The following is a 72,089-nucleotide window of genomic DNA, read 5'->3' as shown; positions in this document are numbered from 1 at the left end:
TTTCACTGGTAGTTTATGGGCAGAAACGTTAAACATTAAAAATCTGCTCAGTTGTGTACAAGATTCTTTGAGTAGATAAATGACCCTGTAATAACTTAAACTCTTAAAGCAGATGTTAATTAGGCTGTGAGTAATTTTTAAAGCATTGCCATAGTGATAGTTTCCAGAATGTTCTCTGCTCAAAGTAGAATTTGGGAAATTCATTTTACAAAGTGGCTTTAGTTATTCCTGGAATATAAGTGAATAAGAATGTTTCCATAAATTATTACTTTTTAACGTTATTTTAAGCTGCTTAAACCAGTGAGGTGATTTGACCAGTTTATGGTCTTCTTTGAAGGATAGAACTGAAGGATAGAGCTGTATTTTGGATGATACAAAAGTTGAGGAATTCTTCTGAGTCACCAAAGATCTTGTGTATTCTCTGTCAATTTTAAAAGTAGCATTGTAGTACTAGCACTTAGACCACAATCCCACACGTGTTTACACATGTCTACTGTCACTACCATGGAACAACTTGCATTAGTGTAGTTATTTGTATGTGTGTGTCGATGACTATAGGAATCAAGACTTCAACTTATGTCTGACAGTAAGATGAGCAGACATCTCTTGCTCCTTTCCCTATAACTATGGGTAGTCTCTGAGGGGGTTCTTTGCCCCAACTCTTTGTTTTGGTTAGTGGTCTGTGGTCCATTATGGAAAACAGACATTTGTGAACTGAAGAAACAAACCAGTTATTGTCTGCACCTTTGTTTCTCAACTCTGAAAAGCTGTTTCAGACTCCTATGCAACTATAGTTGCATGGATGAAAGCTAGTAAGCAGACAAATATCCATTCCTACTGAAAACCAAAACATACCTCTTGTACAGAAAAAAACACCTTCAAAAATGGAAACTGTGAGTGACAGCTTTTGCTTGGACTGCTAAGCACATGCTTCCTAACTGTGAGGGAAGGGAAGATGCTAGAAAGTGGCAAACTCAGGAGGTGAGAGAAGTAGCTTCTATAAAGATAGTAAGTTCTAAAAGATGTTCTATACACACTTGCTTTGCTCAAGTGTTAATTTGTGCCTGAAAATGTCCCTCAACCTGTCCTCCTTATGGACAACTTTTCCCTGAATCTTCTCCTTTTCTGTGGACACTGAGGTGCTCTTTTGTCTTTTCTCCCTGGATAAGTGTGCGCCAGGTATTTCTGCCTGGCTTCTTTGTTGGTGGCTTATGATAAAGTGTTGAGACTGAGAAAAGGTCCTGACATCTTTCTGCACAGAAACTTTACATTATCAGAAAGTTTTTGATTGATGTAGGATTCTATTTTGGCTGTGTGTGCCAAAATGGATTTACAGGCATGGCAAGGGGCATCTTTATGTTTGATTTCAACAGCACCGAAGAATCCATTTACCAATGAGATAAGAAGTGATGGAATATTAGTAAAAATAGGTAATGTTTTCTGAATTACTTAACAATTTAAATGGGCTTCTACATTGCAAAGACCATTGGAGGACTATTGATACAACATAAGTGTAAAAGTGTGTGGGAAGCTGTGCTAGAAGAAAGTAAGAGAGCTGCACTACACTGTACAGCATTGTTACAACTGTAGACATCAGGGACTTGGACCAACCTATAGAAGGTAAAGGTCAATTGACTCAGTAACTATCTATGCAGGGAGGGCTCTTCTAGCAGTGGAAACTGGAGAAAGAGGTAAAAGATGTAATACTTACGATTTCAACTACACAGATTCAGATTAAGAATATAATTGAAACATGTCATCTAGAAAGTGATGTATTACTACCCAGATCCTACAAACCCAAGTTTTAATATATCTCTAGAAGATATGGTTGATTATCAAGAATTAGTTAAAGGCTTGCTAGAGCAATTTCTGGGGAGGTTTCTATGTCTTTGTATTATGTGGGAGATCAAATCAGATAATAATCATTCCTGTCTTTAACATCCACAATATCTTTCTTTATGTGCCTGAATTTTGAAGATTGGTAGCGTCAAGCAATTATTTGCCTTTGCCTGGAGTCGCTTTGATGCATTCTTTCCACTATGGTAAATAATTTAATGAATAGTAAAATCCATGTAATCTTTCTCTTAACATCAGATTTATCATCTGGTGGTTTTTTTTCCCTGTACATTTCCTTCATTCCTTCCATAATCTAAATGAAAGAACATCAATGCCTCCATAGCTGTTCACAGTATTTTATTCCCTATGCAATACTACTTCTGCTTTATAGTTTAATTCTGTGAAATTCTGTATTTAATCTTAGCTTCCTAAATGTTTAGATTTACCACTTTCTGGTTCTTCTCTAGTTTTATATAAATGTGAACCATTTGGCATGTCTGACATCACATATTCTGCCAAACAGCAGAGAAGCTAATTGAAATACTCTGAGTATTTCAATTTCAATCTGTGGGCCAAGTTCTCAGTTGTCATCAACTCAGTTGTCGTAATCATGGAGCTCCACAACAGTACGTGGAAATATGCCGATACAAATTGAGACTACAGCCTACTATCTGTAATTGAGGTCCGTTGTTTAGTTGCCTGATGGAAAGGAAATTTTTTTTACATCCTGATGCTGTTTTCTCCAACAACATGGTTTCTCAGTAATTGCCACCTTTGTCCTCCTCATTACAGAATGTGCTATATCTAGCAGCTAAGATGAACTGTTGTACCATCCAGGATTGAATGGGGCAGCGGTCACATCCACTCTTGGCAAATAGTTTCAGCCTTGGATCCTGTTTCTTGTATCCTGATGCTGAGAGTTCTGTTTACTACAGTTTTCACAATAGCCTTTGAGAATGAGTACTCTGAGAACACAATAGTGTACCTCCAAAAGAGTTGCCAAGAGGAAAAAAAAATAGACTTCCTTCTTTGGCAGTGGTAGAATATAGGTAAGGCTAAGCAGCATTCTTAGCCAGCAAGAAGGGCATAACAATATATTTTGACTCCCATAGCTCAAATGAATTTCCTTTGAGAAAACGCATTTTTCTTAGACAAGGGGAGTCTAGAATGACTTTCTTGTTAAAGAAGATTGCATATAGAGGATAGAGGATGGAATTCAAACGTTTAAGGAGAAAGGAAACTATGGACATCTCATAATTCTCAACCTGCTATAGACCATATATAGAAAGGCAATTTAAAATAGAGGATGCTGTGAGTGCCTATGAAAAATATTAGGACATCTTATTTATAGGCAGTGTATCACAACTGCTTATTTAATATCATTAAGAGAAATTCTAATATGAAAAATAGACTGTGATATCATGAGTACCCATGAGATGTTTCTGGAAGTATAGGAACAGTCAGAGAATGAACCAGAATGTACAGGACTACTACTCCTCATCAGGTAGGCTGCTGCTTGATTTAGGTCCCAAGAATTTTTTTCTTGTATGGGAGAAGGACAGAGGGGTTGAGGTAAGAAGGAAGGAGGATAATCCGTGCTACTTTTTTCTCATCTTCCCTGGAGAGAGGAGAAAGAATGGTATACCTGCCACTGAGGTTGGGCCTGGAGACCAACCGTAACTCCTAGAAGCAACATGGCAGAGGTAATGGTGCTAAAGGACTCTGAATGCTCTTTGGTTTATACTATAAGGGAGTGTATCAATAAAGGGCTGGAAGGATAAAATCTAAATGAGAATACTTCATTGGGAAAGACAAAACAGAAGAGTCAGACATATAGTAAAGGAAGAAATAGGAAGAGAAAATGGATGAGTAGAGAAATTTCAGCTTCTGTATTCCCAGTCACTAAGATTTCCTTATAGACTGTTACAGATTTTAGTAGTGGGGCTGCTGGTTTTGAATCGGCTAACAAAAATGAGAGCTGTAGTCTCATAACTCAGGCACTAGCCTGATTGTGGCTGTTGTGCATGCATGAGGCTTTTTTTTATTTATTTCAATTATAGTGTTAGTTTTGTTCATCTTCAACAGCATTTACAACGGAATTAGTCAGACTTCCACTCAACTCAAAAGACATGTTTTTTAAATTAAGCTTCAACCAAAGAACAAATGGATTTAAATTGCAGGAAAAAATGTTTCATAAAACTTTGAAAAGTTCAGTAAAGCACCAAACTTATAAATTCTAGAGGTCTGATGAAACCCCCCATACTTTAGCCTCCTTTTTTCCTCACCTCAGCTATCCTGTGAAGGACTTCAACGTCACTGCTTTAGTTCCCAATGCCTTGAAATAAAATAGGGCTTGTGCCTTAAACAGGTCTAAATCTTTCCATAATCTCACCTTCTTTATTCAGAACTTCTAATGTCTGTGTTTCAGTAATTACACTGAGGGTGCTGGAAATCACAACATCAATAGCGTATAGGTGAGATATACATGGGTCATTCATAGGGCAGGTGTACCCTGGTAAGGCATGTTGGAAACTTTTTCACGTTACGCTGGCCAGATGCAGCGATTGCTCTGGGGAAGGGGAGGATGAGAGAATGAGCGTGGGCGGTACACGGGAATTCACTCTGGTTGGCCGAAGGCTCTGCTCTAAGTAGAAATATGCTGACTTTTGTATGTATGTGATAAATGTGTTTTAAGAATAGCAGTGATTTCTTAATCCAGTTTTGCAAGTACAAACAATTACAATGCCTTGTAAAATAGTTGCTTAGATTCCATAGTCCCAATGTAACAAAGATCAAACTGCTTTTCAGCTTCTGATGATCACTTTTACTCCTGTTTGAAGGAGGAGGGGAAGGAATACCAGAGTTTGAAATCAAATATTTATATCTTAATTTCTTTATATGAACTTTTGGGGAAAAATATTAGAAATGGATCCTACTGTTTTATTCTGTATTCATGGATGGCAGTAAGCGTTGGTGGCTTTAAACACGGTTGCTGTTTTGTGCTATAAATGTGATACGAGTTTTCTGACGACCCAGTGTATACTGAAGTGCAGAAGAAAAGCATTTTAGTTCTTCAGGACAGAGAGAAACAGTTTTTTCTTAACACTTTCTACATTAGTGATGGGATTTGCTAGATTATGCTGTTCTTTTTAAGACACATGGGAGATGAAAATATTTTATTGCTATATGTATACAGCTATATTTCAGTTGAAAGCTATATGCTTTCAGAGAGGAAAGCATATAATGATATTTAAGCTCTATATGCCCAAAAGAACCCAAATCTGGATCTTCATTTAAAATAAGAAATGTGCATTACTGAGGTATTCTCTTTTTAAGCCCAGTCCCTAATGAACAGTGCTGCAGTGGCATTTGAAAACACACAGAAAATAAATCAGCGCAATGTGACACTGTTGGCAGGAATATTTTTTTGTGTGTATAAGATAATCCCAGGACTGATCTGGCATATGCTGTCTGAATTGTCTTACATCCCAAGGGTGAGTTATTCTAACATGAGGCTCAACATTGAAGGTGTTTACCCTTTTAAAGTAGGGATTACAGAATCTATGCACAAAACTACATGGTCAAAAATTATGAAAATGTGTTTTGTTGTTTTTAACTGGGATGCTATAATGTTATGAGTTTAATTGCAATTGTAGCTTTCCTATAGGTCGTGTAGCCAAGATCTGTTTCAGAGCCCATGGGTGGAAAAAAACCAAGCCCTGTTTCTCTTCTTTTTCTGTTCCCTCATTTCCCTCCCATCTCCCTATTGTCAACTGGGGGAAATTGGCAATGAGGTTGTGTGTGCGTGCACTTGGGTTGGGGCCAGAGGAACAACCCCAAAAGCCTCCTTCCTGCAGCTGCAATAAACAAGAAAGTGAAATGTAGTGTGTGCATATACTCAGCCAAAGAACTTGACATGAAAATTTTAATTGTAGGGGTATTTTTTTTTTGTTTTGGGTTTTTTTTAGAGAGCTAGCTAAGGTTTTTCCTTTACAGCAGGCTTTTAAAATAATGCATTAATTTTCAAGAGGATTTTGCAATCATAGGTAAAATATAGGACATGATTTGGCTATATTTTTGTAGGTCATTCAGTTATTTGTAGCCCACTGTCTCTCTGTTACTCATATTATTTCCTCTTTTTGCAAACCCTTTTCATATGATTTCTTATTGTCTGGAGGCGGAAGTTTCCAAGCTAATGCTGCCCAAGCTGAGTTTAACAAAAGAGTAAAAATGAGGAAAAGATTAAATGTATTTGAATTTTATAATGCTTTCAGTTTTAATAGCATTGGGACTCTCAACTGCCCTATACGTTGTTTGGAACAAAAACTATTACAAGTTTGTTGCTGTACTGCATTCAGTAATAACCTCAAATTTCCTTAGGGCTATGGGCAGTAGAATTTGTCCGATCGAAAAGTGTACGCTTCCACTACTCGATTAGGAGTGACTACCCTATTTGCTGCGAAGTATAGGGCTCATGCCATGTGATTAAGCAATTATATATGCCATTGCCCCCTGCTGGAAAGCACGTGAAATACTTATTTCTAGGTAAAACACATAGGGACAATCTTTTTTTTTTCTTAGTTATTCAGGAATTAATGTCATGGTAGATATGTTCCTCCTTCCAAACTGATGAACGGCTTCAGTTTTCAACGTTGAAACTGAACTTAGTAAATAAATTTAATAGCAGTGTCTCAAAACGTGTTGTGGTATTAAGACAGAGGAAGCTTTATTTTAAAACTAAAAGAGAACTGAAAGCTGCCTTATCGAGATTTGTTTCACGTATCCACAGTGTTGATCTTCTAAAAAGCATCTATTTGGTCTTCTCTTTAATATTTTACATTTTGGCGTAATAATAAGCAGTCACTCTATCAGACAATATAAGTTCAAATTTAAAACATAGGTGTAAAGGTGTAAAACTTAAGAATAGTTACAAACGAACTGAGATTAGTCAGTAGCCATCTCGCAAAATCAGTAAGATTGATCTCCTAAGTGTTTGCATCAGACAGAAATTGTATCAGATGTTTGTCTGACGGTGGTGGAACTGGGTGTGGCAGCAGTTGCTGAACTGGTGTAATGCCTTAGCTTTCAGTGATTAATGTAAAAGCAAGGAACTTATAACATGTGAACATTGTATTAACAGCAGCTCAGCCAACAGCGTAATGACGGAAACAGTCATTGAATGACAAATCATTAATTCAATATATAAGCAGCACTACTTTCAGGATCTCTGTGCATTGCAGAAAGGATAAGATAGCAGAAAACTTAATTAATGTAGCCTACTAATTTTCCTTCTTTTTGCTTTTGTTTTGATAATATTGTAAGTGATTCAGTATCTTTACAGAAATTTTCACTGTGAGTTTTTTTTCTTCCAAAACATGTGGTAATTATATTAACATCAGGAAGTCAACAGCCAAAGAACAAGTATCTCCAGTGAGAACATGGCAATAGACTTGGAAAATCCATTCTAACCAAATCTGCTGAAGAGAAGAGAGAGGATAGGCCTTTTATGTTGAAGTAAGTTTTTGGCATACATTTTCTGTACACTGTTACAAAAGCTTATGTGCTTGGAGTAAGAAATAATACAGGTCACTGAGTGCAATCATATATGAATTACATATATTGTGTGCATTGTGAAGCAAGAGGCTGATGTGAACTGCCTTTTCTCTTGGTAATTGAAAAGCAAGTTTTTGGAGTAAGATGCACAGAACTAGTAAACATATATACATACATAAGTTTGAAAAATATTTCTTTGTTCAGAGAGCACCTCATACTGATTTTCTTTTTTTTTTTAATTTACTGTGCTTTTGGGAAAATCATCTTCCTCCCCCAGAAGCATGAAAGACTTGCTAAGACTTGGGGCCCACTGCTGTTCTCCTAGGTGGAAGATGGTACACAGGGATCCAGTGCAAGTGCACTCGCATACCCATCTGGGCTTATGTCACTCCAGATGTCACCACAGTACCTGCAGTGCCGAAGGGCTCTATCATGGAACAGCGCACCTATTACTCTCTTCAGTGTTTTTCTTGGAAGGGTCCTATAGCCTCTTGATCTCTGTTGACCAACGTTTGGTCCCTGTGGTTTATCTTTCACAATGGAACAAGTATATTAGTATTCTGGTATGCTGTTCATTTCATTGCCACTTTTCCTGTACGGCAACATAATTGGTCATAGCTGGCAGTTACCTGCTTTTCAGGATTTTTTGGTAAAATAACTCTTTGAGAAGATAGCTGATGCTTTGGACAGAAAGGAGGCTTCTGACTTTTTAAGCAGCATGTGTCTACCCCTCTTTAGCCCTGATATTTTTATTGGTATCTTGAAAATTATGGAACACAGTATTTGCACATGGGAAACAAGTATTTCCTCCATTAAGAATATACCTTGTGAAATACTGATATGCATACTAACCCACACTTCCATTTGTTTAAAATGTAAATGATCCTTGCGCTGGGTAGCAATCAATTTTGCAATGTTATGGCCTTTTCTGGCTTGAATCCTCTGTATAGTACACACCGGATTTTTAGCCTTCATTGAGATTAAAGTAAGTGTAATTGGCTTGTAAATGCATTGGACTCCTTTTGGTGTGGATTTCATGAATAGAGTATGCTTACCATAGCAGCAGATTGGGTGCCAATATTTCACATCGAAAACCAGTCTCCTCAAAGCCCAGTCTGTTCCAAGAAAGTGACCGACTCCTACAAAAATGACATAAATAAGTTTAATTATTGTACAACAACTTTCAACGCTGTTGCAGCAAGATCAGCTAAATAAGCAGAGAATCACTTCGCCTTTTGTGTGTGTGTCAGAAGCTGAGTAACTGTGTGATCAGTTGTGCTGTTAAATCACTTTCGATGCTGATTCAAAAGGGCATGTTGCTGAAAACCACAGCTGGCATTAAGATACTTTTCTAGATTAGATGATGGATTGTATTTTAGAACTGCATTGTGAAAATTGGGCACAAAAGTGTGTCTTGACTTCATCATTATTTCATCGCCTATTTCAGACTTACTGAACTTGATGCAAAGGAAATGGCAGACTTCAAAAATTGTCTTTAAAGTTCCTTTCAAACTTCATGAATATAACCTAGAATATGCAAGTTCTTATTTCAGGAGAATGAACAGACTTTCTGGAACACAGTATAATTGACAATGATTGATTGATTTAAATGAATTTTTTTTTTCTCATCTGTGTCAATTTTATCCCCATATGTTTGTAATTGTTAGGGATCTTTTCAGAGTCTTTTTCTAAGAACGAGGCTAACTGGAAATGTAGCTTTTAGATTTTTCCAGTTCTTGAAGACCACTTTTTAAACGCAGCATAGCCCAAAGGAAATGTTTGGTCTGTCATTGTCTAATCATGAAATTTAGTCAGTTAAGGTCTTGTGATATCTTGTTAAAGTATGCACAGATTGTAATCGCTTCCTGTCAGTGGTCAAGGAAGTGATTTAAATATTAGAAAGCAGGGACAGAATGGAAAGTAAGGTGTGATGGTCTGAGTTTAGTCAGAGGGTGCTGTAGTTTTGAGAGCAGAGGTGCCAACCTCAGCTGATGCTGAGTGGTGAGGCAGAAGTGTAGATAAAAGGCCAGATAAAAGTATAAACTGCCTGCAGTTGGGTGTTAACTCTAGTACTCAATGACAGGCCAAACAAACAGCGGAAGTCTCCAGAAACAGGTATAAATTTTCCTGATTGTACTATTTCTAACGCAAACTGACTGATTCCATGCTGACTAAAATCAAATATCCTGGTAGATTTACTCATTTTTCACAAGTCTTTCTTGTGAGGAAAGGAACATAAGCATCCATCTTTCACAAGTAACTTGCACAGTTACAATCCTGTTTCAGAAGAAATTTTGGCGATCCTGCCAAATCAACTTTAACTTGAGCTGGCTTAATGTAATGGGTGCAAACTCATTACTTAGAGGGAAGAAGAGAAAGACCACAAGAACTGTCCTGCTGGGTCAAACCAATGGTCAATACACTTTAGTATTCCATTTCTGACTAATGGCAATATGAGAGGATAATAAGAAAAAGACATTTTACATAGTTAATTTTGATAATCATGGTACTTTGGTGTAGTACCCAAAATACAGACTACCGATTAATGAGAATTTCCCAAGATGTTCTATTTTTTTCTTTGAACTTCTACAGAATGGACAAAATTCTGGTTTGAGAGGGCGAAAATCATAGGAAAAAAGGACTAATTAATCACCAGAATTACCAGGAATGTTTGCTCTCACAATTAATTTTTAATTCCAAATTAGAATTTCCTGTGCTATGTGTTGTACTAACTTGCAGAAATGAGCTGGTAACTCACTAGGGAATAGCTGCTGAGCTGTTGAAACAAATTTCCTGCTACTACTGCAAAGAAAGCGTGTACTACAATGGTATCAGTGAACTTTGTATGGCTCTCATACTACTCTCAATAAAGGCTGTCAAGCTATTTCTGAGTAATCTAACATCCCCATTTTGCCTGTTTCATGGCATTTTAAGAGAAAGTATTAGTGAAGGTTCACCATCTTCCAACCGGAAAGAAAATGGAAACACATTCTTCTGAATTGCTGAGTCACTCTGACACTCTGAGCCAAAAGCTGATGCAATTCTTCTTTTATCACCGGAAGATCTCTTTGGTAATCACAGACACACCTCTTATTTCAATAGCTTCGGTAAAGGGCTGTTGATTCCTCAGACCTAACCCAGCGTGTACAAATCACATTTTTGTTTTCTAGTCCCCGTCTCTAAGAATAAAGGTTTAAAACTTGAGAGGCTGCAAGGGGCAGACACCTAAAGAAATTTCAGTCTTTTGCCATGGAATTGCAAGGTGGATTATGCACAGAAATCCAGAGGAAAAGCACTTCTAAAATACTGAACACTGTTCTAACGTTTTCATGTGTATTTCATTCTTAACACTAGTTAAAAGTCATTTTGTGCTGTTTGCTACAATAATCTGTTTTTAATTGTAGCAGAAATTATTTGAGCTTTAAATGAGTGTAAATACAAGCACTATAAAATAGAAAATTCTCCATCCTCAGTCACTTCTATAATGCTGTTCATAATATCAGATTGTATCATTATAACTAAGCAATTTCTGTATGTAACTAAGTTAATATTTTTTTTACCAATGGAACGAGGACCAGCAATGCTGTTTCATTTACTTTTTGTGATCAGCTTGATTAAGGAGAGATGATACTGTCCTAAGAATGTCAAGCTTCACCTGGTAAGAATTGTAATAAAAATTTTACTAACTTCTGCATCAAAGGAATAAGCCCACTGTTAGCAAAATGTTAAGCTGGCATTTAAGTTGGCTATAACATTAAGTATTAGTGAAAAATTACAGGCATTTTCAAGAGAGTTGAGAGAAATGAGAGATCAATGTATTGCTTGTTTTACTGTTAGAAGATCTCCAGTTTAAAAAATAATTGATATTCTTTCTTCCACACCCTTCTGCCATAATTATGTAAAGAATCTGGATTATGCTTCCGACTTGATTTAACTGTTTTATAATAAGTCACAAGCATACCTTGCCTACTTGATGATACTCCTTTAAGGTTGTGCCAGTCTCTCCATTATTAAATCATGTTTAGTGTTATATACTGGTTGCTTAAAAAAAAATTCATTTCAAGCTTGAACTTGCTATGCATTCTCAGCTAGCCATATGTGTGAGGGAGCACAAAAAACATCAGTACTATTTAGCAACTTAACACATTATTTTTCAATTTAATGGAAATTTTGGCTTTTCTTTAAAAAAATGTGAAAAAATGTTTATCGTAATGAGGGCTTGAATTTGTTAGTGGGGAAAATAAGCATAAAAATTAAGATCTGCATTTTGTTTATATGGTCTGTGTGCTGCCCCTATATAGTCCTCCCTTCCCACCCCCCCATCATAAATCTGACCCATTTGTAGAAAAGTTTGGTTTGAAACAGGAAGCAAACAACTAAAAAGAAAGACTTGTGTGTAGAGAGTAGGAAGGATTGTAAAGTTTTAAACACAGCAGTTCAGATACATAGATCGGTACAGGAGTCCTAGTTACCCACTCTGCTAGAATTCAGTCTTTTCATTCATTCAGTTTTTTATTATCTGCTATTTGTTAAGAGAACTTGGGCCACATAAGATAAGCCTCCAGTTTGTTTTTTTGGTTTTGGGGGGCTTTTGCTTGTTTGTTTTTTGTTTTTTTTAAACCTACTTTAGGCTTTCACTGTAGTCAGAGAGAGGTAGGCTAATAACCTCACCCTAATACCTCTTTGGAAGGTACATTTACTGTATCTGTAAGTCTGATGTTGTGAACACCCCTTACATCCAAGCTCTCAACTACGAATGCATCCTGTGCTAATGTCTAATGCTATGTGGAATTGCCAAGTGGTCTCTTATCCAAATACTTACTAGGCTGGGGACTGCTTAATCTCCGAGATCAGGGAGACTTATTCTGATGTGGCTGTAGACTCTAGACAGTTAAATCTGCAGAAATCCACTGAAGGCAGTTTGCTTTTCAGAAGTTGCTGAGGGCATAATTTGGCTTTTTGCAGTTTGAGGGTGGGCTGTTTAACCTGAACAAGTTCCAGCTTGTTCAATTACAATTTAACAATATATTTTCCCCATACTTGCTGTGTTCCTCCCAAGAGATGCTTGCATCTCCTTGATGCATGAAAGGATACCTGTATTTAATGTACATATTAAATAAGTCTGTAAAGTAAATTCTCACATAATTTTACATTTAAAAGTACTATTTGAGGTGTGTGTGTATATATAATTTTGTTAGATGCATGTATAGAAATAAAACAGTCTTTGCTCTTCCCTTTTGTACCTCCTCAAGACATGTAATCTACAAAGCAAGAGAACTGCATGATAAAATGTGCCAGAGTGGAATGCATAATTATTCCAGAGGAGGGTAAGTCAGTTCAGAACTTGTACTAACATTCTTAAGGGCAGCAGGAGTCTTCTTGCCATGAAATTACATCAGCTCTCTATGGCCCAGAGTCAATGCACATGCTTTCCCTTTCTAGTAAAAAAAAGGTGTGAAAAATGCTAATGTCTTCAAAAATGTGCTGTAGAACAAAGCTGAGTAAACGAATATATATTAATAGTGTGGTGTTCACCTGTAAGTGAACTTGAGTTTAAGTGGAGAAGAGATTGAGACGTTGCACTTTTAAAACCACCGTTTTACTTTTTTAATAGATTAAGTCATGACTTGCAAACAGACAAAAACCATCTAAATAAGAAAAAGAACGCTTCCTTGATCCTAGTTCAGAGACATTCCCATAACAGGTGGGGCAGAGGCCTTTAAATTGCAGGTCTCCATATACCCAAATCTGTTACAATTCCATGAAGCAATGAGAAGAGACATTTTTACAGTAAATAGCAGTGGATGCGGCTAGCAACACCCATTTTCAGGATTGTTAAACAATGAATGTTTGGTTGGGATTGTGTAGTAACAATATCAGAGGTAGAATCTGTTCTATATGGGAAACACTACCCAGTTTCCTAGGAGTCTTAAGATGAAGCATACAGCGCTTACTGCTAACTAATATACTTAAATTGTCACCGAGACAAACAGTTAACTAACGCAGCTCAGCACAGTTCTGATTTACTATCATTTCTCTGTAGTAATTAGGCCTGGTTCAGCTAGTGGATAGGGAGTGACTAATTTCCATTTCCCCACGAGGAGGGGGGAGGAAAGGAGCATTTCCTTTTTCTTAAGCTAAAATATCTGGCACTTACAGCTGTTTGGTGGATCTATTGTGCGAGACAAATCGTACATAGACTGCAAGCTGATATGGCACCTTGGCAGCAGAATTTGTTTGCTCACTAAACTCTAATGGCAGTCTCTTTAGTCGCACACCATGTTTCTTACTGCATGAGGCCAGTGGTCTCAAGCTATGCATGACTGAAGGAAAAAAAAAAAGTATGTGGGGAAAACGTGCCTAAAGATACATCCATGCTCATGACACTGTTGTTAATGCGGGTCGCAAAGAAAGAAAAATGCAAAAAGCAGAGACGACAGGAGTTTGGCTTGAACCAGCCAAAACTATGAAGTACTCAGTGATGATAGATATAGTCAGGATTGTAATCTACTGTTTAAAGGGCCCATCTGGAAGATTTACATAATCATCAGTTGGAGAGATCTGTACAGTAGATCTCCAGTTAGAGCACACTTGGCAAGCGAGGTGTTAGCTTATGGCATTCTGCGCTTAGTGAAAGGATGCTTTGCCCCCTCTTCTTTCTTTGTACATTAAAACTCCTCCTAATTCTAGGGGAAGAGGCATATTACGAGTGAAGCTGCAAGATGCTCACGTTTTATTACAGTGGGTGGGAATGAAATAAATATATTCTTCTCTCACATTGACATCTTCTGATTATCTGAAAATTTTTTTGCCCTATAGCTCCAGTTCCTACAAACACTTCAGGAGACTTAAATGGCAGAATTTTATGTGAAATACCTAAGGGGTAGGGGAAAAGAAGCATCAGCTTATCCTGTTTTTCCTGAACAGCAGAACTACTAAAAATCTAACATCTATGGACCATGTTAATTCTTTGGATGATCCTCTTCACTGTTCTGAGTTACAGTAAAATGAAACCCACACTTTAGGTTTTGCTACAGCCTCAGAAGGGCACATGGCATGCTAATGAAGCACAGCTCTTGTTAATTTTAGTTTCATGCATCTAAAGTACTGTCTAGCATTTCTTCAGTACTGCAGTAATTCTGTAACTGATGGAGCCGATCTAGCTGTATCATTTTAAGTCCCTATAATAGATCATCTCTTAAAAATGGTTGTCACTCAAACACTTGTAACAGACTTTTGAGAAGTAGCTTCCAAATTAAAAAACAGTTAAGTACCAGCCCATATGCACCACTTCTTTCTTTTCTTTTTGTTTCTCATCTGGAGAGCCAGAAGTTCTTTTGCATTTCCTGTCTAGGTGCTTTTAAAATCTACAGAATCTTTTACGAAAATTTCATTCTTAGTTAAGAAAGCAAGAGAAGAACATGAACAGTCAGCTTTCATTTTTTACTACTTACTCTAGCTATCTTCATGGTGTTAGGAAGCATAGATCATTGCAAGGCAATAATAATTCAAAATCTTGCCTTTAAACAAAAATTCAGCTACTCCTCAAAGCTTATAAATCCTTAAACTAGAATTTGGCTGATTGGGATTGGTTGGAAAAACAGGCACATGTGAGTAAAGTAGAAATGGTTAGGAGGAGAGATAAATGCTAACAAAAACCATGTGTAAAGACTTAAGCTCCCAATTAATCCATTCTCAGTCTTGTCAGGTTAGCTTACATTTTACCCCGTTTCTGTTACCCTGTTACCATCTATCACTTTTATAGAACAAAGATTTAGCCATAAAGCCAGGTACCTTCTCCTCCATAATGGAACTGGGAAACTTAAATGTCAAGTAATGTGAAGTGGATCAATTTTTGAACACCACATCCACCCTTAGAAGTTCTAAGCAATGCCACTGCTAAGAGAAGTCAAAACTCCAGTCCCAGTAAAAAATACAAAATCTGCTTTAAAAAAAAAAAAAAAAATTGATCCTCTTTCTAATTCTTTGTAACATAATCTGTGGGGAAAAAAACCATCTCTCTTTTACTCCTGGGCTATCTTAAAGTGAAACAGGGACATAGTCTTTCTGTTGTTCTTCTTGGCTTCTTTTAATTTTGAAGAACTCACTTGATACCCTAGACATTGTTTGCACTCTTTATCTTTTTAAAAAAGTTAAATTTTATTTGCATTCTTTCTTGAATTAATTTTTGAGCTGCAAGAATGTAACTACAGATGAGCAAATCAATGTTTCATGAAACTTAATATAAAGTATCATCTTGAGGTGGAATATTCTTAGAAAATGAGAAGGAATTTGCATTTGGAAAACTAATTTCTTATTTTAGGTACCTATTTTGAAAATTCTGATATGAGATTTTAAAAAATCTTAAAAAAAGAAAAAAAATTGCTTGTTTAGAAATGTATGTCTAATAAAAAGCATTTCCATGTTGGAGACATGTATTGTCATTCAGAACTTAAATCCGTTTGTGCTGGCATATGTGACAGTTTAGATCATCTTTCTTAAATTACTCTGAGTCAATAATCACTTCTAGTTATTTTTGGTATGGAAAAATAAACTCTACTAGTGATCAAAATTTGCAAATGCTTCTTTGTTTGCAGCACTGTCTTGCTAGACAGCTTTATTTTGCCAGGGGAGGAAGAAAGGCCGAGCTCAGTTAAGTTGCCTCTTACTCCATGCCTGAATGGTTACAGAGGGTAAGATAGCTGAGTGTCCAGACATAAGAGGAAACTCAGTCCCAATCACTGGCAGCTAGTGCCATTTTAGATCACCTTTGTATATCCTGCCTAGCCTCCAACAGCCATTTTATTATAGCCCAGGTCTCCCACAGATCCTGTATCATACCTGCCAACCCCTGTGTGGCTATCGTGGTTACCAAGATAGGCATCATGATATGAGAGCTAAAGAGGCACTGGATAGCTATGTTGGACTTACTCAGCCACCTGCATCCTACCCAACCTCACTGGAAGCTGCTGTTGATGGACTACTTGCTAGGAAATTTATTTCGAGTATTCAACCAAATACTGGCAATGACCATGTCAATGCACAGACAATATGCACTGACCTTTTCAATTTTGTAAACAGGAGCTTTATTGTATGTGATCTCTTCATTGAGACAACATTGGCTCAGAGAAGTGACTTTGTTCTTGTGGAGTAGGAAGTATACAAAGTACACACAATATTTACAAAGTACCTTAGTACTATTTTGACTATTTTTTACTGGAGAGTTAGTGGTTGTTTCAAAGCTAGATTAATCACTTTGTCCATAATTATAATCTCTTGAAATCTGCTTCAGCGTTTTGAATTGGCTTCACGCCTAATGGTCAGAAAATGGCTCCAACTCAATCTTAAGACTAAACTTGATTAGTAGCTCTGTAGATTTCATATTATCCTGATTTATACTTGAAAGATGAAAAAAAGATGGAGTGCTGTACATAGAAACCTGTGGCATCATCAGCTGCATCTCCATGGAAAAGGTGCAAATGAAGTACAGACCTTATGTTCCTAGGCTAATGTTCATAAAGCTGAACAACCACAGACACTCAGATTATTTCTGTGACCATTTATGCAATCCTAGATAGCATTATATTGGATAACTGGGTATTTAGAGCTTGCACATGAATTCAAAGCACAATCTATTTAATGAAGTAAGACAGAATGGACAACAAATGTTTGAATAGACTTTTTATAAAACCTCATTTTTTCTGATTAGTATTTTGGAGATGTGCTATAGATTGCTTAAAAACGTCTTAACCATGAAACGCTGCATAAGGAACATAAGCATGCATCAGCTTGCATGTGACACGCTTTAGCACGCTTGGAGGTATAAAGAAGTTTTGGCATTGTGGAGAGGCAACGTGTTATGTACATTGTGTGGGAGGATACACCATGCAGATTTGATTGCATCATCTTGCTCTCTTTTTTCTTTTCTTTTCTTTCTTTTTTTTGTTCCAGATGGTAAAACAAAGACTGTAGTGAAACCCGTTTTCTCCCAGGAAGAGGTGGGAGGGAATTTCATATGAGCAAGAAACTTTGCCTCAAGTCGAAATCTGGGGCCTAGACTAATGAACTACCTGTAATTCACATTGTACTAAATATTGCTGAAACTAGGCATGTACTAATCATGAACCATGCCAAACTATGCATAATTACTATGCCTTCTCTGTAGCAGTAATTAATTTGTGTTAGCAACTTTGATTAATCTTTCTAATCTAAAAGTAAAGTGCTTCTCAGACATGAAAGGCTCTATAACTGCTCAAGGTTATTGCAGCTCAGTGAAGGGTGTTCCAATCCAGTGGCGGGCAGGAGGGGGACAAAACTTAAAAAAATCGAAGTATAGTTGATATTTATGAACTAATAAAGACTATTAACAGTTAAAGCATTCTGTTTTGCCACAGAATTCATCATCTAAACTACAGGCTTCTGTACACAGTACATTCCTCCTGAAAGAAAAGAGAATTGTCATTAATTCAGCAAGAGGGCTTCTCCGAGGGCTGCTCCACAAAGATGAGGGTTATATGCCAAACAGAGAGACTGAGATTCCATCCTATAGAGGGCAATGCTATGTATTTAATGTTTGTAATGTTGCAGTGCAACTTACCCATAAACTCATTTTAGTCTTAACCTGGAGGAAAGCATTGTTCTAGGTATGATTGTTCAACTACGATATTGAGTCAGTCCTCATTGTCAGTCCAAAAAGGGTGTCGGCTGTGTTGCCTGTGAGTGATTTGGACATGTCTGCTTTTCAGGAAATACATATGCTAAGATCATCAACTTAGACGATGTTGACAAACAGAGAGCTATCGGATGCTAATGTACAAACTAAATTCTGGCATTACTGGAAATTAAGGTTTCCATACTTCATTGCCAACCTCCTGGCCCAAGCCAGGCTCTTCACCCAAAGGAATCCAAAACTGCTGAAAGGACTTATGTCATCAGAGGGTGATTGTGATTTACCTAGACTTCATAAACTATCGGATCTACAAGAAGTAAAATTTCTGAGGCAAATAGATGTGTCTCTGCAAACCCATTACAAATCCCATAGGGTTTTTAAGTTAACGTTGTGTTGCCTGTTTTCTCCCTCAGACATGCTAATACTGCAATTATTTTTTCTTGTTTCCCCTGTTAGCACTGTTTCCTGGCAAGGAATACTGCTGCATGTAATTGGTGGTAGGCAGAATGACATGATAATCATTTGGAAATGGATAGTCTAGAGATTACTAATGAACTTCAGTTTGATTTAGATAATTTAAAAAAAATAGCTACTACCTCAAAGTCTGGGATCAATTCTGTTTTCACAAGTTAGAGAAATATTTTTAAAATACATAACTTAATAAAAAATGTAACTGTGATTCCTAGAATTTATAATTTTTTATTATGCTGATTCAAAAAGGGAATTATTTATGATAGTTTATTTTCTTACAGTTGTGGTTTGTGTCCAAATATTTTATAATCATAAAGCTACCCTTTTTATATCAGTCAAAATAGACAATATATACTGATGTTGAAACAAGCTTTGTAGAAGACATTTTTTTAAATCAGGCATGGGACTTTACATTTATTAGAAGGTGTTCACAAAAATAAGGGTAACATCATGCATATTCTTTGCAACTAAACCCAGTTATGGTTACAGTTTGGAAATAAATTTAAATAGACATATGGAGATACAGTAGTACATATACACTCTATTTATGACATTAAGTTAGTGTACTGATAACTCTCAGCAATACATCAGAAGTCTACAACCAGCTGATGGAAAGATTGTATAAGGAGGAAGAAACTGCTTCAATTTCTCACATTATTTATGTGGCTTGACAAGAATGTCAGTGTGAATTGCCTCCTAAATCTGGGAGGCAAGAACAAGTCAAGACTATACTTTTGCAGTACAAAACATTTACACACAAAGTACACATGCATTGCAATGCATTGGAAATGGGTAAAGCAAGGAGAAACCCATTACTCAATGCTTTATTAACACAATTCTACAAAGGAATCTCAAATAGGATTATACAGTTCAGTCACAGTAAGGCCACAATATTACAATGGATAAGGACCCTAGAATTCGGCATTCTGTGTTAGTAATAGAACCCTTCCTTCTTTATATATTTTTATACATGTTCCTGAATGGTATCTCATCAAAGTCCTTCTTCTATTTTTTTTTTTTTTGTAAGTTTAACATATTGCTTAATACAACAGTTAGCACAGCAGAGAAGGGTACTGTCACAGGGGAAACAAAACCTATGTAACATTCACGTAGTTTTTAGACTGTATGCTAGGTGCATTTAGATGAAGCTGGCTAATCAGAAAAAAGACTAGCAAAGGATTTCCTCAAGTTTCGAATAGTTTCAGCTTTTGCTTCATCTTCATTCACAGATGATCGGAAGAAGGATGATTCTGTGAAACTGAAGGCATTTGTCAAAGACTGCGACTTGCTGCAAGACAAAAATGCAACATGTTTTATATGGTCATATTGTCTACCAGCTTCCATCCACATATAACTTGTATAAATGATGAGAAAAGGAAAAATGTCCATGAGATGTAGACAGTTTGCATGTGAACAAAATGGACATTCAATCCAAGCAATATAGTTAGCTGTAGCATACAGAGCTGCTGCAATACAGCACATGCCTTCTGTACTTCCATTTGAGAAGTAGGATAATCTTTTCCTTTAGAGAGCCCACTGCTTTTTTTACAGATCTGAAACGTTGTATTCCAGTAAATTGGATGATGTAAATTAGAACATGAGGAAAAAGTGGGCCTGCCTGCTAAACCCAAATCACCACCCAACACAGGATGATTAATAATTGTGTTTGTTAAGGCTGCAAACAGTTATGCACAAAGAAAAATTAGGTATATCGGCAAGAGTTTGAAGAATGAATCCTAAGGATGTAATGCTCGCTCTCTCTCTCACATTTGATCCTTAATGGAGACTTAATGACACTTTATATCTTTAAAAAAAATCCCCAAATCAGATATAATTTTTCTTGTCTAGAAGCAGTCTAGCAATGCTATTCTGTTTTTAGTGCTATCACGTAACTACGGTATAAGTCTCTGTAAGCATGAATAAAATAACATATAAGAAGGAAAATGTCTGAAGTTTAAAACTTTAACTCATGACTTGTCAAATAATTATATTTTTAAAAAGTAGGCTTGAATTCAAATAGAAAACATTAATGAGTTATAATGTTTTTACAAAGATATCCATGCATTAGTAAAACTAGTTAACTGATTTCATTTTTATCTCAGTACAATAACAGGACTTCAGTTTTGGCTATAGTAAAACTGAAACACTTTTCTTATTCAGATTGTCTTACACTCTTCATGGTTTGCAACTTCTCTACCTCTAAACTAGAAATGTACAGCAAACAGTGCTACAGGCGTTTTAGGTTTTTCATAAATTATAGTTGTGTTAATGAGAATAGACTGATAAATGTTTGTTTGTACTCACTGAAAGAGGGAGGGTGGGAAGCAGCACTTGACTTGATTAGTAACACAATAAGTAGCCTAATTAAATATTTATTCATAGATTAATAACATGTACATACAGGTTAGGCAAGAGCATGTGGGTGAATACAAAGCATACACATGCAAATAGATAGAGTTAATCCTACAGGCAGGAGATCCGAGTCTTGGTGTGGACCTAAAACTGCTTCTTGAAAGTTAGAAAAACTACTCTTATTACAGCTTGCATCTTAAAAACTTTAATTTCTCCTTTTTTATTTTATTTTAAATAGAGACTATTCTGTTCCATTTGAAGAAGAGAAAAATGAATCTAGATTTGAACAAGGAACTAAAGGAAAGGGAGAAAGCTGGGAAACAGTATGTGGTACAGTTCTTCTGTACCTGTTCTTAACTGTTTTTCTTAAATGTCAGAAGTTCACACGTTAAGTTTCAAACTATAAACTAGTTTCCATCTTGCTTAAGAAAATCAACCTCCCTATTCTCTACGTATACTTAAATAATGCATGAATTAATTTGAGTTTTATAAAACAGAATAAAGAAATACACTGTCCTAGGAAGGCAAGGAAAATACTGTCACCTTTGCGTATTGTCACCTAACACACCTTTTCCACTGAACTATGCTCGGGTGAGGACTCGGAATTAGTTCACGCTAGCATTAGCATATGAGTGGGTGGAAAAAGGGGATCTGTGTTACTGGGATAAAACAAAGACTGCATGCCAGTCTTTGTATTTACCAAAATAAGTAGAATGTGTCTGTGACTCTACCGGCAATAGCGTGTCAGGATCGCTATGTTGAAAAACAGTAAATCATTGCTAATACCTTCCTCATGTTTTCTGTTCACTGGGTTTAAGCTGTGAGAGGGGATATAGGTTCAGATCCTTTTCATATTCTTGACTGTAGCACGCGGCTGGCTAGACATAGCAACAATAGGATGCTGTGCATTAAGGAATCCTCCGGTGGCGAGATAACTGCAGGCAGTTTTCTGTGCGAGTCCTGCAGTCTCCTCCGGAAAGGGCCTGTGTGGATTGCTTGTGCTGTACAGTCAGTAGCACTGTATAACCATGAACGAAGTGCGACCGTAAAGAAACACAGTTTGGCAGCCACTGTCTAGCATGTTCATTTGGATTGTTTCTGAGATAGGCCTTCTGAAACTGGAATCTGTTGTCTGAGTGACTGCAAGGTTAAAAGTTTAAATAGATAAGACTTCCTCTTTTCTGTGCAGGCTTACAGCACACCCAGATCATGAGTCAGTGACATGAAAATGAGAAAACAACTACGAGAAAGATGATGATTTTTCAGACCTAGTTGGGGCAGAAATTGCACAACTAATACCTGAAATTTTGTGTCTAATACCTGAAATTTTGTGTAGTGCTTAGGATATAACTAATGACACTGTCTTAGTAATCATAAACAGAGAATAAGCTTTTTGAAATGGTTTAACCTCATTTTAGACTTGGGAACATATGTACATTTTTTTCTGAATATTAGACCAGCTGCCAAATTACAGTTAAGATGACAAAATCTGTGTTATGAGGAGAAAAGGAAACAGATAAAGCAAATCTTACTTAAGTTGTGGATGAGACTGAGGCTTCTGTTGTGGAGCAGGCTGTGGAGCAGGCTGTGGAGCTGGCTGTTGAAGAGGCTGTGGCTGTGGCTGTGGCTGCGGCTGCGGCTCTGCTTCCTTTGATAATCTGGTGCTGGAAGGACCTTGAGCCTGGGGACGTGGTTGCTGAGTTGTAGGTCCAGGTGGACGCTGTGGCTGGGAAGTTGAGGGCTTTGCTGACTGCCCAGGGGGGTACATGCGCTGTGGCTGCAATGGCTCCTGGCTTTGTGATTGCATTCCTTGGGGTTGCACTGGGCCCCCTAGGTTCAGTACAAGAAAAACTTCATAATGTTATAGTATCAAAGAATTCTTATTAGATTTCATATCCAACACTTTAAAATAATCCTTGAATGTGATTAATTCTACTTCTGAGGCAAAATTCTATTAATATGGACTGCAGTTTCTTGTAGTCAATACTACTAATCACAGTTGGTACATTAGTAACTTGCTTGGAGCCCCTATGATTCATCCTTAAAATCGCTAAGAAGTACGAAATTTATCCCAGCAGTAGCGGAACTGAGTTCAAATCAAATCAATGGAGTTACACCCAGTATAATTTTGGCCCAGCCCAAGGAGAGGCTGCAAGATAATAGAACATATCTGTAATACCTATTTCAGCAATACAGCTACTATTTTCTGTGTAGTTATTGCAGTTTTGTTCCTCCAAAGTTTGAAAATTATTTCTGTAATATTCCTCTTAGAGTCACTCTTATAGCAGTAAACCAACTTTATACTGAAATTTTCTGGCTAATTTAGAGTCTTTTGATAACTTATTTAACTAACCCCTTAGTGAAATATGTCAAGAGCATTACCTTAGAGTCACTCTTATAGCAGTAAACCAACTTTATACTGAAATTTTCTGGCTAATTTAGAGTCTTTTGATAACTTATTTAACTAACCCCTTAGTGAAATATGTCAAGAGCATTACAAAAAACACAAGAAAGTCATTACTAATTCCTTACCAAGGAGATCTTTCCACTGAGAAGGAAGTACACTGGCAAAATACCGTATCAAGTGTGAAACTACAATGTGTAGTAGAGGCTTAAGTTGCGAAATCCATGGCTGAAAGATGCTACATCATCATACAGCTTTTTTCCTTTCTGCTTTCTGACTGAAATAGTGCAGTGTCAGGTATCAGTGGGCATGCTGCTTTATCTCGTATCAGATGTCTGAATGTGGTTTTCTGGGCTGACAGTTGTTATAACTGAATCTTTATTCTTGCATGTGACAAGGCACGCAGGACATCTGAGTTAAAGGGAAGAAAGGACAGGGTGAAATTCTGAGCGATTTGTTTGTATAATGTTTCGGTCAGGGTAAGAGCTTTGCTGAACAGTAAATATTATAGAAGACAACTGACCTAGATGTTCTGAACACTTGGGAATTTTTAGTCTTACACAGATATTTAGTGCAAGTAAAAGACCTAATCTATTCAGGTCTCTAGAAGAAAACCTTCATATCTGGAAGTACTGTTGCAATACAGGATTTTTTTTTTTTAAATTGCTATTATAGTTAGCTTTCCACTTACTATATGAGATTCCAGTGTATGTGTCTGAGAACAGCATGTACTAATGCTTCAATAAGTTTTAATACAGTTGTAGCAGTGTGTTGTGGTGTAGAAAGATAAATAGCACGTACTGTATGTTAAGGAATGTGCCTTCATTGTTTATTAATTTGAACCACTTTTGTAGGAAATATTTGAAGGTGATAACATGGTCTTGCAACATCTTAATAAGGATCGTTTTCTTATTAGTCTCCTTTCACTCAATATTGAAAAACAGAAAGGTTTCTTTCCCCCACTTGTACATACAGGCTTGAATGCCAGAAACTTTACACTGAAGACAGATAGAACTTTCTTTTATTGCACATTAAGCTGTACAAGATATTTCACATAAAAGATATACTGCTGTCACACTTCCAGCATTTGCTCACTTTCTTGCAGCTGGGTTGTACAAAAGGCAACAATCATGAAAGAAACTTTTACCAAAAATAACTCAACAAAACTGAACATTAAGCCTACACTGTAAAACATCTGTTCCCTGTTACCCACAATATTGCACCTAAGCATGCTTACATGCAGAGAGACATTTTGGCTTGCTTCTTGTCTGTGGTATGTAGTAATAGTGTGTGCCCTTGTAAATCCTTTACAGTCAACAAGCTGAAATCCTACCTGAAACACCCATCTCTTCTTTGCACACACAACTCACAAATGTCGTGTGAAAAGCACTTGTGAATACTTGTACTACTACATGCAAAAAAATACCAACTGCTTTAAATAAAATCAATCATCAGATTCATTTCTTCACCCCAGGGCAGTATGGTTTATTCACTTTTATGGTGTCTGGAGGTAAGGACTTGTGAACCTGATTCTAAGTGGAATTTTCTTAATATAAAATAAAATAGCCAATGCCATCATTGGAATGATCACTGACCCAGACAAATGCTGATCACTAAAGCAAAATATTCATGTAATTTACTGATAGGTAGTAAACAGTAGCACTTACCACAAACATTTAAATAGCTAATAATGCATACCTTAATTCTCATCCTACCAGCCAGCTTGTACAAATAAAAGAAACACTAAGAATGATGATTCTCACTGATAATTTTTTCCAGTGTTTGTAGGGAAAACAGAAGTAGAACATAAGGCTGTTTTCCCTTTAAACAAAATTGTTTGCACTAAGCTAATGGCCACTACTCATCTTTGTACATATTCAAGATTAAAATTACAGTTTTGTGGCTCACTTGCAACTAAGCTTTATGGTATGCTAGCAGTGTGTAGCTTGTGATTCTAGGCTAGATTTCTCACAACAGATTAACTGCCTGCCTGTGTATTTCTCGTAATATTACATTATAAATTGGTTATGCAAAAATCACAAATAATTTACCTACAGAAAATCTAGCAGTTGTCAGGCATCTCAATTCTTTTTGCATGTTTGATTTCAAGTGATTTTTATAAACCCTATTTATGTGGATACAGCTGGGACTGAATTTTCTTTATAGCTACCTGGATACTTCTAGGTTTAAATAGTAGACCTGAGTTGGTAAAGAAAACCGCTGACATTTTTGTCTCGCGTTCTAATCAAAGGGCAAGATCCCTAGCTGGTTAAAGGTACCTTGGTCTACCATCTCGGTATTGGAAAAAAATGAGCTCTTACAGGAAGTTTAACAGTCCTTGAGGTACTTCTCACCAAATAACCTGGGATTTAACTCTTAGGTAAGTATAAGATTTTTGAAAGTATTTGCATTAGTTTTCTTTAAAAATCTCCACAGATTACTAATCCAGAATGACAACAAAAGGTACTACTTAATTGAAATAGGATACATTAAATACTCACACTTGCACTGAGATATTGCACATAGGTGGCCCATTTACATAGCTTTGTAGCTAATAATTTAATGCAGAATTACTAAAAATATGAATACCAGTATGTAAAATAGAAGATATTTTAAATATTCCTTGGGAAGAACTGTATCTTATGGAGTCACTGAAATAATAAACTTCCACTTGCATATAAGTAAAACTCAAATGTTAACAAACTTTATAAAATTATAAATAAAAAGCCTCACTAGCAAATTCTAATCTAGACTTTTAAAAATATATCTGGATCACCTACCTATTAGTCATGCACACGCACAAAAAAATAAAGGCTATGAGTACAGTGTGCACACACTCACAGAGTAAGCAAAAGTATTTAGATTTGAACCTTGGTGGTATTTTACTTAACGATATATAATACTCAAAAAATACTGTCTAACCATCCATCATGTACAGTTGCACTGGGCTCTAAAGAGGCACATTCTTTGTACACTGTTGACAACAGCCCTGAAATCACAAATTTTACAGAGAAAGGTAGGTAAGCATTACACGCACAGACATGAACAAGTAAACAACCAGACGGTATAGTTGACGCTGCATAGAAAAAACACAGTCCAGGTCAGCACTGAAATAATGCAAAAATTGAACAAAACTGGTATGTTTGCTTTTAAGATTGTGTGTTTGTTTCTTTTCTTTTTTCATTTTTGCTTTAACCCTTGCTTTTAGTCTCAATTATCTAAGTAGCCTGGACTTGTTTTGGTCCTACTGCAACGCCATTACAGTCGAGAATGTACTGTAAACAACCTTGAGGTGGTGGTCGCTGAGGTGGGATTTTGTTTGGCTCTGGCTCCTTTAGTGATCCACTCTGGAAAATACATTTGAAAACAGAAGAGAAAAAAAATTAGAGTAGCTTAGTTCCAATTTTCCACTAATTTGTCTTTATTTTCATTAGAAATCTCTTTATTGGTTGGGGCTGAACATATACTTTTAATTTATTCCAGATAACATTTTCTAATTTAGTTGCTGTCTCACAAGACATATGAATCCCGGACTAATCCAAAGCTGAGTTCTTAAAAAAAATTGTTTTCCCTTTGCAGCATGTGATCGTGATGTAAGGAGTGCCTTCTCAAATCTTACCTCTATTTGTGTAAGGTCTTTCTCCTTCAGTTCCTAGCACCTTGAGCGACTTTTCTGTATCTCATTGCTTCTGCTCTCTTTTTTAGGATAGACTGAATAGAAAATGGACTTCAACAGATACCTTTGTGTAATTTAAGAAATAATTTATTTTTAATTACATTTGCTTGTATCTGGAAGCACGAGCACAGCAGGCTTTTTTGCTAGTGGTAGTTTCACTTTGATTTGCTGACTGTAAATGGGAAGGGAGATGGACTACTCTAGGTTAGCTGTTTTGCTAAGCAAAATGAAAGAAGGAAGCAAAAACCACAGACAAATAATAAAAATAATTGAAATTACTTCATGCTACTCCATCTGACATGTTATTAGAAACACATGTAATACTTAACTTTTCAAAACAGGAGATTTATTTGGCAGTATCCTTTTCAAATGTGTACTTGTAGAGAGGAAAAGATGGGCCTGAACCAAAACCTTGGAGCAGAACACCCTCTGGGAACATTAGCATTTGAATCCAAACTTTGTCTTAGGCCCATCTCTAGTATTTTGAAAACTGAAATATGTTAAATCATTGGACATAATAGCTTGGGTTTTTTTTTTTTAAGGATCCAGAAATTAAATTGCCATCTGTCAAGAGGGAAAAAAACCCAGAATGTATTAAATAGTAAATGTAAAATTAATTAAACGTGTTTCTTGCAAAGCTTTTTTTCTGATAGATTGGTATTTGATCTTAGAACTATAGAGATAAATCTTACTCATAGTGATGTGAATTCCTGCACAGCAATCTAGAAGTTACACTTTTTAAATGTTACAAGACAACAATGCTCTATCATATGCAGCTGTTGCAAATTGCTTTGTCTGCTTTAGCTACATAAATAAAAGGACATAGGACAGGTCCAAAACTCTAATTATTCAGAGTTACCAACCTTCAGAAGACCAAATGAGGAGTAAAAATGATACGTACAAAATGAATGAAGCAAAATCTGATCCTTATATTAACTGACCAGTTACATAGTTCTCGGTAAGCATCATTGTAAGGATGAGGATGTGTAGCAAAGAAGAGAATTTCATAAGGAAAGACACAGCCACCAGAAAACTTTGAAGTGCTTTAGTGTGGGTTAAAGTCTTCTGTTTTGTTTCTCTCCTTCCTCTAATTTTCTGAACCACATGTAGAAGTTAACATTCTATCCTATGCGTGTTTCAGTAATGTTAAGTATTTGTGGTATCCACTCCGTGTAATGCCTTGGAGCTCACTGAAACAATATGCATTTACATCAGTAACTCCTTGGATACTGGGGAAATTAGCCCAGAGTGGAAACCTTGAAAAGTTGCCCTAGAGGAGCTAACTCCTTTCATATTCTAGTACCATTGTTCTGATGCACCTGGCACCTTCCTCTGTACGCCTTTAGGGCATTTGGGTGCTCTGTATTACAGAGAGGGCCTGTGTTTCCTTTGGTGTTGTAGTGTGACACATGGAGTGTGCCCTTAAAGGGAAAGTATAAGTACTTGGGCTTAAGGACCTCCAAGAGTTTCCTTCTGGAGGAGCAAACAGCTCATGTGACTTTTGTTAGAAAGCACGCATAACATTTTATAAGGAACTTTACTACGATTACCACGCGACAGACTTCCTAGCCTTACAGAGGGCCATAAACCAATCTATATGGTTCTCTGCAGTGGCAGAGGATGACTAGGGAGGATATGAGTGTTGCTATTTTTCTACTAAAACAAAAGTAAAAGATTATGTAGGTAAAACTCATCTTTTATTTAGAAACTGAAAGCACAGGCTGGCAATTTAAATTCACATCTACTTTAACGTTAAAACAACATCTGCAGGGCCTCTGTCTCCTCCATGCCTTGAGGCTGAAGCAAGTCTGCCATTTGTTCGTGCACTGAAATGGTCTTGGGTTTTATCGCACACACCACCTAACTGACTTGACATGACAACATCAGTACTTACGCAATCTGCATATCTCTCTATCTTACAAAGAAATTATTTTATCCTAAATTAAGCTTTCAATAAACCTTATAGAAGCTTGCTAATTCTTACCTCAACTGTTCTGAAAGTTTAGAGCCTTTGTGTGTTTTCTGTTGAAGATGTATTTCCCCCTCTCTAGTCACTGACTGCAGCTGTCCTGATTTTACCACCCACACATCCTTTTTTTCACCAGATATCACCTGGTGCTTCCAGGAACCTCACCCATACTCCAGGCCAATCACATGGGTATATTACTTTTGCTAATTAGCCAACCCACCCAGGCTGACCCAAAAAGACTAATTAGCATTACATTCCTAATTGAGAAATCTTACTCATGGTTTTTCAATGGTCTGTAGTAACCCAGTCCTTTTCAAGAGTCAGTCTTTCAGACAGTCAGAAACCTTGATACTTGATATTAAAGACAGGCTTTGAACCAGTCTTGTTTGCTGTCCTGAGCCAAGGCCTTTATTAAAACCCAGGCTTCTTCTAAAACACCAGTTGTTGGCAAATCAACTACAGGCTCTTGCTTCTCGCCTCTCCAAGGTGGTGTGCCAATGTAATTGTAAGAGCTGCTAACTCTTTATAGGCAACACAATCTCTCTGAACCGAGATGCTGGACTAGACCTGTCCTGCAGATGTATTCACCCCTCTTGTTTTTTTTCTTTCTTCCTTTGTTGCCCAGCCTAGAAGCTCACCCTCCTACCACTTTCTTTTAGTACAAACATGTTTTCCTGCACTGCAGTTCTGGTCTACAAACTTGCCTATTGCTTAGTTCAAACATTGCAGGAATCAAGGATTAGAATGCAGAATATATCATGGAAAATGACCCTGAACAGAGTCTTATTTGGATGCTCAGGGCTAAAGAGCAAAATTAGTAGTACAGAAGCTAGAAACTACAGTGTTTAGTACGGTTTAGGATTACCTAAGTGAGGTGTGGTAGCTGCTGTCGTAAGGAGCACTTTTGGTTTTCATTTTGTGGAACACAACTTTCATATCGCATCCAAATTCCCCAAAGAGAAGAGACTGCTGATGTTGATAGTAACATTATGTAGAACTGCTTATAAAATCCTGTTCAAAGGGGATTTACTGTTTATATAACTATTCTAAAAAAATACAACTTTACTTGTGGAAACCTCTAAGCGACATGAATGCTGCAAGTATACTATAGTGATTTCTCAACTCTGGGTATAACAATTGATGCTTTGGCTGCATAATGGTCTTTAAGAATATTGGCTAAGTTAATTATAGCCAGAGCAGAAAACCCGCTACTTGTCTAGAAGATAGATGTCTCTAGATGTCTCTGTAGCACCTCCTTCCTTTCCACACTTACCTGAAACGGTCTCCTTAGAATTTTAGGGGTAGAACTGGAGGAAAGAACTGTTTGTTCTTCAAAGCATGTTGTATTAGAATTTGATCAGTGGTATGACTTCTTTTTCTACCCTGTATATTTATATAAATGCAGATTGGATTCATATATACTTGAATTTTGAATAGTCTGAAGAATGTTGAAATGGGTGGGAGCAAAAGCAGCAACTTGGCAGGGAAGCAGCCCTTGGGCAAAAGAGATGCTAAACCGAGTCCCAGCAAAAATTGATTTTGATTTGGCTGAGTTTGAAGATTTTGTGAACTATAGTTGGAGCACATATAGTTGTTTTTGGGTTTCGTTTGGTTTTCTTTGTAATGCAACGATAGAAGCTTTTCATAGGTATTTCAATATTTGAAGGGAAAGCCATATTTTTCAGGTCAAGAAGTAGAGGGATCAATTGAGAATTGCCAAAATACGAGCTGAGTTAGATCTCATAAAGGAAACAAGAATAAATTGTAAAACAATTAAATAACAGGAGAACTAACAAAAAATGTAATTGCTAAGCAGAGAGGTGATTTAGATAATTTAAGTAGGGTGTCAGTAGTAAATGAATGTTTGAAGTGTCCTAGATGATGATAAATACAGGAGCAAGGGCAAGATGGCAGGTGGGATAAAAGCTAAAAATGAGATGGAGGTAAAAATCAAAGATCTTCCTGGGCTGATATTGGTCAGACCAGATATTCTTCATCTCGGAAATCAAAACCAGCTGACTCATGAAATACAGAACCCATACCAGATATCTCTAACAACTAGAAATGTACAAGTTACACTGGAGAAGGTTAAGCACTAATACTACAGGCATTACATTGTGGGTAAGGAAGTGGCTGCTGAGGAGATAGGCAGTTACTGAAGAAAAACTAATGGGAAGGCTATAACAGGGATGTGGAACTCAAGTAGAATTTTCATTAATTAAGTTGGCACAAAAAAGTAGGTGTGTGTGCTACTAAAACCTGTAGATGCTACAGAGCTGGAAGACTACAGGACCAAAATACCCTAAAGAAAGAACCAAATTGATGAGTGGAGTAAAAAAAAGAACCAAACAACCCCCCCCAACAACTTAAATGCAATGTCCAAAGTAATTTATTTATGGACTAATTACGTGCATCTGTCAGAAATGCAGAGCTCGCTAACTGAAATGTAATGGGAAAGATTTGTGCAGTGAAAAAACCAAAATCTTATCACACACTCAGTGAAATACTTGCCGTAGGTGTTAGGCATGATGCCGTGTATCATTTACATCACCCCTGCTCAAGAAGGATGAATGTAAGCTGATCAGGCGCAGGAAAGCGCTATTAAACTGACCAGGCAGATGGAAGAGTCCATACCTACAGCATTTGGAAGAACGTCTTGCTTAGTTTAGCAAAATGAAGGCCTGAACGCCGTACAGTTGCTTTTTATAAATACATTATACTGGTAAAGAACTAGGCGGGAAACAAGCTAGACTCAAGGACAATGCAAACCAAGAAGAAATGGGTATAAACTGAACAAAACTGGGCTGGAATTAAGCACATACTGTATAGTTTAGGAAAGCAGTAAGATCTTGAAGTGGCTTTCTGATATGGAACATCCAAAAATGAGAAACCCCTTAGCACATTTAATGTGTAGCGAGTATAGCAGGGATACTTAGCGGTTGCTGGTTCAGACCTTACCCTATTTCAGGTGAATCTGCCATAGATGATGTATCTCCTTCACTGTGTTGCCAGTGGCACTGAACAGGACTACAAAGGTTTTGCTATTTATTATATTACATATTCCCTGTGGACTGCGAAAGGCAGTGAAGCAGGCCTAGGTACAGTTGTAATGGAGAGACGTGGTAAGGCACACCTTAAAACGAAGCCACCTTCACTTTGTCTAGTGCAAAGAGGGCAGCTAGAGGAGACTTGGCTCCTGTTTTTACAGGTTTTTTGAGTACCAGTGTTCAGTCTTGCCCTTCTCCATGGAGGAAATCTGTATGGAAAAGATACTCTCAGCAAAATTGATGCCAGCCTAGAGTTTCTTATGTTGAAGTTGTGATAAAGAATTCAAAAATTTAGAGTGGCATTTGTTATTGCTTAACCAACTTTCTAAACTACCTGTGTAAAACCCGTTAACATCTTCCTCTGAATGGGAAGCAAAATGACTGCTAAGAGAAGAAAACACGCTATACAGCTTAATTTTTACTTAGAATAGTATTTACAAAATGCACTGAAAAAAGGTTTTTTTAAAACAGCAAAAAGTATTCTAACTTAGATTTTATAGAGTAAGTGTTTTCCATTGCTAGATAAAAAATTACTTCCTAGAGAATAGTTTCCTTCTTGAGTATTTTTACACACAATCATAAAAATGAGTATCCTAGTATGGACTTACTGCTGTTAAAAGGTACACTCCAGTATTTTCCCTGGGATACTGAAACAGGTGACCTCCCATTGTCCATTCCAGCCCTATTTTCTATTATTCTGCTGAACAAAAATAATCCCACCCACCCCTCAAAGAGATGAGGTTTCTAGAGAAAAAGTAGGATGTCAATTTATCAGGGAAAAAGTTTCTTAAGAAGCGTCATCGCTTGTTGAAGCTAGATGGTCCCCTTCCAGAGCCAATCAGTAATTCTAATGGACAAGGATGCAGTCTTATTTTATTGCAGCTCTTGCTTAAAGAAGCCAGATTTCAACTTCTGTTTTTGAAAAGGGAACATTAAAAGCCTGCAGTTGCACAGCAGCTTTCAGGCAGTTCTTTCCAGTGAAAAAATTGCTCCCCATAGACAAGGAAGGAATGTGGACTATGTGATAGGAGAGAGCTCCCCCTGTGTGCTAAAGCAGCTGAGACAAAAATGTGTATGCATGCATGCCTCTACCAGAGAAAGAGAGCTGTAAGAAATGACAGGCAAGTGAAAGGGTACAACATATCTAGAAGACTGTCCAGTTACTGGAAAGTGAAACTTCCTTACACCTTTCTCAGTGTACGTAGATACCTCTATATACATGGAGGATAAGGTACCCCTTGGGGCTTGATAGTGTCAAAATCCTGTGCTGTTGTTTGAAGTTGTAAGGAAGGTTTTGACCCTTGAACCCAGGGGCTTTGACCCTGGCTGATGCTACGCTGTATCTGCTCCTCCAGTCTTAAAAAAAAAAAAAAAAAGCAGATTTTTTTTTTAAATATGGGATGGCAAGTGATCCTTGCATGAACAGGAAGAGATTAAGATCTGCAGAACTTCATCTTGAGCCACAAAGATCCATCATTACTGGATCCATTCAGAATTGAAGTTTATGCTTTGAAACAAGAGAGTCTGGGGAAAAAGATGGTGGAGCTAACTCAAGTCCAGTCTTATAACCTGCATTTTATCAGTGGTACAGAACAGTGGAGTGGGAGGAGGCATGGAAAAGAGGTAGTGCACCGAGCTAAACACCTGAGCTCCCCCTCAAACAATAGCAAAGTTCAGAACTCTAGTGTACGAACAGAGCATAAGACCTCTCCATCAATGGTTGCATGTGCTTCTCTTCTCGCTTCTCCTGGTGCAGCACAAGCACACAGCCACACAGAGGAGGTATTGGTGGTTGGTCTGAACTCTGACAAGCTTCCCGAGTCTCCCCTAGGAGTTGAGATATAGGGGAGAATGATATATAAGCATAAGCAGCTGAAGACAAGCTTGGTCTACTGGCAGCTAGCCAGATGGAGCACTGATCCACCACTAGATTAGTATCTGAAGTGATGGTGCGGGAGGGAGGTTGCTTCTTTTTTCCTACGGACAAATCAAGAATACTTGAAAATGAGCTGCTCTGTTTTGGATTTTTTCTGTAATTTATCTTGGTGCCTATCCTTTAAAAATTTTAACACATATTTAGCACACGGTCCTTATTCAAAATAAACTGTGGCAATGACTGCTGGGGAGAGGGACAAAATCCATGCAAGTTAAACATGGAGTAAAGCCAAACAGCTTTGCTTAAGGTTATGATTTAAAGGTCAGAGAAATCAAATAAAGAAGTCAAGTGGAGACAGAGAATGATAACAAAAAAAGTAGATGGGCGACACCCACCACAGTGGGGAAAGGAAAGGAGACTAAGGAAAAGCCTCCAAAAAAAAGATATTTCTATTAGGTTCAGCTTAAATAAACAAAATCAGAGAGTAAAAATAGATGAAAAATAAGATAAAATAAAAAATCAAAAGGATGTTATATGATAGTAGGTAGAGCACTAAGACAAAATGGAGAGATCTAACTTAGACTCTCCTTTTCTATTTGTGTATATGGCAGCTATTGCCTGTTCTGTAAGGATGGGATTACTGTTTTCCTTGTTTTAATTTTGAAAAGGCTGGTTTTTGCTTTAAAATGGATTGAGGACATTTTTTGAAGTCTCGCAAAAAAATGCCTGGGGGACAAGACAGCTATTTCTCACAGAAGTCTACTAAGTACTTAAAAAGGTTACTCTATAGTGGTGGGCTCATGATTACTTAAAAATTACATGTTTTCTTTGTTCTTGAGGGTAGTCACCATGGAGTTTCAGAATTCTCAAAGATAGTGTCTGTTTCTGCCAATACAATTGGCAGATTGTGAGATGATCAGATCACCTGGCAGAAGGTAATAAAAAAGTTAACAAAAGCGTAATTTTGTCACATGAATGAAGACAAAAAGAGAACAGTATTGTTATTATGTTTAAAATAAATGGGGAAAAGTATCTATTAACTAGTAATACTTGTTATGTTTTTCAGTTTTAGCTAGCATTTTGTTGCCTTCTGTATTATAAAATTATTAGCACTAAGGCTATAGCACTATATCCTACAGACAGCTGAAGTCATCCTAATCATCCTGGTCCTGAAGCTTAACTCCATCAGGGTGCCTCTGAGGCTTTTTCCTTTGGGCTTTTCTTCTAACGAGTATTTTTGTGAGCAACTCTTTCTCTTACAAGCTTTGCTCGGCTTGTCTGCAGGGATCGTGTATTTTTCCAGGTACGCTGCTGGTGATGAGCATTCAATATAGAGTATTCAGAAATAAAAAAAATATCAGGCCACATCCTGAAAACTTTTATTTCATTTGGACAAATTTCTGTTGATGTCAGTAGAAATGTTGACCAAATAATCCTAAATCTTTAATATATGCCCCCTAGTATAGTCTCTCTTACAGTCTAAACGTCATCAGGTCCCTTTAATAAGGGCACTGTAAAGGCACACTTGTTTAGCTCTTGGCACAGTATTTCAAAACAAGCTAAGAAAGATAAGCACTTATTAGTGTTTTGATTTAATCAGTCTCATTTAATGGATACACTCACAGTTAACAACCAAAAGCGTAGATAAATGTAGACATTTATCACTAGCAAATATCCAGCAAGCTATTTACCTGTTACTTCTGTTCACGAGTGAGACTAAATAAGCAACAGCATTGAGGAATACATACGTACCTCCCTTAGTAATTACTCCATCTACTGGTACAGGATCTCAATAAGTATTTTAAAATAGGTTATCTTAACTTTCATGATCAATTTGTTAGTAAAATCTCTGCTCAACATTTGTATGTTGTGTCCCACTGTTTTTTAATTACTGTCAATATTAAAAATCTTAGCATTTATTTTCCTGCATGAACTTTGTTTTTAATATATTACAATATCTGAATGTCAAGGTCAAACGCTCAAAATAAATCAAGCTTTGTGTAATGAAATAGCGACTGTTTTAAAGATACGGACATCCTTCATCCAGCCGTTAAAGTCTGAGTCTCCGCCTCTGTTGTGATCTCTGTCACTTATATGAAGAACAGAGTATCTGCCCTGAATAGGTGTCTTATTCAAAGGTGGACAAAACATCCTTGGTGTAGTAAAATATATGCTATCATTTTATACTTGTGATAAATGAACTTGACTGTTGTAAATTTAGCTGGAAGGAAGTGTGCCTCAAATGTGGCCTTTTACCAGGATGTGGTGAGCTCAGGGTCCGTACATGTTTATTTTCTTCTGCTTTTCTTAATTCCATACATTTATATTAGGATGTAAAAGGGTAACAGCTGTTTTGCTTATATTTTCACAAAGATAAAATAACTGAAAGGTTAAAAAAACCCCCTTTGATTAAAATAAGCATCTCCTCTTCCAAATATACACAGCTAAACATTGTGTGTATATACATACACTTATATATATGTACACATTAAGGCAGCGCATTAAAATATATTCCATATTGAAATAATGAAAAGAAATTGAATAAATACATTACAGTAGCATTATGAGAAATTTTCGAATAGGGAGCATTTAGTATTTGTAAAATGTATACCCAGTTTCTTGTTTAATGTGATACAGCTTCTGTACTACGATGCAACACGTTGTAATACTAAGTAATACAGAACTCTCAAAATCGGTTCTCGCACAAGAAAATAAGCCACGAGATGTCGCTGCGGTTCAGGGAACCAAAACTTGCTGCAGTAACAGAGGTCGATACCTTCAGCATTTCACAAATGACTTGGAAAAATCGTTTTAACGTGGCAGTTTTAAGAATGGCTTTTGTCTTCTATAACCGTGGAAAGGTTCTGTGGTTAGTGTTCTGTGATATGCCCCAGCAATATTTTTCATTGTTCGTGACAATGTTTTAGATTCTCTGCCAATATTTTTAGGAAGGCGTCTTGCTGCTGCCTGATTAATTTTCCTTTAAGCTGCAACAATAACTCAATACGCATTTTAATATGAAAAGTAATTTGCTTACTAGGGACTACGATTTAAAAGAACTTCTAGGCAGATGGACAGTGCAAGTGGCAAAGAGTAACTACTTAGATTTTGTTTGTAGTCTCGTCTGTCAAAGTGCACACAAACTTTCTCAGTTAAACACTGAACAGAAAAAAAACTTATTGATTGCTAACGTAGACTACAGAAGATGCTCAATTAATATCCACACAGATATACTCCTTGTTTATTGACAAGCTATATTGATCTGTTTATATAAAGTAACCTGATGTAAGAGTTTGGAAAGGTAAACAATTAGAGAGCCCTACAGTAAAATACTGTCCAGACTTTTTCCAGGGGCTCTGTGCTCCCTCGCCCTGAGCAGAGAGAAAGTGAGGCTAATCTCTTGAGTGTATTTAGGATCTGGGCTTCCATCAAACGTTATTCCACAAATCTGGGTACATCAGCTTTAGGGTCATATGATGCCATAGCTGCCATTTATCCCCTATTTAAACCTCTTCCTAAGAGAAAGAAATACAGCACGTGTGGTTTTAGGGGTCATTTGATCATTTAGCAACCTCCTTAAGGCAAGCTGTTCTTAAATGACTCCTGCTGTCTGACAGCATAGATCTAATTACACCAGGGTGTGATTTGCTTTGCACCAGTTCAGCAGGATGCTCAGCTACTGAAACTCTGTATTTACCCTCATTCATGTAGAATGATTTAATGTAGCCTTTTAATTTGTTTGTTAGGCAGGCTTTCCTTCCAGACATAAGGAAGAAAAATATGTTCCTGCAAGTAAGCGCCAAGGGACTGTGACAGAAAGAAAATTCTTGGTGGTGCTGTTAATTGGTGGTATGAACATAGCCTGGCTAATGCAAGTAGATTGAGTGTTAGGGGTCTGAAGGACAATACAAAGCTGTAGCAAACCTACAAGTCACGGTTATACTCCAGGTGAACTTCTGTGAGACTGTGCAAAGCAGAAAGTCATTTAGAGATAAGGTCCACACCTCAAATTTAGCGCAGAGAAGTTTACTTCTCCTAATAAGCAGACTAATACTGAATTCTAGATTTCCATATGGCTCCATGATGGGATCCCTCCCAATTAAGCGCGTTCCCCTTCAGTTAAGATCAAATCAAGTAACTGTATTGTCTGACCATCATAAAAGCTTCAGTGATCTGAAAGAAATTGCTGCTCATCGTAAGTAGTTTGCTTTAAAAAAAAAAAAAAGCAAATACAACAGATGGAATGTAATAGAACTGTGACTACTCTTATGGAAGCCCAAGAATAGGAAATTTGATAATGGTTTGCTTTTCTCTCTGGAGGTAATACTTTTTGTTATTTACACTATGTTCACATTTGGTTCAATCTTCTCTCTGAACATAGGAAAATAAAACTGGAGAAAACTGCTTGGCTCTAGTGAAATCATATAAGGGGTCAGGGAACGAAGAATGAGTAAGATAAAGAGAAAAACAGGAAAAACAGAAGTAAATTATACCAGATCTCTAAATAGCTGACGGTAGCTGAGTAAGGGCGCCTTGACCCCGGGCGCCACTGATCTTAATGTAATTGTACTGAACTTCCCTGTGGGTGAAGAGCGAAGAAGGTATGAAAACATTTTAGAAAAGAGTGTTAAGAAATGAAACGCTTCAGGTTCTGCTATTCTAGTCTCAAAATAATTAAAGTACGGTCCTCTTTACTTCTGCATCGTTTATTGCTTTATTATTGGTGTGCTACTCCTTTCTTTTACATTGAACAGAACCAGGATATAGCTGGGAATGCTGTGCTCTTTGTGATGTTACGTTGTTACGGATATTGTGTCTCCGGAGCACAGATTTCTTCCTTCCATTAAGGATAATAAATTCCTTGTTCTTTTGCAGATAATGCAACATGGTCTCAACAGAGCTTGACTGAAATAACATTTTCCTGATATGATTTTCCTTAGCTTCAACTGCTAACATGACCGTAATCATTTGCATTTTACGGTAATACTCATGTACAATGTAATATTCTACATAGAATTTAGTTCATCACAATTCATATCATGACTTGATATGCAGCTTTGAATAGATGTTTTACTATTACTGTTTTATACACAAATGCTGCTACATTTGTGTATAAATGTATACAAGCATAAAATAGCCTGCACTGAGCAACCACCTGCAGAGTTTTGCAAATCCAGACAGCAGAAGTTTCAGCAGCAATCTTTCCTATCAGCAGATGGAGAGAGAGAGAAGTGATTCCACTGGCTAGAACACTTCACTGGGTAGATTAACCTACTGGTTTGTTTTTTAGGAAAGATTTGAAAAAGGCTTCTCAAAAGATCTGTCAAAACTATTCAAAGAGGTTACAAAAGGTGGAAATTTAGATTTCCATCATTTTATTGCCTGCAAGTAGAGCAGGTTTGTCTCATGGAAAACTTCTATTAAAATCATATTCCTAGATAAAGTTCTATTACATATTTTCATCATGGTTGTGAGTAAAACAAACTGACATGTTTTTAAATTAAATAGAAACAGCTTAATTTTTGGAAAGAGTTTTTTGACCGTATGTAGTTACATGAGAGAGAACTCTGAGTCCAGGGACTCTTGCTTTTCTTTGTAGTGGCAAGACTTGTAAAGTAGCTGATAAGAGCAAAACTGGCAAGCTTTGAATCCTGTAATCAAGAATACTTTCTGTCCCAATAGGGTTCAATCATGCTGTCAAAGGCATGCAGCAAACTGTAGCCTGGGACCACAAGAGAAAAGCATGAGACACAGTTTGTTGGCTGCAGCCAGTCAGGTGGCGTGAGGTGCAACACACAGAGCTGCAAATTGTAGTTTTTCTCCTTCACAGATTCCCTGCCATTCTGTGTGCCAGTAGAACTTGTTATAGAGCCTGCACAGTGTTTACAGATAAATAAACAAATATGTCATATATATTTAAAAATTCTCAATATATCCGATATCTCAGATTATAGATTTACTGTGTTTAAGAATCACAGGATCTGCACCTCTGAGGTTTCAACATAAGCGAGACAGTTGTTTGAGGTCCCTGCCTTTGGAATGTGCTCCTTCTGGCGCTCTGACAGAGAGCACTTTGTTGGCCTTCAGAACATGTTGCAAGGCCAATCATTTCCATCAAGATTTGGCTGCATAGCTCTAAACAAAGACTTATTTTCCTAATCATTGATTTGTTTTCTGATGGATAGTTAATTGGAATAGTACTGACCACTGCGGGCATTTATAAATTGAAGCATTCTTTTATGTACGATGCACCCAGTGCCACAGTAGTGGGTAAATTATAAACGATTTTTAAAAACCCATGCAGATAATAAGGGAATTCAAAACATGGCACATCTATAGCTGTGCTATTGACTGTATACTGTTCATTTAAAAGCAGAAGTAGCAAAACACACAAATTACTCTTTGATATTTATATTACTTTGGTTTCTAAGACCACACATACATATGCACATAGTTGATTTGGGATAAATTACTGGCTTTGCATTTTATGTGACCTGGAGAAATATGCAGTATCCCCCTGCCCCGCAAATGAATGGACTGTATTTCTCAAGATTAGGAAATGATTTCTCAGATTAGAAAAGGAGAAGACTGTTCAAAGATGAAAGGGACAGCTTGTTTTAACAGACTGATTTTATTCTTAGGAAAACAACCTAGCTAAAAATTAACTACACGTGAGGAGATACCTGCTTTAAATACTATAGATCTGTTTCATGATTTTCCCTTAAAGCTGAGAAGATTAATGGGTATTTGCAAATAGTATCTTCTGTAGAAATTCAGATCTCCTTTGTCTGTCCTGAACTGGTGGGTAATATGACAAGGCAAATTTTAAGGAAGCAGAATCTGATTAACTGAGAGGAAAACCAACAAATATTGCAAATATTCTGAAGGGATAGCTCTGATTTTGGGCAACTGCATTCCATAATTTAAGGATAGGATAAGGAAAAGAAGATTAATGTTGAATAACATCCTGTTGCCATTAGCAAAGGCTGAATTCTTCAGTAACCTAAACTAAGTAGAAGTCTAATAGAAGTTCAGCAGCGAGCCAGCAAATATTATCTTTGGATTCACCCAAAGCTTTTTTGTTTAAGAGAAAAAAATCCTTTTCATGGTCATGATGAGTGACAGCAATGACTGAGGAATTTAGGAACTTTCTTAAAATGTTCCTTGTGTCCTGTTTTCATTCTGGACTTATGTAGGCAGTTTTCTTTGGAAATGAGTAAAAACTTTATTTACATACAACAGAATACCAGTTTCTTTGAATGACACCAGTAACCATAAACATTTCTCCTCCCTTGCCTTCTTTAAAATCCAGGGAAGCATGCCTACCCAAGACCTGATGTTTTTTTCCCCAAAATGTGAAATATCAAATGCTCTAAATGACTGTGAATTTATTAATGTTACAATAATGTCTATTACTGCTTTAAATTTTGATTTATGTTGACTTATATGCTCTGGGCAACTCTAAATTTTACTCTTTGCTTCATTTTAATATATAGCTAATTTACTAGTCCTAAAAGAAACTGTATTTTGGCATAAGGTGATTTATTTTTTTCCTCTCCTTGTCCTTCTTTTTCAGTGCCCTTTACAATGGACTTGAGTCAAGTTGGATGGAAACTTCTCCATTGTATGTGGTTCCGTGGTTGAAACAATTTTGAGCTTAGTTTCAAGTGGCTGTAATATAAATAGAAGCCACACCACTTTTTTATGTGGGATGATGTATTTTTATAACTTAAAGGATGATGATATATTTGAAGAACAAATTAGTCATTCTGCCTCAAGAACTAGTCTGTCTGAGGTATGCCACAAAATTGTTTTCAAATTGTTTACCTGGTGTGCAGCCTAGTGGGAGTAAAAATAGATTCTTGATTTAGGCTTGGTAATTCCTGTATTACAGTTTGGCTTATTCTGTTGCTTAACTGATTACCATGGAGCTGTGCTGGTACAGAGCAGCAATACAGTCCTTAATAGTCTATGTCAGAATGTATTGTCATGGTTTATTCCTTCAGTATATTAAAAGAAGTACACTAAAGTTGTAGCTAATAATGCTGCTCTTGATCAGACCTGCTCCCTAGCTATGAGGACATAAAAGATGCTCTTTAACATTTATATAGCACTTTTCAAACAATCATAGAATCATAGAACAGTTTGGGTTAGAACAGACCTTTTAAAGATTATCTAGTCCAACCCCCCCTGCCATGGGCAGGGACATCTTTCACTAGACCAGGTTGCTCAAAGCCCCATCCAACCTGACCTTGAACACTTCCAGGGATGGGGCATCCACAACTTCTCTGGACAACCTGTTCTAGTGTCTTACCACCCTCATCGTAAAGAATTTCTTCCTTACATCCAATCTAAATCTACCCTCTTTCAGTTTAAAACCATTACCCCTTGTCCTGTCACTACAGGCCTTGGTAAAAAGTCTTTCTCGATCTTTCTTATAAGACCCCTTTAAGTACTGCTAGGCTGCAGTAAGGTCTTCCCGGAGCCTTCTCTTCTCCAGGCCGAACAACCCCAACTCTCTCAGCCTGTCTTCACAGGAGAGCTGTTCCAGCCCTCTGATCATTTTCGTGGCCCTCCTCTGGACCCGCTCCAACAGGTCCATGTCTTTCTTGTACTGGGGACCCCAGAACCGGATGCAGTACTCTAGGTAAGGTCTCACGAGAGTGGAGTAGAGGGGGAGAATCGCCTCTCTCGACCTGCTGGCCACGCTTCTTTTTAGGCAGGCCAGAATATGATTGGCTTTCTGAGCTGCAAGCGCACATTGCTGTCTCATATCCAATTTTTCATCTACTAGTATCCCCAAGCCCTTGCTGCAGGGCTGCTCTCAATCAATTCATCACCCCGTCTGTACTGCTATTGGGGGACTGCCGTGACCCAAGTGCAGGACCCTGACATCCAGGTCCCTCTGGATGGCATCCCTTCCCTCTAGCGTATTGACTGCACCACTCAGCTTGGTGTCATCTGCAAATTTGCTGAGGGTGCACTCGATCCCACTATCCATACCATTGATGAAGATATTAAACGGTATTGATCTCAGCGCAGACCCTTGAGGGACACCACTTGTCACTGGTTTCCATCTGGACATTGAGCTGTTGACTGTAACTCTGGATGCGGCCATCTGGCCAATTCCTTATCCATCTGATAGTCCACCCATCAAATCCATCTCTCTCCAATTTAGAGGCAAAATTTTTATGTTCTTAGAGCCTTTTATAAAAATACCACACTCTCAGAAGTTATTTAAAGGATCAATAAAACAAACTTCACATTTTGTAAGCATGGAAATGGAAACACAAAGATGATTTCCAAAGTCTGAAAGGTAGCAAGGCCAGGGGCAGAATTCTGCATCCCCACACTTTAAGCATCAGGCCATGTGAGATAAAATAAGTAAAACACATCCATTTGCAACCTTAGACACAAGTTTTCTAGTACGCTAAACATATTTCAGGAGTTTCCCAGATTCGAAAGGTATTTTCGTGAATTGCAGCACATAAGATTATCATGTAATTCATTTCTCACAAGAACAACAAGAACTATTGTCTCAGCATTCTTTCTGACATCCTCAGGGCAAAGACTGTCTATGACAGCGCTTCTTATTATTTCCATGGTATTTTATACAGATGTAACTGAAAGGAAACAATACAAAGCCCAGTAATTCACTGAATCCACAGTTATCAGTTTGCTGGTAGAACCACACCAACACTTGGACTACTTGATTATATCTGGAGATAATCTCATTTAAATATGAAAAACCTGTAAAACATGTTGATAAGTTCTTGAATTCTTGTAGTTCAGGGTATGTCAGCATAGTTTTCCAGCCAAATTCTTTGAGGAAAATTTTGAGCTTAAAATTATAGAATAAGATTCTCTATTTTACAAACAAAAGTTTCCTACCTGAGGCTGCTGCGTGGCAGTGGGTCTCTGAGGAGATGGGATAGGAGTTTTGGACAACATTTGGTTCATTTTGCTTACGACTAGATCAGTTATATGTTGCCTGTCTTCAGTCTGATGCTCACCAATCAGAGGCATTGCACAGTCCATGACCTGTAAAATAAAACAATGCATCAGCTATTGATATGGCACCAAAGTAAACTTATTCCTCATCTGTGTAGAGTGTCAGGTCATCTGTTTACTTAATTGTTTCTAACAAAAGTCAAACAAGATCTGTAGAAATGGTATGTTATATCAGAAAAAAGCCCGAGTGCAGGATATGGGTCAGCAGAGCAAGAGAACAGCAACTTCATGACGTCATCCCCTTCCAATCTTCAAGCAATATATAGGTTCAGTACAGTACTTGGGCATCCACTCTCCGGGGAACATGACTCCTGTGGGAAGCACGTAGCAGATACGGAAAATGAGGTTTCTTAGGCTATTCAGTGGTCTGCCGAAAATCTGAAGTCATTGCCTGCGCTCCTCTCTAAGCTACATTTCTGAAGATCTTCTCATGTGTTTTTGTGGCTCATACCATGTTCATCAGCTGAATTAGAACATGGAAATGCAAACTAAACCTTCGGCTTCCTAGCTATTTGTTGGATTTCTGCTAGGGAAGGCTGGATCCTTATGGATTAATGAAAAATTTTAATTAAGACCTTGTTATTATTGATATGCTTTTTTGAAAAGTAGTGTGGCTGCAATGCAGCTGATGCAAAAAAGAAGTAAGAAGTTCTACAAAGAAAGCAGGATATCAGAGAGGCAAATAAAAACGTGCACATTTCCATTCTAAATGTGGCAGGTTAACAGTGTTCAGCAATTATTTAATTCAGCTATCAAGATGGATAACACTAATACTGAATTCAGTTCGCTTCAGTGGGTTATAAGTATTTGTTATTTCTACACAATATTTGTTATTTCTACAGTGTATCTACTTTTAGCACACCTGTGTTTGTTTCAGGGGAAAGAAAAGCATAACGTAATAACCCCAGCTATTATTCACAATGGCACTGGACATTCTTATTTCAACAACAAAAGGATTTCATTCACTTCTGAGAAACTGCAAGCCTTTTTCAATATGCATCAAGGCTATTCAGAAGAAGGTGAAGGCATGTCACCTGCAGCCCCGCATTCTGCTGTTTCTTATAGGTATGGATCAGAAGTGACTGAAGCCTACAAGACAAACAATAGTATTAATAATTAATTAATTAAGAGGCTGTTAGGGATAAAGCAGTTGGACTATGCTAGCAGTAATATACTGCATGGATGTCACTATATCTGACCCAGATAGAGTCTTTGTACAAACTGAGTTGCGTCCATCTAACTTTCAGTCTGTGAAAAGCTGTCCAGCTGCCAAGCCTCACCCGAGATTTCTCACTAGTGTGGGCAAGTCATGCACCAGACACAGTAATAAGCTGTGCTGGTATGAGAGAAGGTGGTGGTGGGTGAAGGAGGAAAGAATCATTAGTAAGGGATCCTCAAGGGTTTTGCACAACTGCAGAAGGATCCGTGAGTTTTATGGGGGTGTTTTAGTACTTCCAGAATTGCACCTTCCTGTATCTCTTTGGCTTCTGAGGTTCCTTCTCTATTGCAGGTAAATGGGACAAGACTGAAAAGGTTCAACAGGGTCGAAAGAGTGCTGGAATTCTCTTGCTGCCACAGGCAATTGTAAGTGCTAATGGTCAGAGAAAAACCTTAAACTTCCCTCACTCCTATCCAATCTCTAGCAAAAGGACTAGAAAGAGAGCTCTGCTATTGGGAGGCAGGGCTATTGTGGCTAGAGAGGTTGATTTCCATCTCTTCAGGTGGGCACTCTGCTGTAGGTTGTTGCCTTGAGCTATTTTTGTTAGTGACCCAGCTTGTGTAGGGAAGGGAAGGTATGGAAGGGAAGGTATTGAAGGGAAGATATTGAAATTTTGTGGTAAGACCTGATTCTGCAAATATTTACAGGCTGAAAGAATTTTATTATCTGTAGGGGTGACGCAGGGATCAGATGGATGAGCATAAAGCTAGTGCATCTGCATTGTATGGATCCCTCTCGAGGTGGAAGGGATATAGTGGGGAAAACAAAACTCTTCTCACCCCATCAACCTACCCTGAACACTTCATCCCCTTTATAGGCAAAGAGCACAGTTTTACCTTCCTTCTTTTAGATATTCAAGTGCTTCTAGGAATTAGACACACAAATTGGGTATTTAAAGAGACATTTGGATTTAAAAGAAGATGCAAGTTCATTCTAACACTGGAAGGTAATCTTTCGTCTTGCACAGTAGTTGGGAATGAGCTGCATTGTAAATAAAGTTACCTAAGCTTAAGGATTTTCAAAATATGATAAGTGCTATAGAAATTCTTACTGAGGCTGACAAAGACTGCTTTGTTCTAATAATGAGATTAGTTTGAAGCCCAGAAGCATTTGCACTATTATTCTTCTGTTCATTTACAGGAGACACTGGCATTGTGTATTGGCAACCAAAATGTTGGCAACACTTGTTCTGGGATTTTCAGATCTAGGATGTCTCCTCTATGCTTCCTCACAGCTAAAATGATTTAAAATAACCCCAAAGTAAACAATGAAATAATAATTGAAGTCCAGAGCAAATGTTTCCTAAGAAAAGAATAATGTTCTTCTACTCTTGGACCACATCAACAGTACTGCAGAAATGCTTAATAATTACACAGAAAGTTTCTGTAAAATTTACCATATTTTTTTACATACATATTTTTAAGTGGAATATAAGCAATGTTTTTAATTACTTGAGAGAAAGGTATTGAACGCATATGAGTTGTTACTTCTGAATGGGTAAAATGTAGTCTTGCTGGTTGTGTGGCTCTTGAAATACAAAATTTTTCTGGATTTATTTTATTATTAATGTCTGCTGAGTTATTGCTATTTCTTAAAATTGTTGCAATGCTTAAAGATCCACTTCATTTTATCATGAGATTTTTCTTGCAAGAGTAATATGCATAATGCCTGGAGGGAGGAGGCAGCCGTATGTGCCAGATACTTTGGTCAGGACTTTAAAGTGTTAATAATGACTGAATGTTAGAATGTCTTGATGTCAGTGTGAAGGACATTGGATGTCTGGCTGTCTGCTGCAAAACATCTGATTTTCAGAGAGGGAGTTATGTCTGCAGTCTAAAAATCTGCCTGCCCCTGCCCCGAAGGCAGGCATTAATAACAGTTATTTTTAAAAATATTGCCCCTCTCACTATCATCAGGTGTATATTAACCCCTCTCTTACCTGACAACAGAAGCAACAGTTCTGTTTCACAAGTGTGCAAAGAAAAGCTCACTTTGTTTACAATCCACTTACATTAAAAAAAATATTTGGAATGACTGTGAAACAAATTGCCTAAAATAAGGTTCTGCCAAAGGATTAGACAGGATTAAGAGCTGGAGGACTGGGTTCTGACTGAATTTCTATTTTTAAATACTTCTGTAACTGCAAGTTTACCTATAAACTTTCTTTAGGAGATACTGCCATGTTGTTTACCAGAACATGTGGGAAAAGCGTAGTTCTATGGCCAAGGATAAAAAAAGAAGCCTTGAGGTGTTGCTCAAAACTTCATGTCCACTTCAGTAGAGAAGATCTTGCATTTTGTGAAGACAGTATTTTCAAGCATAGCCCTATTCACATATTGAGGCAGATTCAAACACATACGACATTAAAAACCATAGCCGTTTGCCCTTGACAACCTTCTGTCACTTGGACTGGTTTTGATGTTGTTAAAACCCCTTTTGTTTGTTGCCATACTTGAACAAATATTGTTGGCCAAAGATATGCTGAACCTAACACCGAAGAAGTACTGAGTCAGACACCGAGTCTTGAATGATGATAAGCTGTAATGTGTTCTGCTGCTTTCCTGAAGTGCAAAGATAGTAGCCAAAGTGGTAGAAAGAGAAAGGAAGGCATCAGATTATCACGGAAACTACTGATCCCAAAGTGAAATGTCACTAAAAAGCTGAGTGAGTAAAAGACTACCAAGGCTTAAAAGCGGTTCAGTTGCAGGACACTGTTCAGTTTAATAACTGACTGGGGTTGAGAAGGACTTGGGTGGGTAGAAGTCATAGGTGGCAGGAGGCTGAAGGGGCTCTTACCACTTGCATTGCTGAGAGGGAATGGCTGAGTGTCCAGAGCACAGCATTTACACCCAGCCTTGCACGTGGCTGCTAAGACGAGGCTTAGCTTCCCTCTCGTATGTTATTGCTGCTGTGACTCTCAAGGATAGATGTTAACCTTACTAAAAGAGCACTTCTGCTATTCCTCGGCAAAGAAGTGAAGATCAAGGTGAATACTTTACAGGGTGGGTTGTCTTTTTTTTTTTTTCTTTAAGAAAATGCAGTCTATTTTCCTTCCTAGTAAAATAATTAATCACAGTTACCAGAAGTCAGTAATGTTTTATAGAAATGTATCTTAAGAATTAAAAATATTTTGGGTAACTAACAGTTTTTAAAACCTGTGAATGGTGAATGACTAACAGGAATGTCATGCTGGCATCTCCCCCACTTTAGAGGACTTGACAAAGTTTAAACACACACAAAGCATCCTGTTTATAAATAGTCTATTTACAGCCTGTACTAGTTTTAAAATATCATTTAAACACAGCCAGGATTTTTTTTTCAGTACCTAGTTCAGCTATTTAAAATATTGGAGTTTCCCACTAAGAGGATTTCATAGAAGAAAAGACATCTGTAATTTATAGTCAAATATGTTACAAATATGTTTACTGCAGATGCCAGTAAAAACATGGGTCGCTATGAATTACGGTCACTTAATTTGTATCGCTTCTGTCTTTAATTTATATGCATTTCAGTAACCAATTCTATGGGATGAACTTCTCTTATCACCCAGAAATGTTCTGAAATGCACTTAACACATCTTTATATTAAACTATAAGAGACTGAGTGTATATATGAGCAGTAGTAACAGAAACTACAGCAGCATGTTTAAGTCAACATAATCCTGTGACAAAACAAAACACTGACCTTTCAGTGATATGACCTTTTAGTGAATATTTTAGTCTGTGCCCTCCGCTGCTAGTGTGGATAAGGCAAGTATTTGAAATTTGGGCTGCAGGACTGAGACTGGCAAGAAAGAGAAGAGAAATGCTGTTTAACTCTGATGAATATGAAAGGAAATGGGATGGGATTAACAAAGGAGCCAGTGCAACTATAAGATATCAGTAATTGCACAGGGATCATCATATTTGAAGGAGAAACTACTCTGACTGCCATTGTCCAGGCATAGTTCTCCATTACATAATATGTTTTCCGCCAAAGGATTAAGAAAGATCTCTTGCTTAGAGCTTTATGAAGACCCAGCCCAAATGGTGCTGGGAAGGACAGAGTTGTGGAGGTTAAAGGAAGGGCAAAGGTAAAGAACTCTGTTGATACAGCGGAAGAAAAAGGTGTTTGTCAGCATGCTGGAATACAAGAGGAATACGAAGGAACAGACAGAGGGGCTATGTTTGTCAGCATGCTGGAATACAAGAGGAGTAAGAAGATAGAGGGGCTGCAAGTCAGAAGTGCCCAAGGAGTCTGACAGGATAATGATATATGGATTTCATATGGAAAAAGACCTATGAATTACAGGAGAAGATACGATAATTGGTAAGTGCAGAGGGAGGAGGAATTAATTTCATTGCAAATCGGGGTAATTTTGAAGGTCCACGCTTGAGAGTGTGAGGACTGAGAAAAAACATTTACTTTAGTCTGTGAGTAAGAGAAGCTGGGTTGTGTTGTCGCGATGTTATGAATGTGTTATTCTTCTGTGTTGTTTTTGTGGGACCTGGATGTCTCCGATTGTGGTGAAAATTTTGACTGTCAAGGCAGAGGCTGATACAGATTTTAATTTAAGTGTTCTAAGTATGGGGAAGGTAATTGACATTAAGAAAAACTAATAGTTTGAGGAGGTCATTTAAGACTGAATGGGATGTAAGAAGAGATGGTGTGATTTCTGAGAAGTAGGGGAGTGACTGGATATGTAGTCATCACGGGGCTTTCCCTGAGGTCTCTATAGCAGATGCAGGGGTAATTTGTAATTGGAAATGTAACCACACCTGAGAAGTTGGGAGGGGATAGTACAGCAGAAAATCAGTGGTGACTGCTAGGAAATTTTTACAGTCCCTCCTGTAGTGGGTGAGTAACAACATCTGCAGAAAAAGTAAGAACAGCTGGGAAAGTGAATCAAGCCTTCCTAGATGAAGGATCCAGTGCCTACAGACAAATTTACATGGCCTTGTTTTAGTCTGGAATGAAAACAAACCAAGCAAATTATTTCTATGGCCAATCAAAATCGCTGGATGAAACTGAATTTGTATGTTGCAAACTCATGCAAATGTAGTAGATTAAAAAAAAAGTGTAAAAATGTATAGAAAATGCAGTTAATATATCTGAGAAAAAATCAAGCACTTTGAAGAGAATATGTGAAAGAGATTGGTGTAATCTATAAAATAACAATTAATTTGACACCACAATGAATTTTACCTGTATTCACCCCCTATTAATAAAGTATGGTTCATTATGAACAAAAGAAAACCATTAAGACGGTCACATGTAAGTGCTATTGCTGCTAATTTAGAATTTTAAAAGTTACAGGTATTTTGACAATAAATACAGTAAACAAATATTATGTGACAAAAATATTAGTGAATAATTATTCTTAGGATGGAAACCAAAATATTAATGTTATTCACGCAGGCCAATAATTATTGCTCAATTCAAATGAAAACTAGTGTCCTAGTGTCACTAGATACACTTCATTTACTTTTCTTTCTAAAAGAACAGCTGATGTCATTATTTCTGGAATGGTGCCTGGAAAATTTCAGTGGATTAAATCTGTTACTTCCAAAATATAAAAAAAGGCCCAGAAGAGTTCATTGAATAAACTGATTTTTTTCTATCACATGAAGCCCACATATGAAGGAATATATTAATGAATTGAGCACTAATGCATCAGAAACTTGGAAAAATCTTAATTTAAAAGGTTGGTTTTTTCTAGAATTGTATCTTCTTAGCCATGTCTTATTAAGTTATATTAAGTCCTATTAGGAATAATGAAGTTATATTAAGTCCTATTAGGAAATATAGGAATGCTCCTTGTTTTGGAAATACGAATTTTCACAGACAGATGTGGTCTTAATTATAACATATATATCACCAAAAGAGTAATTTCAGACTCCTAAATGTTCAAAATTTCTTATAGTACCAGATCATAAATTATGAGAGACTTCTGACTTTATCAACTATTACAGCTGGATTTAGTTCCCTTACTAACCTGTAGATAGGCTATGCTTTAATGGATGGAAAGCCACTTAAGTATGTAAAAAAATCATGGCCATTATTATTTGCCACTCCTGCACATGTTTATATGCCAAATCACCAATTTAGAGATAAAGTTACGTTTCTAGAGAGTTTTTAAAAATCTGTTTATTATAGGAGACTTGTATCTACAATATTGGCAAACATGGTAAGAAACAAAACTTCTCCCTCCCTTTTTTCTTTTAGGGTAGGGTCTGAGCAACTTTGAGGTTAGCATTGCTTTGAGCAGAAAGTTGGACGAGGTGACCTCCAGAGGTCCCTGCTAATCTAAATGTGTCTATGATTTGTGATACACCACTGACAAAGATATTACCAAATATTTCTAACAGAATATGTTTTCATGTCTTTGTCCAGTCTTTGGTGCTGAATTTTGGAACTGTATATGATTAAGATAGAAGAATAAGTAAGCTTAGTTTCTGAGCACTTGGAAGTACAGTATTAGAGGCTTGTGCTCATTAAACTTGTGCTGTAGTCAGTGACATAGCTCTGTCTGAATTGTAAACTGAAGAGTATAGCTAGCATTTCCTAGAAAGCACAACTTTAAGTAAAATTGTGCACAAATACTGCATGAGGTACAGGTTTCTTCTGCCTTTGCTCCCTTCCGATGTATTCCTTCGTGTACTTTAGCCAGCATTATTCAGGACACTGAATATGGGAATACAGAAGCCTGTAAAAGCCAGCATACTTAGTGCTGGTGCTGTATCACTACACTTTATATGGTATATATACTCTGGAGTTGGTGGTGTATTTCCTAGTAGTTTGACAGACTGTAGCACCTTCAGAAATGGTGTCTATTACACCAAGACTTAAAAAAAAAAAAAAATCAAATTCTGTTTCTTAACTTCTTACATTGGCTTACAGTGGCTGAAAATATTCTTTATGAAATCCAAATGGTTTGCATCTTTCTAGGTTATAAACCACTTGGAAGCTAATTTTAATACAGCTTAGGGTAAAAATAAGCAAGTAGAAATAGGACACCTGCAGCACCCACCCACCCATTCAATTTTGAGCAAAATTTGGGAGACTGCCTGGGAGGCCACTTTAAAGGATTCTGTTACATTTGTTCTCTTTTACCGCATTCATCATCATGATAAGAGCTTTTGTTTAGTTTCCCAGAGGTTTGGTTTTCCAAGAACGAATCATGAAAGATAATATTCAGTGGAGTCAGAAACAGGAACAATGCTCAAGTATCTGTTACTTCTAGTATTAAAATTACAGAAGTATTAATTTTAAAAGGCAAAGATTAAAAGTCCTTCTTCTATTTAAGAAGTTTAAGTTTAATGGACCTTAATTTGATGTCTTATTAGCAAGAACTGGCGATACAGTTAAAAAGCTGTATGTTGCAATGATGTGTTAATAAAATCCTTGTTTTTACAGCTTGTCTCTGGCATAATGATGCTTGGCAGCTGCGTATTCCAATTGAGGTGAAAAGAATGGACCCTAAACGAATAGCTAAGATTGTTACACAGAATAATAACTTGGCCTTCCTGCCGATCAACCTGACAACCCTTCCTTTCAGCTAAATGATTCTTTAGTTAGTTCATTCCTCCCTAGTAGGAGTTTGGAGATAGTTCTTTGGAGTATAGCAGTAAAAGACAAGAAGAACCAAAGAACCACAAGGTTCTTCTAAAGAAGGTCATTTCTTCCAGGGAACAACTTTTAGAAAACCGTGTTCTTTTAAAAGTCAAAGTTACCTCTTACAGCCCCCACCTAAGAAAACTGTAGAGCGCTTGTAGCTTCACAGAAAAACAGGGGTTGCATTGTGCTTGAATAATATTATGACTTCAATATTTTGTCCTTCCTGTCTTCAGACAAATTGCCTGGATTTTTTTCCTGGGGATGCATAAGGTATCCCTCAACTGCATAGCAAGAACGCACAAACGGACATCCTTCAAAATTCCCCTGGCAGTAGCATTTATAGCAGTGTGGAAAGATGAATGGTACACTAAAAATGCATCCTTTTCATAATGTTTGGGAAATAACAGTAGTGTTGGCTTCAGCTTGTTCAAGTGACTAGAAATCTCTAGGGTGGCTATAGAAATATGAAGATACTGATGCACAAACTAGCACTGGGGAACTGACCCAAACCTATAAAATGGACCCAAATCTAGCACCCAAAGGTATAAAATGTGAGAAGCTGTACTTACACTGCAATTTCTTTGTTTTTTATTACATCAAGACCTACTTGGTCAAAGCAACATGCACATTGCACGAGGGAGACATCTGCAAGAAGCTAACAGTAATAAAGATCTTGCAATAAATAAGTATAAAGTATATTGCTTGTTTTCATAACAAGGTTTATGTATGCAGAAATTAAGTGTCTAGAACTATAGTTCAGTGTCACTGAACCTCCTTCATTTTTTTTCTTTCATTTTAGTTCTCTAATCCTTCCATATTATTCCTGAACAGTCACTACTCTACTTACACAGCAAGCACACTTTGCATAACTTGAATGGCCATGAGGCTTTAAAATAAGAATAAGTTATTTTAAAATTCTCATCCTTTTAATCAAATATATATAGAAGAGAAACTACTAGAGAAACTGAAATGGAAAAAAAAAATGTTTACCCTTCTTGAAGAAGTGGGGCATGATGACTGGATCTAACATTAAGAACCAACACAATCTTACCTGCAATGCAAGCGTACCGTACTAGATCATACATAAAGAATCACTTTATAGTGGTGTTTTTTAAGAAGTACAGCTAGAATATTAGATTCATGAGACACAATGTTGTACTGATTCTCTAATCAGCCACTGGTACAATTTGTTGCTCCATGGTTTTGGGGAATAAAAGAAAGCAGAATGTTAAACCAAGGAATGACAAAATGACCATCACAAAGCAGTTGAGTGGCTACAACACTAAAATAATAGAATTATTGGTATAGGATAAAAAAGGAAAGGAAAGGACAATAAGAAATTAATTAATAACCTTCCAGAAATAGTCATATAAAAAGTCATTTACGTGTTATACTTTCTACCATTAGCTTAGAATGGATTTCTGTGAGCAGATGAGTTGTTACATGTAATACTTAAACACTGTGCATATTTTAAAACTATTGTCTTGGATTATGCATGTCCTAAAGCTCTTGTTGAACACCTTTGTCAACACATGTACTATGTACTAAGTACTTATTCCTGTAAAATGCTGCTCTCCCAACCTTATTACAGAAAATCCCTCTGAAGTTAATTTCTGTCTAGAATGCTGGAGTATATGAAGGATACTTAGTAGAATTCTACCCTAATTCACATTCACTTGGAAGCTGGCTGAAATATATGTGTGCTTTCCTATTGGTGGTTACACTGGTTGAATGTTCAAACTGGGAAATCAGGAAGAACATATCTGCATACATTATTTCATACATTAGGAAGTTTGTGTGTTTCTTGTCAGATTGTTATCTGCAGAATTAAAGTGTCCGTAGTACAGAAACATTTAGTTTTGTAGTAGGTGTACCAGTCACCACGAAAACATGACAGCATACGTTTCAGTATGGGACTGCAATTGGAGTGTAAACCCAGTATTTACAGACTGATTGTCCTGCTCAGCTTGATGGTTCTTGATTGCAGCATGTACGTGCTAGCTTTAATAACACATTTATTTTCCCATGTTGAAAGCACACAAAAGGCGAAAATTTTCCCTATACTGGTGCAGACGGTCTTCTACTTTTCATTGTATCATGGAATTACAGCGCATTAACTGTTAAAATTATAGTGTAATAACTGTTGATGTAAGCTGGCTTTTTAGTAGCAAAGGATCGTAAGTTTTACAGATGTTCTGTTGGATGTGAACTTTGCAAGCAATTCTACATTTCAATGTCTTATCCAGATTCTAAATATTCTTGCTGATGAGCATTGCCATCTTCCAAACAATTCAGCTGATTCTGTAGAACAGCGAGAATTATCACGCTTCTATCCACGCTTTCTTTTAATTGCAACATCTATTATGTACACTACTTAAAATGCTCTATAAACCCAGTTCCTGATGTATCCTGCAGTTCTCAGAATTCTGTTTGCTTAAAAGTATGACTGTATCTGGCATGGAAAATTAGGGGATCTGTTCAGAAGCAGGAAGTGGGGTGCTCTGTTGGTCCGTTTTATCATTTGCACTGGCCATTTCATTTTCAAAAAACTGCTCCCCCTTCTCCTCCTACCCAACAGACCTCCCAGGCCTGATGCAGGAATTAGTTTGTATACCTGACTTCAGCGGAAGCTGATCGTGCCTGCTGGCTTTGCTCAAAAATTTGAAAAATTGTGCAATATCAAAAACGTGGAGACAGTCGAGTTCAGTGAATGAAAGTGAAGTGCATTTAGTCCGACAGGAATTTGCTAACTGAGGAATGCCACAGAAGTGTCAACTGTTAAAGTAAAGGAGACATCCTTCACTTCCATTGGAAGCAGAAAAGGTCCAACTATATTTGTACAGAAACAGCAGGATGAAAAGAAAGTAGGGAATAAAAGACATCGGTAGGAGGGACTAAGTAGCGTGGGTTGATGCCAATCATTTCTCAGACTAGCTTTAGCTACGGCGTATAGGAAACAACATTGTTTTATGCCTGAGAAGTTCTTACAAGAATATACTTGTTAAATGCAATCCTACTGTAGTTTTGTATCTTTTTGCATGCAGTCTTTCAGTTTTTAACTACTATCTTATGAGGTAAGATAACTAAGATCTTATGTCTTAGAATAATCTACATTTCTTTATTTTATAGTTTAAATTGTGGGGTCAAAATTTATTGGATTAAAACCAGCCAAATCAGCATGAACTATTTCAAACGTAATGAATTTAGATAAATGGGTGTGTGTGGAAAGTGCTGAAACCCATCTTCTGAGACATTTAGGGGCTATGGGAACTGCAGAGTGCCCTACGAAGCTTTAAATGGCATACGGGAGGCTGCCAATCCCCAATTGCTGGAGAGGAGCTTACTTGTGAGCAGAAATCAATACCTTCCCAGTGAGCAGAAATGTCCGAGACACACCCGTGGCTACAGCCAAGCTGTGAAGTAGCACACACGACAAATCTTACGTTCAGGAATTTCCTCTATATTGTACGGCCAGAAGTCAGAGTGGTCTGTCTTCAGAAAGAGGAAAATACGTTTTTTTCACTCTTTCAAATCTCAGCCAGATTTCACTAGGTGAAGCATTACAGATTTAACAGGAACTTCGGGGTGCAGTGGAGGGGAAAGACTGCACTATATGAAGGAGCAACAGAGGAGGTTTGGTATGGAATCCTAAATTTTTGCTACAGTGAGTTTTGATACAGTAAGACACAGTAAGTTCTGATTTGGCCAGGCAGACTAAGGAAACAGGATTTCTTCACATCTTCCTCAGCATCTCAGGAGGTAGTGATTAATTCTGTTTGTTTTGCTGAAGGTTTAATGCTGCAAGCTGCTCAGTCCTTTAAAGTGCTATTGATTGATTGGGGAATTACTAGCAATTGCAATAGCGATAAATAAATTTGTGAAAAGTGAAGAGAAGAAAATACATAGAGCTGTTTAACACCACGACAAAGCAAAGATTTTTACTTCTACAAAGCTTTTCTGTTATAAATGGATACAAATAACTAGAGAGGGTCAATCCATAATCTCCGGATTACTCTCACAGTTTAGAAAAAATGCTCTTACTTTTGCTTTAGCAAATATCAACCTCTTTTGGAGTGGGGAGATTCTGAAGGTCCTTGACTATGTCCTGAATAAAATTCTAAGAACATGGAAGATGCTGAAGAAATCCTGAGTTGTGTGATAGGCCAGTGATGATATCTTCTTTTATGGCTAGACAAAGTTATATTTATCCATAATAAACTTAAGGTAAATGAGAAACTTAAACTTTTCAAAATTATCTACAGCAGAAACTTCTGATTCACGAGGAATCAGATCTTAAAGGTAGCATTTAGGCTAGAAAAAAGTAAAGTTGTTTCCACTTCATTCTTAATTTCCCTTTCCATGTAAAGCTATAATTTTGTTGGGGTTCCCTTGGGATAGTGCTATCTATAAACCTTCCAGGAAAAACTGGTAAGCCTGCTCAGGAAAGAAATCATAAGGGTTGGGAAAATGTGACATCCACATTTGGTTTTGTTTTGTAGTTTGTGTACATTTCCTCAAACACTAAAAGACATTACCATATATATGGTTACATTTTCCAGCAAGTGTTGCCACTAACTTGGACATGTGGCTTTGTATTATGATTTAAACGTTGCTCAAAAATACACAGCCTTTCCTGAAACACAAATAAGCCAATGCCCAACTATCACAAATGTTCTTTACTTGGGTGTTTGTAATATATAAAAGCATATATTGAAAAGAGTAGGATTGCTTACCTCAAAAATATAATCTTTTCCATCCTTTCCATGTACAGCTTTAACAGCACAGATGTCCAAACCACCAAATATTTCAGAACAGGTGTCAACCCAAAGCTTGTACCTGTTTCATAAAAATAATTTTTCCTGTGAGTATCTCCTCAGGCTCTTGTTTTTCTATAGGCTTAACCTAATAATGTATTTCATGTAACGTTTGCTCTAAATTCAGAATTTTCACTATATTGTCAGTTTTACTGAATTTGTATTTCCCAGAATAGTAGCTCAGAGATACTGGCCTGACTACTCTGCTTTTTCCAGTAGAATCCAGAAAAGTTGTGGCTCTGTATCCTGATTTCTCATCTGACCAGTTTTTGTGGCTTCGGTGGTGCCAAGAGGTTTTAGAAAGTAGGGAACAGGGCTTCTGTTTTCCTGTGAAATTCAAACTCGTGCATCCGTGCACAGATTCAAGTGTGACAATCCTCTTGCCTGTTATGCTTGGTAATGTATTTAATATGGATGCGTTTTATTCTTTTATCAGGAAAACTAGAATGAGAGTCTCTGTCTTAAATTACGGACCCAACTGTATTCCGAAGTAGCAATGATAGCTTTCTATGTACATCACTGAACAAGGCAAAAGAAAAATCAAGACAAAACAACCCTTAAGATGATGCAAGAGAAACGGATGTATGACATGACATAAAAGTTACATAGCATGCAGACAAGGATAACATTCTTCATGTAGGGTTATAGGCAACTACAGTAAAACTCAACAGAAATTTAAAGAATTCTGAGGAATTCTACAACTCCTAAAAAAGGCTGGTGTTTCATTCAGCATTGAACGTAAGAACTCCTCCATTTCATTCCTAACCTCATGGTAAGACTGAGGAATGGACAGTTTACCCATTTTACATGCAGCAATATGATTTATTTTTCTTGCATGAAGAGCTTTATCCATCCTATGAATAGAGAGATTATCTGACTAACAAGGGAACGAAGTGGGACTTACTAGAAAAAGAGTGAGGCGATTCCTACAATCAAGTACAGAACTGTTAGCGACATAACCGAGAGCCATAATACTTTGCTGAGAGCGTTCTGAGGTGATGTAAGCTGTGTGTGTTTGCTCAATGGCAAGGACTGACTCACAGGACACAAAATAGCATTGAGAACTCTGGTTAACCAGAGTTAACCATAGCTGGGGATGGGCACCAGCAGGTGATGATATGATCTTGAAAGGTTATATAGGCAGATACCACAGTTCCACCAATTGAAGGACATGTTTTGCTTAAACCCCTCCCCAGTTTTAATGCAGCCATTTATCATAAACTTTTTTCTCTTTCACTGGCTAGTATTTGAGTATAAATGAGAGCTATTTCCTTTTACAGACCCTCTCCTGCTCTCTCCTCATCCAGCCTTTGAGCCATGATGATAGATTTGCCACATCATAGTATTTTCCATTGCAAAAAAATGGATGTAATAAACATAGCATTTGACTTCACTCTAGGATCAAAGGAAACTCGTTGCTGGGCTGAGAGTCTTACTCATATATAAATATCTTCAGTAATAGCATCCTTTCCAAGTAAACTTGTTAGGTCACATTCTTTATATTTTCTTATATCAAGTCCGTTCCAGTGGAAAAGTTTTTCTTTTAAGCAGAATACAAAGAAATTGATACAACTGTTTGAAAAAATCCTGATGGTAATATTTTAGCAATGAAAATAGTTTTTTTCCTGTGAGAAACATGTTTTTTGTCCAAAATGAGCGGTTTTTTTGGATACCTGACAATTTCAACATCTGTAGTGTGGTCTGCACTGACTGACTGGACTGCTTGCATGCACTTGCTTATAAATAACTTTTTTTTGCTGTAAAATACCAACGTGTATCTTAGAAAGTCATGAGGACAGCAAAACTTGTCTTTAACAGTAAATATCTGGACTTTATATGAAAAAAAATGAAGACATTTTCTTTAAAATACCAAAACATCAATCAGATCTGTGAAAGCACTTTTAATAGTCTATCTCCTGCCAACAAACGCAGAGCTGGAAAAATACAGTTACATTTGGAAAGAGAGGTCTTGGATGGACTAGCCTGTAGTGTTTTAAACCCAAGGCTTGCACAGTAGGTTTGACAAGAGGTCACGGTTCTTATTTTCCCAAAGCCAATATAGTGTGCAGCAGCCTTAGAACTGACAGATAATAAAGTATTGTTCCTCACGTGTCTGACATGAAATATCTGGTGTGCCAGATGAGGCGTGCACAATTAGCATAGGCCTCTCTTCTTCTGGTCCTATCTGGGGAGCAGTGCCTCTCTGAAATAGAGGGGCCAATAAGAATGTGTAACATTGAAATGTGCTTGTTCTCTGCCTCGTCATTGTCCCTTACTGTGCCACAATCTTCCCTCTTTTCTAAATTTCTAGACTAAGATTTGTATTCAGTCATCAATGTCAACTTGGGCAGTGCTTTCAAAACACTTCTTCCTAAATCACGAGATGTATTAAAAATGAAATGCACATGCATCAGATTTGATTGCTTTTGGTATGCCATTAAACTACTTCAGCTCTTCAGAAAACGTCGATTTTCCCTTCTCTGCCTTGCTCTGCTTTGTGCACTTCAGTGTGTAATCAAACAAAAAGTGGGGCTATGTGATACATACCCCTTTCTCTTACGAGAAAACATCCGTCTTTTCTATGCCTTTGTCTTCATCAGCATAAAAGAAGTTTTGTCCTGTTGGCTAGTGGTTTTTTAATGGGAAAATACCTATTATGCTCTCGTTATCTTACATTCAAAAATGGAAGCAGAAGCAAAGCACATAGAGCATTTACAGTCAGGTAGCTAGGCAAGGTTTGCATTTCATACTCATTACCCATACTTGATATTGTTTAGTTTTCCTTACGGCAGAACTAAAGTGCCTGTGTTTTTACAGAGGAATAGCTCATGGACTGTAATTATACACACTAAAGCACACTCTTTCTTTTCCCTCTCAGTGAAGGCATAACCTCACTTTCTAGAGGAAGGTGGGAGGGGAATGAGAAAGAGAAAATAATGTGGCTCCACTCCATCCCCAGAGGGGAGATCAATGAGGACACAGTCTAGACAGGGGTTGGACAGCAGGGAGTTGTAATTCCCGTCTTATTTGTTTTCACCTTTCTCAGGGCAGGCAATGGTTCAGTTCCTGTGTCTCCCTCAGCTCATAAGACGGACCAAGTTGTAGGTTCCAGACTTTAAAAAAAAAAAACAAAAAAACCACCAGAAAAAGACTACTGTTGAACTTTAAAACACCTTTTAAATTACACTTTTATTGTACAGAGTTTTTTCAGCTTCCACTGGTAGCAGCCTTTGGAGAAGCTGAACAAAAGAAAATTCATAGCCATAAAAAAGCCTCACAGATTTATTTTGCAGGGGAAAGAGGCCTATGTGTTGTGGAGGAACTTGGAGAAAATGAGCGGTATTGAGAGAAGAGGTCTGTCAGTAGAAGACCTGAGCTTCAAAATGGTACTGCAAGGAGAATGTTTTTAACTGGATTGCAAAAAGCATCCAGCCTAAGGATGGGAGAGAAAAAGAAAAGCACAGTAAACCAAAGTACACAGCTGGAATGATGACACGAGGGAAATAAGCTTCAGTATATCCCAGCATCTGGGTAAAAAGCCTCACAGTGCAGTTTAGTGGAGATTTCAAAAATGAAAAATAAGCAATTTAGCAGGATTGAAAGTAGAAAAGAGAAATATGAGGCAAAGTTAACACCAGATTGCTTGGTTATGATGGATGATGTAGAAGGAGAAAAGTTTAAGACACTGTGGCATGGGGTAAGACTGTTGGGTAAAAGAGGGCAAATGAACCAGAGGAAATGATTGACAAGTTGAATCTGAAAAATGGAATTTTCTGAAGGGAATTCCAGTGGTTTTCTAGGTGCAGATATGGATGCAGGAACCCAAGGGTGCACGTAAGCACCTAAGGCTAGTACTTAGTTTGGCTAGTTAGCTCTGAGACAAGTCATATGGAAACTCTTGGCTCATGTTCTTTCATCTAATTCAAAGATTTTTTTCCAAAATGAAGGGAGGACATGCATTTACTGTGAATTGCATATCAACAATGTGATTTTTTAAAAAAAGCATTTAAAATAAAATTCCATTAATTTTTTTTAATTACCTTTTACATGAGACTCGACTTACTTATCTGACATAGCAATTTGTTCCAACATTGCAGAGCCTGTGTTTGTCTTCCAGTTTCCAGATATGGAAGTTCTCCTGAAAGGGGGAAAATATTACAAAGACAGCCAGTGGTTTTACATTTTCACACTCTCTTAAATTACTCCAATTTTCACATGAATACTATAGCAGTATTTACACCTTCTTTATATCTGGCAGCTTATAACAGAACATCTAAACCGCGAAGACTTCTAACAGGCATCACAATTGTCAGTAATACTTCACCGTAGGCATGTTATGAAGTATGACAGTGTTGTGAAATTTCGGTTCCCCATTTATTCATTTAAGACATTTTTTAAAGAAACCTACTGTGATTAAGTGAAAGTGTTCGCAATAAGCTGTTATCAGTTATAAATGGATGGAATAGCCCGTAACATACTATAACGGCAAATGTCAAGGAACTGAAACTTCAGCTTCTCATTTCAAACCCATACCACTGCAGAGTTAGATCCCAATACTTGAAAATCAAGATATCTCTCTCTTAAACATCTCTGAAGTGATCTCAGGTCTGTTTTAGAGCTGGATTTTGGTTTCTCCTCCAGTTTTCACTCTTTGCTAGTTTATTGATATAATCTAAACAGTTTATATCAAGGCTTGAGTATACCATCTTGTATTTAATCTCTAAGAAAAAAAGAATTCATATGAAGTTTTTTTCTCCTCAGACCTTAGGACTGCTACCAGGGCTGAGAAGATTCCTGCTTTCTGAAACCTAAATGCTGTACTGGGAATAGGCTAAGGAGACAAATTATGAAGTGTTTCCAGTTAGTAAAATCATAGGAACATCTGTAATGTATTAAAAGTATATTAGGCAGCAGCTATAGTTTTCTCTCCGTTTTTCTATTAACCTAATTATGAGGGTCAGCAGCAATTGTGGGGGAATGTTGACCTTTCTATGGGAGCCTCATAAAGTTAGCTGAATCTTAGAGCGTAAAGTTCTTGTAAGGTGCCACATTCATTGTTGATGTGGGAGAAACTAGTGAAAGGGCAAGGTGCACATTGAGTGCTGTGTGTAAGGTAACTTCGCCCAGTAATAAGGCTATTTTGTGATTTCTGCCTCATTTTTGAAGTGATGTTTATTAATATGTGTGTACTTACAAATTAAAAATTTTAAGTTCATTACTACTCTACACACATATTCTGCATCAGAGAGAGAATGCTTCTCACAAATCACAATTCAACTCTATTGCAGACTTCTCAAAGGCATTCATTAGCATGTACCATCTAAGGCATCTTTTAGGAAGAAAGATATGACCAAATCAGAAAAAAAAAAATTGCCCTGAAGACTTAGGAAGTATTTAGATCAAGATCCTCAGCTGCACTGTTGTAATCTCAGCACTACTGACTAGAGGAGAAGAGATGGTTTGCTTTAAGCCATGCTTTCACTCCACAACGTGAAAGGTCCCCTACTGAACCCGAAGCAGTCTCACGACTGGATGCTTGGCTGGGTGTAACGATGCTGTAGGGACCAGATGCGGACTGGGGAATGCTATGGACACAGACCTAACTGGTGTAATCTCAATAGCTGGTGGGCTGGAGCCGTCGATGCTAGGTCTGTCACACAGAAGAACTCCGAAACAACAGGGCTGTTCCATTAGACCATGGTTAAGTGATACAAAAGTACCCCACCAGACCATCTGGCACTTTAAACCTTAGATGTGATTTCTGTAATTGATATAAGAGTTCCTCTACTGAAATATGTAGGTTTCCTACACTTCTTCACTTCCGTTCTGATAATTGCTAAGGGTCTTTCACATCGTTATTTCCTCCTTTTTTACTAAATACTGAATGATATAGAAAACAACTCCTAACACTTTTGAGTGCTTTACACTTAGGCTTAACATGTTTTCACCCAATTTGGTCTTTGCAAAGAAGGAAGAACTGTTTTAAAATTGGGGAAAAAGGAATGATGATTAGTATAAACAATTCATAGTAACTTGAGCTTCCCCTTTTCAAACATCTTTCTGCTTTATTTAGTACCATTTAAAGTACGCAATCCAAACTGGCTGGACAGGGACTTGTCATCAGGAAAATATGTAGAAATGTCTACCTACAATTCTTGTGTAGATAGCCTGCTTAGTGGTCTGATTCTATAGCACTGTCTTTCTTTGGTTGATGTGCTCTACTTTTGTTTTATTGACCTTTTGATCAAAGTACGTTAAGTTATGGATTCAGAGTATTGCTTCTGGAGAGGAGATTTAGATGCAGTGTTTTTGTATTTCTGTTTTTCTTCATTGTGTGTGACCCTTTTAACTCCATTTCCTTGAAGTCAGATGAATTCTGTAATGGTACCAAGGGTAGTTAAGTATGCGTCACAAAACGTTCTGAGGAGCTGTGGTATTTGGAGGGATCCAATGTTGCATTTTGGCTATAATCTCTACTGACAGATGATAAGCACCAGTGTTTTGTGAGTCATGGATCCACTTATACCACAATTTCCCACAGAATTATAAAACTGAAGCTCTTAATAACTCTCTTTAAACTACAAAAACAAATGTTCAGCTGGTATTTTTTGTGGTGGCTCTCTAAGTACTCTGTTCCTGTGTCACGCAACAAAATGAGAACCAGCTGTAAAACAATATTCTACTGACATAATGTGTATGTATGCATATGAGGAATTTTTCAGACATTTGGTAAATCTTCTCCTTTTCATGATGCTTTGTAACAATGGATGGGTATTTCTTTTTTGTGTGTGATTTAACAGTATGAAAGAATCTAGAGAAAAAATGATTGCTAGGCTTTTAGCATTTGGATGAACCCGTAGTTTCTGAGAAGAAACTTAAAAATAAATAAAAGGTAGGAGGAACAGGCTGTCATTTTAACTTATTTTTGCTGTCCCTTAGGCCAACTGCTTCTTCTGTGAAGAAGAAACATTTATGTTTGAAAATGATAAATTTACCATGGCTTACTCTTCCAAAATTTTTCTAGAGACTGAACAGCATTTAAATTTCAAGTCAAAGAAAAAAAACGTAGGGCGCTCTCCTATGAAACGTAGTGGTCCAATTTCTACCATAGGCAATGAACCGTCAAGTTACTCATACTGCATCTGACTGCTGGTATCTGTTGGTGTGTCATAACCATTAATAGTTGGGCCTTATTCCTAAGACTCTGCCACTTGGGAGCTGTAAGACAGAGACAAATCAACTCTGTTTATTATAAACAACAGAGGAGGGGAGAGATGGGTAGCACAACACAAGAAAGCTGCCTGTCAAAGCACCAAGAGAGAAAAGTACTATCCTAGCCTCGAAGAGACAGAAGTAGTTGTATGAAAAGGTCTGAAATAGAGAAAGAAGGCTGACTGGTGACTGGAAGTAGAGGGAGAACAAGGCTGTTGAATGGCACTGAGTAGAATAAAAGGGGCATGGAGAACCTGGGGCAATAAAAAAGGCTAGGCATAAGGGGTAAGGACTAAGAGACAGAAAGGTAGAAGTGGTCTGGGAAAGAGGTGGGACTGGACCAAGATATGGTTTGGACAGATAGAAGGGAGGTGACCTTGGGGTGTAGGAGCATAGTGCTATTTGAAAAAGTAGGATGGATGTCTCCAGATATGGGGCTAAAGCCAGGAAAAGTCAACAGTCTGGAACACCAATGTAAGACAAACAAGCAGAATTGGAATTAACTTTCCTGGAGAAGTCAGGGGCTAAAAGCTGTATCATTCAGAAGCATTTGTTTACGATTCTTATTGCCTATAGGAAGAGCTGGGGTAGGCCCAACACACCTGAAATTCTGTAGGGAGCTTGAATTACAGACTTTCTGTCCTTCATCACTAAGAACACTGAAAATCACCAACAAAGGATTCCAGAAACCTCTCAATCCTCGCAGCCTGCTTGAGTGTTCTGCCTTGGTCACTGTGTACAACCCAGATTTCCAACCCACTGTTTTTGCAAAATTTCCATAGTTCTGGGTTCAAAATAAAGCAGAAGGATTGAGTGTCCATACTGCTGGACGGAGCTGACCTATGGGTCAGTATTTCCACCCAGTTCTGTGTTGTACTTTCTTGAGGCCCCCCAGATGAATAGTGAGAGGCAGACGGACTACTGAGTTGTTCTTGAAAGGCCTAATCTTTGATGTTCTTCCTCAAATACCCCTTCAAGTCATATGTCAGGAAAGACCAGCGGTTACTCATACAGTTTTGATCTTGTGACAGTAATGTCTTAGGGGAGAAGGCAAGAGTATGTGGCCTTCCAATATCAACCTAAGGAGATACATTTTGTCCCTTCCTCCAACCCTGGGCAAAAGGTTCTACTTTCTCATAGAGCTTGTTGGCTGTTCCTAAATTACTTGACGCTTAATACTAACTCTGTCTTTAATATTATAAAACATTTTACGCATTTTCCTTAACCCAGCTCCAACTTTTTGCTTCTCTTAGTATTTAGGGTTTGCTTGGAGTTCAATTGTTTTTACTGATAAAGGACTTGACTGTACCTTACAAATGTCAACATACAAGAAATCTCTGATCCCTCCAACGTTACAGGAGTTCCTAGGGAAATATCTTTGCATGTGTATGTGGGTGTGCATATGTAGATGCATATGTGTATTTTTATCCATGTTTTGTTATATTTTTCCTGCCTCAGAATTGTAAGCACGAGGGAACAAATCCATGAGATGATCTAACTTGTCTTAAAAACATGAATGAAACGAGCGTATATCAGATTACATTGCTTGATAATTGAAATAGAGTAAAAATATGCATAGAGTTACCATAGCTCAACTACTACATGATAACCTGTTTTGCTGCTCCAGCTTAATGTTGTCTCTGAAACAGAAACACCCTTTTAGCCTCTCATACAGTCATGATCTTTAAACAAGCACCTGGATTCTAAAATTAGAAGAGATTTTCATCCATATATGTGAAGGCCATCGCAAGATTAGAATTTTTCTTACAAGTGTTACGTTAAAAGGGGAGTACTTTGTTCCATTGAAGTGTTACGATTCAGGTCTGTGTGAATGAATGCCATTTAAATATCCTTAGTGGGAGAAGAAAATTTGACCCTAAGTTGGTGAAAAGATACAAAGGAATCTGATTTAACAAGTCCTCTATAAAAACAAATCCCCTTCCAACTGCTCCTTTCTTTAAATGAAAAAATAAACAAAGGTTAGCAGGAAAACCACTCTGGCAGGCTCACCTGTTGTCTTATTCTCCTCTTCACAGTCACAATCAACTTAAAAAAAAGTCTTGATAAATCTAGAAAGTCTAAAATACTGTCTTTGAGAGTATGACAATGGAGGCATGGAGTCACCACATCAGCTCAGAGACTCATCCAACAGTCTTAATCTTACTGGTGCTTATCAATTTTGAAACAAAAGGATGAAAGAAGATAAGTTTTTGGCTCACATGTATGCTTTGTAGTTACTGCCTATCTTTTGGATCCTGATGTCATATTTGGAGTCTATGAAGGGTTCAGTAGTGGCGTAGGTCTGAGTAAGTGCTACCACGCTGGCTATGTCCTGAAAATCGTAGTGGTTGTCTACCTTGATCTGTAGTCATCATACCACAAGTAAACAGCATATACAAAAGAAAAAAGAGCAATTAGGAATAAAATGTAGAATTCAGTTGCAAATGGCATTCATGAGAAGTATGTTTTTTGCCAGCATGAGCTTATAAAAAGAAGTATTGGATATTTTATCTGTTTTCTAGATTCTGTAACATTCCTGCATTAAAGTATCTATTTTTCTAGGCAAAATATTACCTATTCATCTTTAGAAAGCAATTTGCAGACAGTGGAATTTTATTTGCTTTTCAATTATTTTTTTTTTAAGTGATTATTGTTATTTTCGATCTTGCAGGCTTTAGAATTTTTCAAGGTGTGATAATATGCAACACTAATTTATACAGAATTCTCGTTGATTCTGTAAATTGCTCATGTAACTGGATGTATATGGAGCCCACTGTGGATTATCACATCTTTTTTTTTAAGTGATTATTGTTAATTTTCGATCTGCAGGCTTTAGAATTTTTCAAGGTGTGATAATATGCAACACTAATTTATACAGAATTCTCGTTGATTCTGTAAATTGCTCATGTAACTGGATGTATATGGAGCCCACTGTGTATTATCACATCATGTATCTCCTGGGAGGGGGGAGATGAAGGGTCATGATATCCTGATGAGTGTGCATTCACATGGAGCACAGAGGGTTGGCTCAAGACAGCAGAACCAGTTTTTCTCATTTTTCCCACTTCTCTGCAAGGAGTCAGGCTTTCTAGGAGTAGGATTTCCTAGTTGTGGAACACTGTGCTAAGATGGTGAATGGTACTATACCCATCAACTTTAACATCTTGAAATAAGAGGGAGGTGGAAAAGTGGGGAATATTGATTTAGGGGGAGAGGGAGAAGACGACTTTAAAGGACAGATGGAAGACAGAGGCATTGCTTTTGGACAGGGAGGGCACACCTCTATGGTTGACTTAAAGGAAGCCGGCTGAAGTGGGGAGAAAAAGTGACTCGGAAGAGAAGTCTTAGGGCTAGTAGAAAATGGGAGAGGGAAACTGGAACTCCAACACACTGACCCAAAGTACATTTCAGAATGGTGAGGAAAGTGAGGGAATGGTGAGGGATTAGTATTTCTCATGTTATCTAATATTAAGAGAGTTTGCAACTCGTGTCAAGCCCAGCGTCTTGTCTGCTTCCACTGTCACGTGGTACTTAAAAGGGAACCTGTGGGCCAGAGTGCCACAGCTGTAAGATGGGACTTGCATATTAAATGGGGTCTGGAGAAGCTAAAGAAGTCATAAGGCCTAAGTATTTGCTCTCAACTCTCCGATGGAGAACAATACAGAGTAATTTGCCGTTTGAGAGCCACAAAACCAGACACGATACCTGGTTTCAACTTAGTTTCTGAAAACTTAATAGCATATGTGAGTCTAATTACGACCACTGGAAACCCTACTCCTAGCAATGCCTTTAGGGAGGACTGGGGTACGAGGAGAACCTTTATTTGGACTCTGATAGTAAGCGTTTCACTACAAAAGACTGGCGTTTAATCTTTAAGGATTTAAAATATTTTATCGCTAAAAAAATCTAGATTTATTTCTAGACATTTGATATGCTGAACATTTCTGTGCATTATTTCCCTTTTCTATAAACGAGAGGCGAATATTGAAAGTACAGTAGAAACATTCTAATAATTCACATATGCAATCCACAGAAACTGCAGCTCAAGTAATTAGTGGTTAATTCTGCTCTCAATTACATTGGCTGCCAGATTTCCACTAACTTACTAAGTATGAAATAAAGCAAAACAGTCATAGGCAAAAGAACATAACAAACAGTACAACTTGCATAATTACTGAATAAAATACAATTAAATCAATTTTCTATTTCTATTGCTAGTGGCAAATATTATGTTCATGGAGTTTTTGGAGATTCACGATGATAAATGTAACTATTCTCTGATGACTGGTTTTTAAATCTAAAGCACTTAAAGCACTGAAGTGTTTTCAGTGAGAGAAAGTGGTTAATCTGTAATGACTAGAAATTTTCACTGATATCAATGAAAGTGGGATTTAAATCATATCCCATTGAACCATCATTGTGAGATAAGTGATATCAAAACAACCGTACTCACCACTGAAATGCAATTACTTTGGAGAAAGAAAGCAGCAGTTATATAGTGGTATGAAACAATCACAGAGAATACATTAAGACAGGAAATGAAGAAAAGTTCAGTATCAAGCTGAAACTAGTAAAGAACCAAGGCAAAACCGTCCTATATTCCCAGGTCCAAAAATTTGGATTGTGCAAACAGACCTTGACTCTTAAATAGTTTCATTCAGTCAACTAAATTAATAAATAAGGTTCTGCTTCAAGAAAGCATCTCAGCATGTTTCAAAGAACGTCCTATATAGGACAACGCATAAACTGAAAAGGCATCAGTGTGAAAGTATGTCATGCGTTTTAATACTTTCCTGAAGAGAGGTGCTTTCTTGAACAAAATACAAGCAGAGATTTGCAAGGGTAGGGATCCGAGACAGAATTTGGACAGTGAAAAGTTAAAATATCCAGGAAACGAAAGAACATGCATATTATTTTAGACAAACACCCGTCCTCCTAGCATGCAGTAAGTAGCATCTGCACCTTTCCCATGCCTGAATGAGCATGTCCAATCTTCACAACAACGGGAAATGTTGGCATTGTTAGCTAAGGGGGAAAACAAGAGAGACATATTACAGAGAGCAACCATGAGTTAAATGATTAAGCTACGTCATTTATGAAAATTATTTAAACATGACCATAATGCAGCCAAAGCTGTTCTTGCCACGTGGTTATTCGACCATGTTATTCATCTATGTAAGACTATGTGTTCTGATGAATTACTGTGTATGTTTTCTGAGTGCTACGTTATTCCCGATACATACAATCGGTGTATTTCTATCCTAACTTTTTTGTATGTCTTTCGACTTCACTTTTCAAACTGAATTTCTGCTATTTCCTATTTTATGTTTTGCTGTGTTTTCTGACCCATAAACTCACACTCTCCAAGGTTATGATCATTAATGATGTCCAATTAATCACCTTTTTCCTTTTCTCCTTGATTTCCATTATTTAGCAAGGCTGTAAATTCTTTTTGTGACCACTTATGAAAGCAATGATGTCTAATTCACCAAAAAAACTTTCTTTAAAGGCAGATCCTGGCTTCTGTTACAGAATATCCAAGTTCTCTAGGGAAGGCTCCAGCTTCTGCATAGAATGCAAGTAATAATTCAGCCATTGATTAGGAAATCAAATATGCGAAGGCATATTAATATGCTTTATTCAATCAAACGATAATGGTTCCGTCTCTCAAAGTTCTGTGAATAACCAGGCTTTTTTCCATCATTCATTTGAAGAAGTTTTAGATCTCCCAGCCATGGGTACAGCTGTCACTTCTTTCTCTTTTTCTTCCACCTAAAATGTACCTATATTGAACCTCTTCAACCAAGCATAAATACAAATACTTAACAGGATTATAACTAGAAATAAAAACCTGAACATCCTCAACATGTAATTAAACTGGGCAGCAGCAGGATAGTAAGTGTTACGGGGTCTGAAACCTTCATTTAATACCAAATTTTAACAGAGTAAATACAAAGGCAAAGCTGATGCTTTAGAAAGTAAACTAAGAATTCTTAGAGATTTTATGAGACATTTATTTTCCAAATACTTACAAATGATTGTCAAGAGGTTAAATGGAGTTCACACATCTCACTGTGCTTTGCACAACATTGCACAGAAACACACAAACACAAACAGATATTTACATGGAAAATGCCATGGGATTGTAAATATTGACATTAAGATGGAGAGATAAAGAAAAGGAAGGAGGAAGGTCACTTGGCTTTTGGTAACATCCAAACCTATTTGCTGGGTTACAGAGCTAATTAAAATTCACACACACTTTTCCTATATTTTAAACATTTGCTTTCAATATGCTTTTAAGGATGCCTGCTTTAAAAATCCCTTAACTGAAAGCCAAATCTGCACAAGTGGGCATTCACTGCAAGGTTCACAGTCTATACGACTTACTGTCAGATTCCCAGTACGATACAGGAATCTCTCTCTCTCTTTTTTTTTTTTTTTAAATGGACTTTGCTAAAATGCATACCGGTGCAACATATAAAGGACATCTAAGCAGACAAACCCAAGTTGCTTGTTTTTTGACAGAATCTCAGTTTCTGCTCTGCCTGATCAGAAGAAAAAGGAGGAATCTTTGTATCTGCTCCTTCAACATAGCAGAGTTTTCAAAGCCTGATGAACCTACAGGCTTTGAAAACAGCTGTCATCTACGCAACACAGGCGATAGAAGTTTTTCACTGATTTCTGCATCAAACCCAAAGCTATGTCTTTTCAGGAGAAAACCAGATTTGATTTAAAGACTTGCAGTTACGAAAAATTTACTGCAACCCTAGTTAAATTATTCCTTTAGTTAAGTAAAGTTGTCATATACATATCTCCTGCCAGGGCATCCTCGAAATTTGAAACCACCCCCCCCCGCCACAGGCAAGCAGACCATTCTGAAACCCATCTCTTAGTGCTTTATATTGCACGCGTAACTGTAGCTGCCACAGTTCAGTGCCTGTGTAAAGGCAACTTGTATTTTTTGCAGAACTTCTGGGTACTTAGACTAACACTGTAGGAATCGATAACTATGAATCCTTTGAAAGTCTTTTATTTAACTCTTGTTTAGGAACCATTTCAAGAGCTGGTCTTTAAATCCCAAATACATTAAATTGCTTTTTACAGATCTTTTTCAATCTAACCAATTTAAGGTAAGGCACATAAGCATGAAAAAACTGATTAGTTTCAAAATAGCCAAAAGCACTTGCAAAAGTGTTATACAGTAAAGGTCACCTATACTGCAAGTTATGAAAATGAAGTTCTTGCTAAACTGTTGGAATGGAAGGTCCTGTATAGTCAACATCTAGTCATTTATTGCTTTCATATTTTAAAACCAGCCAGGTTTTTTTTGACATTTTTTCTGGGGAAGAAGAGGAACAAATCATTGCCTGACTCAAGATTC

The sequence above is a fragment of the Aptenodytes forsteri genome, unplaced genomic scaffold, assembly GCF_000699145.1.
Source record: "Aptenodytes forsteri isolate BGI_AS27 unplaced genomic scaffold, ASM69914v1 Scaffold105, whole genome shotgun sequence".
Taxonomy (NCBI): Eukaryota; Metazoa; Chordata; class Aves; order Sphenisciformes; family Spheniscidae; genus Aptenodytes; species Aptenodytes forsteri.
Note: the sequence above shows the minus strand (reverse complement) of the source record.